The sequence below is a fragment of the Struthio camelus genome, chromosome 14 (genome assembly GCF_040807025.1).
Source record: "Struthio camelus isolate bStrCam1 chromosome 14, bStrCam1.hap1, whole genome shotgun sequence".
Taxonomy (NCBI): Eukaryota; Metazoa; Chordata; class Aves; order Struthioniformes; family Struthionidae; genus Struthio; species Struthio camelus.
In genome coordinates, this window is record NC_090955.1 from 5,661,017 (window position 1) to 5,721,964 (window position 60,948).

Consider the following 60,948-nt stretch of genomic DNA (forward strand, 5'->3'; position numbering starts at 1 on the left):
TTAAAAGAAAATTTATGATGATAATCAATATATGCATGGTGCAATAACGATTGTTGCACCACGACAATAAGGATGCTAGCTGATCACTGAGGCAGCAACGTTTTGCAGGTGTTTCTGGAAGCTGCCTTGATGATTTCCTAACCAAGTGAGTAAGCGTTGTCCTTTTAATGGAGTTTCCATCACTGGTAAAGATGCCCTCGACTTGCCAGAGCTGTATACTTTCATCTTCACTACTAGCACAAAAATCATTAAAATTAAGAGTTAAGCCTATTTTTCTTCTGACTTGCTATTGTCATAGCAATAACTCTACACCTTTCCTCCTGGCTCTGCTTCAATACCAGATACTGTGCTGGCTCCAAACCTGACTCATTGTCCGTGCTCACTCCTGTCTGGCCCCTGTGGAGCCCAGGAAGTTTCATGGCTCGCACTGGTAGGGCTTGAGAGATGGAGGGAAAGCACAAAAGGTCTATGGAGTCCAACATCCGCTGCTAAACAGAACCAAACACTTCCGTGCAAAGCAGAGTGACCCACTGAGAGTTACCAGAAAACGTATGAGGAGTTATAACTTTTACTTACAAAAGTGATAGAATATAGTTAAGATTAATACAAGACTAGAGAGAATGAGATGACTTGGGTCTTGCTTGCTCAAGACATCTAATTTAAAACTACCTGTGATAAATGGTGAGTTACTCTGTTCCGTATTTGTGCCTAAGCAGCCAGCGTGTGGATTGTTATAGACTGTGGTGTTCTTGCGGAAAGGGAGTGTGAGGTTGTATCTGCGTGATTCTTCCACTCTGTTGTGTTGAGGATGTTTGCTGAGATGCCTGACACCACTTGATCCTTCTGGAGATAGACAGAAGCTTAACATCATCTGCAAAAAAATTAGAGGTTACATGAACAGCATTGTGAAGAATGCCAATAGAAGTGAATTACTAGTGATTTGTACATCATGGCAAGGAAGTGAGAGAAGAGAAGGCAATGTGCCTAGGAACCGTGTGTATGTCGCTCTAGGCAATGTACGTGCCTATGGGTGACCATGCTTGGAACCAGGCATGGCCCAGCTGAGCCGGTGGAGGCTCTCGCGGCTCTGAGCCCATGCCATAGGCTGTGGCTGTTGAGGGAGGCAGGAGAGGAGACTGAGGTGCACAACATTGCCTTCCCAGCATCCCTGACCGGGGCTCTCCAGATAAATTTTTTGAGCAAAATTTATTGAGGGTGTGTTTCTGCTGTGGTCAAGAGAAGAGGGCTGAGTGTGCTTTTGGTGTAAATAAGGTGACATCAAGCCTGTATCAGACTTACCTCTTCTAGCAGAACTAGTCTGACAAATAAGAGCAATCTGAAGGAGCAAAAGTATTGCAAGACTTCCTTCATGTCTTAACATTTCCCATCAATCCATGGGAAATCCATGAGAAAGTCTCAGGAAAGTCCTGAATTTCATCATAGCGAACAGTTCTTGTGCTTTCCTTTCCCTTTTCTGAATCTCTCTTATCCTTCCTGCTTCTGCCCAGCTTCGTGGTGCTGCTCCTAGAGGAAGCCCCTTCCTACTTTACCCTCTGCCACCTTTTGATGTGTCTTACAGGTCTGAGGAGCACTGCTAATGCTTTCTCTGGAGCTCTTGGAGGCGAGGGGCACTCTCCCTCGCTGTGCTGAGCACCGTGGTGGTGCTCCAGGCCAGGTCTCCCAGAAACCCATAGTGCTAGTATCTGCAGCACAATTATATGTTACTTGCCGTCTGAATCATAAACTATGAGCAAAGAGTGAAATAAATATCTCATTGGCATTTTAACACTGCAGGCAGCTGGAAACATGATGCAAATACCAGAGGCTGGATCCATGTTTCCCAGCAGTGTTTGATGTGGGCCACAGAAACGTTGCCCCAAGGGATTTAACGGTCCCTGAGGACCTGATTTACGCCACTGTTGGAGATCAAAAGCCAGGATGTGGGGTTGCATAGCTATAATAATTGTCCATATTTGGTCCAGCTCCAGCTCTGGGGAGATTGTACTAAGTGCAGCCATTGGCAGACTAGGAGTTAAATGATTCATGTTGGCTGGCTTAGACAGGGGGTTCACTGTTTTCGTCACATGCCAGTGCTGCTATAGCAGCTTATGGAGAAAAAGAAGCAGCTTTATAATGCTTGATAAAATGGCTGTTCACCACAACCTGGGTCGTGCTAGTTGGAGACTTTGTTCTCACAAAACTCATCTCCAAATTGTGGAAATGAGCAGAGATGAACCCACATTGTATGGCCTAGAATAACTGCTGATGAGAGTCTGGGATACTCCTACCTGAGAAAAATCATTGCATAAAGCACCCAAGTGCTAGATCTATGGTTAACAGATTCCTTTAATGGCTTTCAAATACTTATTTACACCAGCCATTAAACACAGTCCTGGCCTAAACGTATAACAAAGAGAAAATCCAACGCCAAAGAGCATGCTGAGCTTTCTAGGCACTGACTCTGTACCAGGGCTGAGTGAATCTTTATTTCCACAAGGACAAGAGAATCTGTTATTTGATGTTTATCAGGGTTAGGGGCAATACCTAGTTCTAAGGAGAGCATGTTAGGGAGTGTTGTGTTCTCCTCTAGCATGAGGCCAACATGGAAATCCATATGGTCTTTTTGGTTTTGCACTCAAGATCCGTCACACGACATATTTTCTGAGGGCATCTCCGTTGCTGGGTATCATGCAACTTGGAAGAGTGGTGCTAGGCTTCTTCCATTTGAAAACTTGTTTTGCTGCCTATTTTGTGATTGCACCCTCAGGAAAACAACATCTCATCTGTAGATCACTGCGTATTAGTCGATGGCTTCTATAAATATGAATGTAAATAGCCTATTATCTCAAAGCACTGTTAATGTTGTTATTCCCACTTTTTAGATGCACACTATATATTGAATGTGCTTCAAATTCATTAGGTTCCACTTTACGTTGCATAAATGTGTAGCCTACCCTTTATAAAGAGACGAAACCTGGCTGTAAAATTTTCTGAATAATTGTTTCTAAGTAGCTTAATTAGTATCTTATAAAGATTTTGCAAGCCTCTGAGATAGCTTAAAATGCTTGAGTCATTTTATTATAGGATTTTGGGTTAATATTCCAGATTAATAATATATGTGAGCATTTATTAAACTCTAGATAGCACTTACAAACAAAAAATGGTTTATCTTCTCCATCAATGCCCCCAAAAAGAAAAACTCGTGATGATAACCTGAGTTAGGCTGGTGCCTGATGGCTCAGTTATGTCCGGAAGGCTGATTCAGTACAGACCTATGATCTCACTAGTACTTGCTGGGTTACACACAGTTGTTGATGTAGCTGCACTAACAATAGGAAATGAATGTGGATTTTTATGTTAGTGCATTAAGACTCAAGTGTCCCTGGTGTAAAGACCACTGCTAGAAACAAAACTTACTAGCAGTCTGTGTGTTGCTTGGAAGATGCAGAGCGAATCTCCCTACGGGGAAATTGGGAACTTTCTGGGCTGAGTTTTCATAGCTTTACTGGATGAAACTTTCTGCAGCTCTAAGTGAGAGGCACTATTCTGTGATTCTATGAATGTCACCAAAGATAAAGCTTTCACCCGTTTATGCCAGCAGAGATTCCTAATCAGGCACTGAGATGCTCCCAAGCCTGGTGGAGAGAGGCAGAAGGAAGCAAGTAACGCAAGTTAAATAAGGAAGGAAACTTGTAACTTGAGAGCGAAGCTTTAGGAAGCAAATCTAAAAACCATACCAAAGCCTGGTGCTGCAATATGGCAACGCGCAGCACCATAGGAGGGATGCAGAATAAGCAAATATGTAGAAAGTGTGATTAATCCATGGGCTGTTCCCCAATACTTACAGCGACACCTTTATTAGGTGCAACGAGCTAGGGAAGGGCAAGCTTTTCCATAAGGACATCACAAGGGTTGCAGTAACGGCAATTGCAAATATGTTCACAGCCAGATTCAGCTGTGTGTGTAAAGATGGTGTACAACTCATCATATTAGAGTTTGAGAGATGCACAGGCCTTGTGCTGGCTCTCTACGCAGCAACGAATTACCTCCAAACAGCTTTTGCATGGTGCCCAAACGGGAAGGAGGCACGTTAGCAATACTAATAGCAGGGCCTGGAAAGGAACAGCTCAGATCTAGAGCTGTGAAGGCAGAAGGGGGGATGAATCACAGAATAACAAACCTTGTCATCCTGGGTGAGTGCAAGTGGATGGCAAGCTGGCAAAAACGAGATGTGAGGTAACAGCTCTGGGAAAGTGGTAAGCGAGCTGCTCGGGCTGGAGGAGCGGAGGTGGGTGCCACGGAGCCAGGCTGGGGCTGCTGGGAGCACGCGTGAGCAGGCTTGCACCAAGGGAAAGGGGTCTGTCTCTCCCCTGCTTCTTGTTCTTTCTCTCACTCAGTCCCTAGTGGTGATCAGAAATGTCTCCGAGTGTTTTCGGTAAGTGATGCATGTGGCTGTGACCTGCTGAGTCAGCAAAAGTGCTCCTCTGTCGTCGGGAGTTTAGGAGAAGCTGATGCAGAAATCAAGCTGCATCTAGCACTTGGTAACGGTGGGCTGGGGAACAGCCACCCTGAACCCTGTTTATTCAGCTAGCAAAGTGACTTCTGACTGGTACCATGAGTGAGACAGAGGTCCTGCTGAAGGCAGGGCCAGGCTTCCCTTTTTAGTACAACTGGCTCGAGATCTCCCTTTTTATGTCTGTGATCAAATTCATTGCTGACTTTCCGGGAATCACTTTTGTCCTATTATTGTGCTCAACAACAAGATCATTGGACACTGGCTGTGTTGGGCGCCTTTGAATTTACCGTAGAAATAAAGAATAAGAAGAAGTCAGGAAATCGCAGCAGACAGGTGGGTCGGTGCTCAGCGGGGTTCCTCGACGTATCAGCTGGTTTTGAGGCTTACTGAAGTCTTTGGCATGACTTGCTGTTGTCAATGTCTATGTGAATATTTAGAACAAAGTAAAATAATTGTGACGTGGGTCTCTAACGGCAGCAATGAATGTTTTTATTTTGAGGGAGAGGGAGCTGCGCTGCCAAACACATCAGCTAGCGGTGCAAAGGTTGAATCGGTAGGCTCCACAATATAACTGGCTAATGCAGGCATGCGGCTTGTGAAAACGTCCTGTCCCAGCAGTGTTTCCTGATGTCTGAGACATCACCTAAGGCATAAAACACTTAATCATCCCCACGCTCCTGTCTGGCATGGCTCTTGCCCGGTTAAGACAAGCCCAATGAGCAAAGCTGGGTTAGGATGAAGGTGACTTGCCTCCGTTCTGCCCATTCGGAATAGTCCAAGGCAAAAATCCTCCTGCAACCATCCAAATCAATCTAATTGCAAGCAATATAAAACAGTGCTCTAAATAAATCTCATTTGCATACTTCGAAAAACTTCTCAGCTTACTGAATATGGAAATTACCAGCGGAAAATTATTTATCGCCTCAGTATCAAAATATCAGAGGTTGGCTGGTGCCTTTGGGAAAATCAATTGTGATACAGCAATATTTCTCACTTCCCCATATATAATGTGATCTGCCAAATTTAATCCAATTTTGCGTTTGATGGTCCCCGCTAGGATGAAAAGGTGAAGCTAATGTCATATAAACAATGCCAAGCATCATCCTCCGTGAAATTTTATGTGACAGCTGAAAGGTGCTGAATTATCCCAAAATAGTCTGGGGACTTCACAGTTCATGCAACCTGGCAGTTTACAACAATACAAATATTTTGCTGCTCACTTGCTTCTGTTCTCTCTTTTTAATTGCAAATTGAATACCAGTATTTCAACCCAGCGGGAGAGAGGATGAAGGGTTTTTATGCTGTGCCGTGCACTATACTCAGTAACGAAACGCTGTACAGCAGTGAACGGGGAGGCAGAAGTAGGCATTTGCTATGGCCACATCCTTCCCTCTTCACTCATTGCTAATCAAGCAGAAGTCTTATCTGCTGCATTCCCTACAAAATAAGGTAGTTTTCCTGAAATATGGCCAAAATGAGCAATTTTTCCAAGAACATATCATAAGCCAAATTGCACTTTTTTATCATGCAAAAATAGCCTGATCTTTTTTTTGTTTTTTTGTTTTGTTTTGTTTTTTGGTTATTCCCTTGGCTTCCCAGCTCTGGAGGCGCTGTCTCTATTACACAGAGGGAACTCCTTGCTTTTCTTATCATTATTTGCAAAAGAAGTCTGATGTGCATATAGGATGTTAAAAGCGTGTACATTTATATACTGTTGAAAATTACCTGATTAAATTGAACAACTGTTGGTGATGTTTGAGTACATCCTACGCAGCACTGCCTGTTGCCAGCCCAAAGAAAGGGCCTGGGGTGTTTTTCTGTTTTTTTCCTCTGTGCTCCAGAGTCCTCCTTCAGCAGGACTGCTAACTGCTGCTCACCTTTGACATCTGGGATCTCTCTATGTTATTGTGAAAAATCCCTTGGTGCCCCCAAGGGCACACAAATCTGTGTCGGGCTTGCCCAGTTAATTTCCATGAACGATGGTGGCATTGGCAATGGGGAACGGACACTTGGTGCAGAGCTGTTGCAGCTGCTGGGCTTTTTTCATTGCTTAACCAGAGCTGCATCAGAGATCAGTGCTGTCTGACAGCCTGAATCTGTCAGGTGCCAAGTATGTGCAGCACCTACTGTGTATTTTAGCAGGCTGAAGAGCCTCCACTTTGCCTATAATGAGGCTAATTATCAGATGAACGCTATATTGGTCTCCATCACATATGTCCACGGGACCGTGGGGTGGAAGGACTGGCACTCTGTGCAGCACACACAGAGATCTCATTATATTGAAAGTAAATTGGAGCTGGCTTTGCATGCACGTAGGACAAAAAGTCTTTTTTAGCCCCTGCCTGACACTTACAGGTTTCCTGCTAATGCATTTTTTACAAAGAAGGGTAACTGATTTTGTTAAGATCTCAGTACCTCTCTGTGGGTCTGAGAGGAAAGTAGCTTTTCATTGAGTTGCTTTACCGACAGGGTGGAAGCAAGACTGCTTTGGGTGCAAAATGTTAATGGCAAATTTTTGTTACAGACCTGAGTAATGAAGGTTAACACAACCAGTCATAATGAGGAGGTGAAGCGAGTGAGCTTCTACACCCATAACGTGCTGGGTACGTTCCTTGCTGCCTGATTACTGGCATTTGATTCAGGAGCTGCCAAAGGGCTGACGGAAATTTTTCCTGTGGATTCATTGTGTTGGAACAGTTTGTGGGTTTACGGTGAAAGCAGCCCTGTGCTTTCAGCTCCTTTGCGAACTTTATTGGCAGCACCCTTGTATTTGTGCTTGTTTTGGTTAGCTTCGCGATTAAGATGTAGTCTGTCTGCAGCTTGCATAGCTAGCGTGTGGTGTGAATTGTGAGTTTGACTATTCGGAGATTTTCTGTGACTCTTTGAGCTCCACGCTCCTTTTCCTGCCTGGCTCTCGGTCTGTGGGGGTCAGCGAGAGGGACCGGTGGAGGTTAGCCATGGCGCTGCCCTGCAGACACTAGGGCAAGCTTGGCCGGCGGAGTGGCCTCCTCGGCCCGACATGGGGTCAGCTTGTCCCTGAGATGCGGGACTGAAGGTGCAGGGCTGGGAATTAGCAGGTGAAATGCTGTAATTGCTACAGGCACATATTAGGCAGCCGTAGCTGGTGTTGCTGCAGCTGCACGAGAGAAGACGTGGCTGAAACTGTGGAGCCTCCCGGGCCCATAGGATTAATCTTTCCAGGATTTATGTAGCTGCGAACGTGGCAGAGCCAGGCCTCTGGCTATACCACCATTAAATAGTTTTCATTCATCATTTTTGCTGTGCAGGCTGGCTCCAGAGCCCAGTCAAACAGCTTTTCCATTAGCTTTAATGGGCGCAAGGTTTAGCCCAGTGCTGCAAGCGGGGCGGCAGGGAGGGGGGTCCTGGCCATCGCCTCTCACCCGCCGCCGGCTCTGCCCTGGGGCTGGCACAGTGGCAAGGTGCAAAGCCATCACCGCTCCTCAGCGCCTTGGACGTTTGGGATGGGGCCTCTGTGCCAGCCTACGCCCATGTAATTAGCCTAGAATTAGCCCAAGCAAGAGCTGGTCCCAGCCTGGAGGGTTTTGCAGCGGTGGAAAATCAGAGCAAACCCAGCAATCTGGAGAGGGATGGGAGCAGGAGGAAGAGGTCTGCATACTGATTGGCTGATCAGGATAGCTGTAACCACCTAAGAAAAAGCATTTCCTCCCAATTTAATTATGAAAATCGTATATGGAAAATCCTGAAGAGGAAGTTAGCATTAGCCAATTTGGAAATGTCTAGAACTAAGCAAGACGAATATCTGTTCAAATACTGATACCTTGTATTTTCAATGTGGAAGGAGAATAGCTGAACTGTATAGATTATAAGAAGAAAACATCTTATTACTATTTTAACCCAACCTTTCCAAGCAAATTTGTATTCATACTGTATCCTAACAGAGGGATGATGGAAGCAGACAGAAATTTATCTTCTCTAGGGAGTGATGCATCAGTGCCTGGTTCACAGGAACATTTTTCAGACATCTCAAGAGCGCCATGCGCAAAAATATACGTACCATGAATTTCTTGAGAAGACAAGGGCTAACTAGAATGACGACAAAGGTAGGAAGAGAACAAACCAATAGCAGAAGCCTGACAGGAAAAATCAAGATTACTTCATTGGAAATCCAGTGAAAACAGCTAGCAAAAAGCTTGCCTGCTCATTAGGCAAACAATTTGTATTTCTTTCCACATCTGTCCCCAACACGCCTTTCCTTTAGAGTTCAATTTTCAGGAGCCCGAGACTTTCCTGCTCAGCACTCCAGAGAAATCCGATATGAGTGAAGCATCTCATTCCCCCAGGCTTTGAAGAGTCCTGCGTCTGCCTCTCAGCAAAATCTGAGCTACTAGAAACTTTAGGAGGAAAGTATCACTATCAGAAAGAGGCCAGCTGAGGTCTTTTAAAGACCATTTTGCAAGAAAATGTAAGTTCCTGTGGGGACTTGCACCCCTCTAGCCTAATGTCTCCTGACAAGATAACAGTAGCAGCAGGGTGGTTTGAACAGCGGAGCAGTTACTGTTTTCTTTCTTTTCCTGTGTGTACTAACAGCTGCTTTCTTGCTTTTAAAGAAACCCGTACAATAGAAGACAAATTGTCAAGAAAGATTAAATCAGTATTTCTGTAAATCATCAAAAGCCAGGACTCAGATTCTGCACCTAGGAAAGCAAAACATGTAATAACTGAGGTTGTGTCAGTCTCTCAGCTCTGGTGACCGTGCTGGGACGGGGAACGCAGCTTTCCACGCGGGTCTGAAGCTCACTCCCCAAAACGGCTTGTGCCCTTGGTTGGGAGGTGGCAGGGACACACTACTGGGGCCAGGAGGAGATGGCATCTCCTGTGGGGAGCAGTCCACGGATTGGCCTCAGTGCACCTAGATCAGGCACCTTGGGCCATGCACTTGAGACTTGGTAGCCCCCCAGCATGATTTGCCCAAATGCTGCCTCCAAAAAGTTTGTATTGAAGCCAGAACAGTCAATACTGCAACACTGGAAGTTACTGAAATCTCTTGGGGAGACGATTGATGCAGCGAGTGAAGTTATCTGTCAGGTCTAGAAAGATCAATGTATAAAAAGGGGAAGAGCTGTACAAATCCAGTGACTTTCCACCTTGCCTTTGGCTGTTCAGTAGGATGATCATGTTAAAGGTGCTGAAGTCCAGGAAATGTTAATAAGACCTTAGAAAGGTCTTAGTTAAATTAGTCTTAGTCACGTTACAGGTGACTCCAACAAAACATTTCTCCTGATGCCTTTAGGAGTTTCTGTGCTGGAAAGCCATGAGGGCACGGGCAGTGGCGCGAGATGCTCTAGCACAGTTCCTGGGTCACATCCCAAGTTTGTCCTCCCTCTGACATGCAGGGACGGATGCATCTTAAAGGAGCTCTTTCCCTTTTTGCTCTGATTCACTCCCTCATCCTTCTGCCAACGTGAAGCCATGACTATACACACATCGCACATCACTCTTATGGTATCATGCACAGGCTTTACCAGGACACTTGCTTTTCATTCTTGCAGTGCAATTTTCCTGTGTTTCCTCTCTGCTAATAAGAAACATGATTAGTAGATAACTAGAGTGGTTGACTGGCTGGTTTAGTTACAACAAGCCAAGAGGAACCGAGCTGCATGGTGCTAGGTGCAGAACAGCGAGAGGCTGCCTTTGCGTGAAGGGTTGGGATGCTGCGTACACAAGAGCTACCAGCAGATACACTGAACAGATGGCAAGGCAGGGTGAGAGAAGAGGAGGAGCAGTTTAATAAGCTGTGTCCCCCAGGGGCAGAACAGTCTGTAAAAACAGCTGATTCTCCCAGATTATTTCTCAGGAGGGTATTTGAGAGATGGGGAAGATCTCCATACACGCAGGTGGTAGAGAGGAATTTTCCTGGTCCTAAAGAGCCAGTCCGGAGCATCTCTGACATGGTGCCAACCTGAGATGGAGGAGAGCCAATGAAGCTGTTCCCAAAGCCACACCGTGTCCCCTCACTGCTGCAAAAGGTGACTAGGGGGTAGGGCAAGAAAATGCCAGATGCTGGCCAGCTGGAGGTTGCCTTTCTGCTTTGGGAAGCTGCAGGCCCTTCCTTCACAGGGAGGGCTGGCCTGGTGCCTGGCTGCCCCGGGTAGGGCTGGCTTGCAGCCCTTGGCTCTGCCTTCCCCGCCTCCGAGGGCTCCCTGGGCTGCTGTGACAAGGTCCGGCTGGAGAAGGACCCCCACACGTATAATGCCCCCCACCACATGCTGTCTTATGGGCAGGGCCTCCCAGATCAGTTCTTGATTACCGCCATGTGCTGTTCTGTTTGTCACTCATCAGAGCATCTGTGTCTCCAAGCTGTAGAAAAAATGATTTTGTAGCACAGCAATGAGTCTGCTGAAAGAGTGGTCTGAACTTGACGATCAAAACTCAGCACAGGGAGGAGAGCTTTCAATCTCTTTGGGATTTGTGTGTGCGATCTGGAGCTTGCAGTGCTGCCTGACGTGAGCTCTGGAGGCAGGGGTTTGCCCTGCCGTGGGAGATGCTTCTCTCACGCATGCCACCTCGTTGATTTGGTCTCTGTCGGCTGCTGCTGCATGAATGAAGGCACAGTTTGAGCCGGCTTGAGCATGCTGAGCCTCCTGCAGGCTTATCTGATCAACAGCGGCTCAACAGGGACACTGTGATAACAAGGACAGTGTGATTTGTCGCTCCTGCTGCTGGATGTCAAGAGTCTTTTTAATGCCTTGAGGACAGAGTATTTGATTAGTGAGAGAACTCCAGAAATGGCAGATTGTACTCAATTGGTGATGCAATTAGTAATGCAGCAGTTATAAATTGCCTCATTCCAGAACTGTGTTGTGGCTAATAACTGTCTATACCATGAAAACACATTTGGATTGTAGCTCTGATCCTGGGTCATATGCTGACTGTTTGCATGGTTCCACCCATGGTTATGAAAGCCCAAATCCTGGTGGGTTCTCCCCAGCAAAGGAAATCCTGGCTGAGCATACGGTTGGTGCTGTGATTCTCATAGCACGCTGACAAAACGGGGTGGTTTTACATTACAGCACAAAGATGCAGGGCTTGGGCTCCTAGCAGCCCAACAACCCCAGTGCCAATTGTAGGAATGGGTGAAGAGTGCTCTCTTGTGGCACTTCCTCCAGCACTGGGCCTGGGGAGAGTCTGGTCCTTTAGACCCAGACAGGGATTACTTCCCACCCCAGAGCTGCGAGTTCCCCTCAATTCGTACGGCTTCCAGGCAGCAGGATCGGTACCTCCCCAGCAGCCTCTTGGCAGGCCCTGTGCTGTCATTAAGTCCCTTAATAGGGGTCTTGGGACTCGGCTTGCATTTTGGGGGAGGTGGTGATTTCCTCTGCACTGCTCCTTGGGATTCAAAGCCTACTAGGGCGCTGTGATGTTCCATTGCTAACTGCTGCATCATCACTCTCCTGCTACCGGATCTGGCGGTGGCTGGTGGTCTGCTCTGCCTCACAATTAGTGAGCTTTTCTCTGCCAGGCAGACTGCTGGACAGCCCTAACTCCTCTGTTGCTTAGGCTGATGAGCTGATGAGATGCACGCTGCAGCTGCATGGTGCTTAACAACAGCTGTGCTTCGCTCTGAACTCAGCAGCATGTCCCCATGCCTGCATCCAGGTGGGCATCTCTGCTGCTCAAGTCCATTGCCTCCCCATCCCTGTCGAGCACCTTTCCGTGTCTGGGTTTTATTAGGAAGTAAAACCAGGCACCAAAGCAGGGAAGGAGCTGTTTTGTAGAAAGTCCTGCTGTCTAGACATTTGGTGGTCAGGACGCCAGGGAGGGAGGGCATACCTGCACTGCAGGTAAGGTGCCAAAAGTGATGACATGAACCCAAATGTTTATTTGAGCAAGTGATGGATGAACCTGAATGTAATGCTGCTGGACAGCTGGATCTGCTAGTCCAGTCCACTCTATTAGGATGGGAATTGTTCTCCTCATTTGTCTTCCCCATTCCCTTCCCACCACATCTGCTGCCCTCCTGGATTTCTCCTCCTGACAGTGATAAGTGAGGGAGTTTGCACAGACACTTCCCATCTGCACAGAATTGGAGGGGGGCCGTGGGAGGTGACTTTTCATCTCCTCACCACCTTTCCTTTGCCCGCACCCCTTGGCTAGGACAGCAGCGCCACCATTTTTCCTAGTGCTCAAGATGCTGGTGTCCTCATTCTCCAGGTCCTTTCTTTTGGCTAGCATCTGCAGACAGTATCTGAACTGCGTCACTTTATCCTGCATGTTTCTGAAATCCAGCCTTTCCTTTCACCTTCAGCTCTGTACCACTCCATGCCTTGGCTGCTGAAATCCTACAGCCTTAACCATATAGTTGGGGATCTAAGAGCATCTTCTTAGATCCAGGTGACCTTTCTGCTATATCAAAAGTTCATTAGTGTCCTCTGCAAGCTGGCTCAGATTTCCCCACACCACTACCTCTAAGCTCTCCCTTACTACCCCTATCCTGTAGTAATAATGCCTGATGCAGCTGTAAAGGGATAACAGCTGGAAGACAGGCTTGTTTCTTGCCACTAAAAGTTCCAGCTACATTGCGTACTTCAGTTGTTCTCCTTTTTCGCTTTCCCTAAGGCTGTCATTTAGATCACAGACTCTCCGGAGCCAGGGAACGTTATTGATGGTTGATCTATTTTATATGGAAACGCAGCCTGGATGGTCTTGTGGTTTTTTAGGCCTTAATACCTGTGAACGTTCCCATTTCTACACGATACGCTACAGAGATGCCACCAACTAGCTGCTCTCTGGGCACTGTCCCAGTATGAATGTTAGTATAATGACCCATCACAAAGACGAGACTGCCTTTTGGGAGGTGTTTGGGGTAGAAGGGAGAAAAAGGCTCAGTAATTGTACATTGTACCTAACGTCATGACTTAGATGTTTTTCAGTGCTGTGATTTTATGGCAGGAGATTTATGCTTGCATGGGAGCTCACTGAAATGAAGGAAAGTCTGGCCATATGCCTCTCGTTATAGGATTAAGACCTTGGCTTAAAATTCTGGCGTGAAGAATACTCCTATTTTATGTAGCTCTAAGGAAGAAAATGTTTGGCTATAGCAGGAGAGATTATGAGATGCAAGATGGCATTTCCTTGCATAATTATTAAATTATCATTATCTCATAAGCATAAGCTTCTAAATAGCTTAGTTTGTGTCTTTTTAAAGCAAACATTTGTTATAACTTACTCCAGAGTTCTCAGCACACTGCTTTCGGATTTCTGTAGCTTCATGTTCTTCTGTCAGTCAGCTGAATAATTAAATAGCTAGGCTGGAGGTTTTATTATCCAGAAAATCTGTAGTTGAGCATTTGTTGCACAGAAAATGGACACATTTCTTTTCCAGATACATTTGGACTCAGTAGGGATCTAAACTACCAGTGATTTCATTTATAGAAGTTTTCCAAGTGTTAAGTGATATTAAATTAAGTGAAATGAAACACTTTGAATCTAAACATTTCACATCTCAGTCTAAACGGCTTCTTGTATTATTGAAGTATATGACTTGCAGGCTTATCCCTAAATTTTCAGCATGGTGAATGAGGGTTTAGCCCTGGGATACCTACTAAAGGTGATGAGAGCCAGTGTAGTGTATGTGCAGTGTAAAAAGCAGGAAAATAGCCTTTTCATTCTGTCATCTTTGCAAAATGCCTAGCAGCTTGTTTTCTTCTGGCCTATCGATAGTTCTGTGCTGTTGACACTGAAGAATAATTTTTCTTTCAGAAACAATTTGTATTAAGGCATCTGGCACCGTATTTTCAGTAATCCAGTGAGTAACACACTGTGTTAGGACCTGGTCTAGCAGAATGAGTTTGACGTAACCCTGTTGCCTTTGGCTTTGGAGGTGGTAGACACTGATAGCTGGGCATGGATGTAAGTGCTGCACAGGACAGGGCCTGAGACAAGCTGATCCCGCTCACGCTTTGCCCCAAGACGTGGCATATGATGAATACCGCGGCCCCAGCCCTTATGTATGGCATGGAGGAGCTCAGCACCTGCCAGTGCCAGGGGCTGTTCTGAATCATCAGTGTTTTCACACTGCAGGAAATGGCCCCAGTCTGAGGAGAGGAAGGACGCCTTCTCAGATGTTCACTCGAAACACCACGCTCTCCCTGGTAGACTTACGGGGAGCCAAAATCATTTCGCTAGAGATGTAACTATCTTTTGCAAGTTGGTAGTGGTCTTGTTGCAGTTCAGTTGAGGTTCCTCACTATGTGAAAGGGTACAAGAAAAAAGGGCCGGGCAAGGAGATGACAGACAGGTCAGTCCCGTCCTCCCGGCATGGGGAGCGCCTGTGACATGGTGACGCAGCTAGGGCTCCTGGATCTGTCCTGGTAACCTTTGGACCTTCACTGCCAGGCTTCACTGAGAGGCAAGCCAGCCCTTGGAGACAGGACTCACTCTCTGCCAGGGCCTCGCTTTCCAGCGGAGAGAGAGGAAGTACACCAGGCTCTTAAATCAGGTGCTTCTGGCAAATGCCTGAAATTAAATGGGATGAAGGGCTTTAGCTCAAGCTCTAGGGGCTCGAAACCAAATTTTTTTTAAAGACTACCTCAAATGAAGTTTATTAAAGGCTGAAATACGGAAAGGAACAACTAGACTTTCAAGAGCAGTAGGTACATCGTGGTTTCCCCTGAACTAACACCTATGTTGAAAAAGGGTCTCTCAAAAATTAGTACTCCCTCTTTTGCCCAACTCGCCCATTAGAGAGACCTTTACTATTTGGTCCTCAAAGCCCCAAGGCAGACATTAGCAGAGGTTTTATGGAGGCTTCAGTAAAGTAAATCTTGTTACTTTGTGAAGTTGATAGAGTTTGCCTTGTTTTTAAACGGCATAGTGTGCAGTACTCTCTCCAGACTTGATCCATAGCCTATTAAAGTCACTAAAAAGACTTCTGTGGATGTCAGCAGGCTTTGGGTCAGGCACTTAATGTGATAATGGTACCCTTTTAGCACGCTGTCATCTTTCAGAACCTATTTGTTGCAAGAAAAATAGATTTCTAATATATATAACTGTCTCTTGCTACTCTGTTAAAAATAATGTTTGGGGAGTTACCCGCACTGTGTTAGGATATAACAGATGGGGAACAACGTGCTGTGAACAGTATATCCATAATGCAAGCATTGCTTCAAAGCACAATTATTGTACTTAAGCAAATTAAGGCAGATATTTTAAACCGTTATCATTAAAACTACTCTTCATTGACCCCTGAATAGTCTTTTGAGAAGGGTACTCATTTTTGAGTGCAGGTTAAGCTTCGCTCCATGTTTATTTGTAAAAGAGGCTTGCCTTTGGGCTTGAGATGACTGTTGAATGACCACCCACAAAACAGTGCCCATGGGAGAGCTGCAGGCTTTCTTCAGTAGTTTAAGTCTTTAGAGGCAATTCCTGACCCAAGCACTTGCTTCACTTCTTGGCTGCCCAAGAACAGCCTATCTGTATGTGGCCCTATCTGGTCTGAGGCAGGTTTGCTTTGCAGATTGAGGAGGGCATCGCCCTGGGACCTGTGGGAGCATCCTCTGCATTGTCTTACCTGCTCTCAGGCCTCCCTTGCTCCAGGTAGGCTGCGGCAGGGACTCTCCTTGAACGTGTCTGCAGCCTCAGCCTGTGCTCTGGGGGTCTTGCTCCTTCGCAGAAATGGCCTTTGTTTTTTTGCATCATCTTTTCACTCTCCAAAAGTCAGGCGGGTGCAACACGCTCTTTTCAAAAACTTTGGGTTACCCCCAGCTCCTTGGGTACATAGGAGAGATGGGGTAAAACACAGAGTCTTTAATATTTCCATAAGGCAATCATTCTGTTCTTGAGTGAGATAAACATACAGATAGAGACAAACTGTTCTTGTACAAAATTCTGGGAAGTATTTTTCTCACCACTGTGGAGCATTTATTGAACTAAAGTCAGTGTCCTAGAAGGATCTTCAGTCCCTGGTGTGTTTTCTTGTTTGAATAATGAATCTCTCCTTCTCTTGTGTGCACGGGATGGGGCTTCTTCAGTTGATCTAGCTGTTAAACAAGCCCTTTTTCTCTGCTCAAGCGTCTCAGTCCTTGAAAATCCCTCAAGATGCACCCTTGGGAGCTGTTAAGGTTTGGTGGTTTCCAGAACTCATCATTCACCCTGATTTCTGTGTTCTGTGGTTTGGGGATTTCCTCAGTCATCCATCTTCAAAAGCAAAAAGGAGAAAATTTGCTTCTCCTTCGGCAAGCGTATTCCACTGGCCTGTAGTTTCCTTGTTGGAATGGGAGCAACTAAGATTTAATAATCATCTGTTAGCATGGTTTTGAGAGATGTGGCACAGCCCCATCTGCAAACACGGACTCCAGACACAGTTACTGACAGCTCCAAAGAGAGTCCTGAAGTATGTAACTATTTCTCTTGAAATATTATTTACCAGGCTTAGGAGAAAACCTAGTGGGAGAAATTAGGATGCTTCTCAGCAAGTGGGTGGGAGACAGGGCAGCAATGTATCTGAGGGAGCCCAAAGAAGGTCCGGGGCAGAGTTGGACATAAAACCCCAGGGCAGCCCTCGGTGTCCTGCCTCCCACCAAGCTGCCGGTCAACTAACAGGACACTGCCTTTCAAAGAGAGCACAGCTTTTCAAAAATAGCTTTTGCATCATTCCAGTACATTTAAGTGTCTGAAAAATCTCCAAAGACACTTAAACTGTTTAATGCCTCTCTCAGGACCTATTAGTGGGTTTTTTTGCAGTCTCCTCTGGGGAACTTTTGGCTGCTCAGGGCCTGCAGAAAGCAGGCATACGCCAGAGTATAGATTTTGGCACCCCAGGCTCGTGCCTCTGAAACCACTGGCTCGTTTCCTTCCCTGCTCCATATAACCAACTAACCAGCCAGCTACTACTACTAGCTTCTACTAACTAACTACAATAACTAAGCAGCCAGGTACTACTTTGATCTTTTGGAAGGAGAAGCCCAGGCTTTCAGTCAAGTCCCATTTGGCCCCCATGCTTTTGCAAGAGCACCCACTGATGTCCTATGTTTTGCGTGAAATTTTCACCATTTGCCTAGAGAACACTGGCTGCATGAATGTTTTTAGGGTGATTAAAAATATAGAGCTGTATTGTGGCAGTGAATTGAATCAAAGGAGTGGCTTTCAGCTACTGTTCTCTCACAGCCAGTTTGTGCTTTATTTATAGCTGCATATATGTGCACGTTCACCTCTTCCCAAAAATCTGATCAAATCTTCTTGGCACAGGTTATACCCGGTCTATGTTTCCCTATTCATCAAAGGACCATTGCGTCATACTTCATGTCTAAGTCACATACAGAAATGCATGAAGCAGAGGTTTTTTAAGCTGAATTAAGATCAAATGAGTTGGAGGTACAGCTGCAAGTCTTTGATGTAGATAAACCAGGAAAGCTCTCTCCATGGCGAGGAGCTAGGAGCCACCCTCTGCTTTGCAGAGAACTCCCTATTGTTTTCATAAATTGCATAAATAACACTATAAAGTGGTGATCCCATGAGTGCTCATTGGTTTTCTGCTTACTTTAGAGCTGCCCATTCATCGTGTAACTATGACCTTTGTGTTCTGCCTCTGTAATGCAGCTAAAGGATTTATAGTAATAATTAATAACATTGCAACCAGTCACATTTTACAACCACTGCTAAGGCTGGCCAGTGAGAAAATTATATCTGGATTTGGCCCACTTGTTTTAATCAGGCTTCTAAAGCACTTTTAACTTGCTTAAATACCTGTGAGCCTTCATCTAAAGTAATTGTTCCAATTAGTCATTAGGATGCGTTGCAATTAGTGATTGATCTTTGGTGCAAGTTGGGTAGCTAGGGAAATGGCTTCAGCTATAAATGCCAGTAACGTATGGGTCAGCAGTGAGCCCAGAAGGGCTAAAGGCACTGGCTGTGCAGGGCAGAGGTTTTGTCTGTGATTCAGGATTGCCTGTAACCTCCTATGTGTTTTATATAGGATGAGGAAAGGAAAAGGAAAGGCTGCAGTGGCAAAGAGGGAGGAAAGCAATTCAGGGTGTGCATTGCTTTGCAGGGTTTCAGGTCGGGGCCCCAGGCATGTCTTGGTCTGCGAGAGAGGTGAGAGACAGTACTGGGAGTCTGGTCATTCACAAGCCTTTTTGTCAGTCCTGGAAAAAAAAAAAAAAAAAGGAAAAATCTTGGTGCTCCACCGCCGTCTTGCTTGGCCCCATCTGGGGAGTGTCTCCCTGATGGAAAGCTCAGCCAAAACACTGCAAATTAGCCAAATGATGCAAACGGAGCATTGCATCTGACCTCAGGACAGCTCACATTTCTCCTTGCTTTTGTAACTCTGTGTTTGTGGCAGAGGCCAACCTGCTGAGCTGCCTGCACGTTGACAATTTGGGGTCCCTCGTAAAAAAGGCAAATGGCTTTCAAACATATGGTGCCAGGCAAACGGCTAAGGATGTTCTGCTGACCTGCACAAAGGCCCTTTCGCTGGCAGTGTCGGAGCTGCCCTGATCTACACCGGTGGTGGAGTTGGTTGCTCGAGCTTCCAGCTGAAAACCTCCATTTGCCAATTTGCAAATCTAGCGAAAACAGAGTCCTTATCTCTGAACTCATCTGGAAGTTAAACAAAAAAAAAAAACCCAACAATTTGCACTGTCCTACGAAAAGGATTTTTTGGGTGTTTATCTCCTTCCTGAACGAGGTGTCCTTGCCTGTATTTTCCGTGCTCGATGCCCGTGCAGCGTGCCTTCCTCCGGCCAGCCGCAGGCTCTGCTTTCCGCCAGGCTGGCAGAGGCTGTTTTGCCTCATCTTCTTTTTGCTCATCTTATAAAGCAAACAGGATTGGGTAAACGCTAGCAGAAAGGCAAGGCAGCTTTATTTATATGGTGTTTCTCTGTCTCGGTTGCCCAGAGCGCTGTACAATTATAGAACTCAGACACTTAAAATAACATCTAGGTAAAGAAACAAAGCAAAGTGTAACTTACGGTTCACAATTAATTCCCAGATAAAGAACAAAGATGAACAGTTAATGACTTGTCTAATTAAATCTATCTGTTAATGGCTTTTGGACCTCAGAAAGACAAGGCCAAGCAAACGCTCTGGGACGATGGCTTCTATTAGAGATGCGACGATTCTGATGCATCTTGAACTTATTCTTTTAAATGATTTTTTGAAAAATCATGAAATTAAGAGGAATCCTTTTGCACATCCTTTTTGTCCAGTGCCCTTCCTGAAGGATGTGCTTGATGCTCCTCTCTCTCAGGCTGGGTGTCACAGCTAGATTTGAAGAGGAAAAATTTGGGAGAGAGCATGATGACTAGAGAGGCAGCTCTTCTACACGATGTTAATGACCACAGCCAACACCCAGTTCTGTCCTCTGTACCTCTCCCTGCAATTTTCCTGCAGGGTGAGAGGACACCAGCAAGCAAATACACGTTACAGAGACGGAAGACAAGTGCTCAAGCTGCAGGGTGTCTGTGCAGGAGCGGAGCAGGACGTCTGCGGGCTGGAGGTGCCGGGAACACCTGGTAAATCAGGCAAGCCCATGGGGATGGTAAGACAACCGCCACAAAGGGGGAATTCAGAGCGCAATGTTGGAGGGTGAGTCAACTGGGAGATGAAATGACTAAATGGAAGCTTGAATGACTGAAATGATTTAGCTATCTTACCCTGCCATGTCTTTCTCCTGCTGTCAGCTTTTTGCGCTAATTTTAACCACCTGGATAGACGATATAAAAGAGTATTCACTATTCACATTAAAAAATGGGCCCATTTAGTTTCCCTATAAGTGACAAATATTTGTTCCGTCTTGCTCAGGTCGTCAGTGCAGAGAGCTAAGAAATATCATCTTTCCATATTCCTACTTTGATAAAGTAGTTTGCTTACCCTTTAAAGGGGTGTGGTGGGTGGACAAGGCAAGGGGAAGCTGAGTTTTCCATAAACTCATGTTGTTTGTCGTTGGGCAGAAGATAGGCCCAAGCAACAAAGGTGAAATTTGGCTTTTAACCAGCATGGTGTTTCTGATCGCTCTTCTCCACGTTGCTGTGACACTGCTTCTAGAGGCAGGAGCCAACCACAAAGTGTGGACCTGGTCCTTTCCTGCAAGGTTTGGCTTCACCTTGATTTCTAATGTCTGGCTGCTCCAATCCTAACCTAGTGGATGCTGTTCAAGTCAAAGCTGCCTGGGTAAAGTGCTCTCTGTACCTTTTTGTCAGCAGAGGTTTCCTTGATTACCATGTTCCTGCTATTTTTTCAGGCTCTGATATTAGCAGGATGAGTTGCTGGTAAAGTAAATGTGAGTCAGGGCAACACCCCGGCATGTGTCTTTTCTTCGGAGACTATTATGTAATAAGTTTCTCCAGAGTAGTTCCTTCCAGATCCCTGTGCTTTGTTGCTAGGAAGATCTGGCTAATCTTTTGCAGTGCCACTTCAAATGACAAATTAAAAATGAGTCAATTTTTTAAACTTTAGATGCTGCAACAATTCAACACAAACAAACGCAATGAAAATAATTAAAGGTCAAATGGAAACTCGGTACCATTAAAGAGCTGCCATCGTATCCACGCAGACCCATAGCAATTATGATGCATGCACAGTAATAGAAGCCTAATGGTTGCAAAATGTTCTTTGGATTAATTGGCTTTGGCAGCTTACACACTCACATGATTTTCTACATTTTTGCCTGTCCTGACAATCACTCCGTGCTCTAGGCAATCTTTGCCTGAGCTGTCTGTCTTTATAACCATCACATTATTCTGGCTTTTTGAACATCATAGTGCAGTAGTTTGCCTCTCAGCACCCAATGTGGCTTAATCATATCCTTATTTGTGTACTATTGTGTAGAGGATAGTTGTGCCTTTCCTTTTGAGAGAAGGCAATTTGCACAGGGAAGGCGATGCTGTCCCTGTGACCACATAGAAATGGGTGGAGGGGCTCTGTGGATCGTGGCTCTGATCTGGCTTTGCAGGGGGACCAGCAGGCAGCGATCTCCACGGAAATAAAGGGTTGTCTTAGCATGGGTTAGAGGATGAACACCGAACCATGGATATTTCTACGAGACTGAGTAGTTAATGCAGACAAACAAGTAGCAGGAGCTAGGATCGGAGCCCCTAGACTGACTGCAGTTTGATGGACTCATTCTTGAATTTACGGAAACGCAGTGCAGTTAGGAAGCATCATTCAGCAGGGCAGCTTGAGGTCAGCCAAACCGCGACCCGGAGACACCACAGAGCCCCTGGAGTTTGGAGGCCACATACAGTCCCATCCCCATAGCAGAAGAGCAGATTTTACAGCATTATCACCCTGACTTAGCAAATGCTAAAGCCCGTGTGTTGTATTAGACGGCGCTTAAGCATGTGCTTAAGTGCCTTGCTGCATCAGAGCCTGGACGGCTTGGAATAAGAGAAAGATGACTTGCAACAGACAGGCCACAGTATGGCAGATTAAGCCTGCCTTCAAAATTTAGAGTTATTGAAGTAAATTGGCACTAGTGTCAGCACTAAAGTAAGCCTTTAGTCGGATGAAGCATTTCAGATGACTGGTGGAAGCAATGTTTTTTGAAGCTCTTGGCTGTGAGTTTTACAAAAGTTGCACGATCGTCATGCTGGTGAGAAGGTACTGCTTCAGAAAGGAATGACAGCATTGCGATTTTGAAAATCGTGAGAGAAACGAGCAAAATGTCTCCAAGTCCATGTTTAGGTGAATATACGTCAATTTTGCTCCTTCAAGTGAAATAGTTTTATTTCTGTTGCTATTAAGATCTGCAGTACGTTGGGTCAGGAAGGGAACATCTGGGGATCAGCGGCACTGGAAACTGCATGGAAATCCTTAGCCCTGCACGGTTTGCTGGCAGAGCAAAGCAAACCAAAGGAACCAGCTGAACTTGGAAATCTGTTTGAAGCAGAAACTTGAAAGCAACCCCCCAGGGATTAACTAATGTGAACTTTTGGTGGGGGAAATCCTATGAACTAAAAGTGCCATCTGCTCACATAGCAATCTAGTAAATGGGAAAATCTCAGAAAAGCCTCTTGGATAAGCATCAGTTCACTCATTTGGGTCTGATCCTGGAAACAAATACAGGGGCAAGACTGGAGCTGGACTATCCCCGTGAGCCAGAAAGGCTGGAACCGAAGCAAGGGCCAGATAAAAGGATCCTGCAGAGATGAGCAAGTCTGCCGAGGGGAGAAGTCTTGGCTGGCAGGACTTGTGTGTCCAGTGGGGCTAGGGCCCATTGCTCTCTCCCATATACTGACATCCACATACCAAATAGCCTCACCACAGCCCTGCTTCTAGGCACTGCTAATGTTTGTGCAAACTTCTTGAAGTTTTCCAGTCCAGGAATGAAGCTGGAATACTCCCCAGTACCCTGCCCTGCAAGGTTCAGGCCTCTTCCAGGTTTCCTTCTTTAATTAGCGTTGCACGGATGGCTTTAGGAAGGCTATACCGCAGCCCCTTTTCAGCACGCACGCAGGGGATGAGCATCCTTTGGCATTTACTGCCTCTTCCTCAGCAGCAGGTTATCGCGGGAGCAGGCCACAGAGGGCACTGACACTCTATGTTTGAATGCCAGAGATGATGCATGGGCTGACGCTCTGTGCACGCAAGCCAGGGGCGCACAGTACATACTAAGCTAAGCCGCTGTTAGCCTGCTCGGTGCTCGCCCCGAGCCACTCTTCTGAGAGTCAGCGGTGGCCCACCGCAGAGATGCAAGTTTTGAAGCAGATGTTATTTTTGGATGTACATGCAGCACAGCACAACAGGGCCCCAGTACCTGCAAACCTCTCGGCTGTGATCCAAATTAGTAATCAAGTTGCCTGGGGAAATTCAGATACTTTCAAAGAAGCGCACTGATTTTCAAAAGCCATAGCTGAAGTCAAGGTTGCATTTCTAAAGCCCTCAAACGCTATGGTATGTTGTCTTTTTTTGTGACAGTTCTTGTAGAACGATTAAGCAAAATCAATAGGGGTCCTGAGGTCCCATCTGCCTGAGGAAGAGTCAGAAGTTACTTTAAGTGACTTCTACAACATGTCACCTAATTCCAGTAGCAGCAAAGCTAATTAAGATGGAGCCGGTCCAAGTGTGCAGCAGTGTGTCCGTAGCAAGGAGTAAACGGTGCCACAAAGGCACAGTCAGGCTGCGGTTACGCTAACGAGCAACCTGCGCGGTGCAGCCAGAGCCAGCCAGGAAGTGCCGAGCGGCATAATTAACTAGATATCTTGGTGCTATTGATAACTTCATGAATATTTCATACTCTTTTCCCACCAATTTGTTCAGATGATGTGTGACGTTGAACTAGCTGGAGTAAAATACACTCAATATGTAATTGCTGTAGCTGTGTATTTATCATCAGGGACTATTTTCCGAAGGATGCTCCTCTAGGAGCCTGACCAGCTACTCAGAAAGGCATCCAAGCTCCATGGGCCGGAGAGCAAACAAAGCCCTTCTCTAGTGAATGTTTTAATGTTCCTACCAACGCAGAGCAAGTTAGCCGCTTGGGTTTGTAGCGCTCGTTAAGGACTGCTAAATTAGCAGGTCCCCAAGGATGGCAGCAGAAGGCCAAAAGGGTCACACCTGGAGAGTAGATGTGCCAGTGGTGGCTTCTGCTCTAATAGGAATCAGCAGCTTTGTGTAAAATGTATTTGCAAGAATATTTGCACAGCCTGAGGGTGGCCACAGTGAGATTTTTAGAGATAGGGTCTACGCCTCTTGTGTTTGCTTGCGTCTTTGCTTTTTAGAGCCTCCTCCCACACGGCGCTGTAGTGCAACGTGCACCTAAAGTAATGGTTTTGCTGAGCGGGGGGATGTGAGAGAGGTTATGCATACGTGTGCAGGGTTTGGGGGGCTGTTTTGTTTCCCTAAAGTCTAGTTTAATGAAACTCCCCTTTTAAAGCTGCCTCTGTTTGGGGAGCGCGAGACTTGGCAAGCAGGGCAGCAGGGGCTGAATTGCAACAACCGACCTCCGAGCGGTCAGACTACCTAGAGGTAGCTGCAGGCTGTTCCAGCAAAAACAGTCGCACAGGGTGTCGTTATTTGGGGTACCTTGTCCGGGGTACCTGCACAGCCCTTCTTCCCACCAGCGTGAGGATGCACGAAGAGCAGTCTGCGTCCGGGCGTTTTCCTGCAACTCCCAGCGAAAGCAAAACAAAAGCTGCTTTACTTTGATAAAGCATGTGAGAAGCTGCTACTACAGCGAGCAGCAGGGAGATGAGGACCTGCCCATGTTGCTGGAGTTACGACTGCCAGTGCTGAGCAGGGTCGGTTCGGGGAAAGCGAGCTGAAATCAGCACGAATCAGCTTCCCGAGAAGCCCTGTAACAGAAGTAGCTTCTTACTACTATTTTTTTTTTTTTAACAAGTCGAATGTTTAGCCTGAATTACGCTTTGCACTGATGCTTTGCATCCTTGGCCTCTGCCGGGGCTGCCGCGGGAGAGGGCGGGCTGCACCCAGCTCTCCCTCTGGAGGGAGAGGGGGTGCCGGACGCCATCCGTGAGCGTTTGCTCCGAGAGGAGCTGCGGCCGTGGCTCGCTTTGAGACTTGCGTGAGCGTGAGGGCTGAGCGTGGGTTGCTCCTGGCTGGGCTCTTGGGGGCAGCCTTCGCTTGGCCCCCTGAGCCCACTGTGGCCCTGAACGGCAAGTCCCTTGGGTTGGTAGTTGCAGGGAAAAACGTGCTTTTAGTAGAGAAGACGAAATTGTACCCTTCCAGCTTGAGAACCGGATAAAATTGGAAGAATTGTACATGTTTACTTAAATCTCTTGTTTTTAAGCCAAGCTTGCGATTTGAAGGGAGGGTCTGGGCTAGCAGGAGTGGAAACACATGCTTTCCTGCCCTCTCTGAGCACTTTGGTTTATCCGTCCTGTAAACATGCCTCCCTGCTCCGCATCCTTGCGTGCTTCCCGCAGGAGCTCTCTCCCGGGGTTTCGTGCCTCTGACGCTGCCTTAACAAGACGGAGTGCGTGCACGAGGCAGCGGGAGGAGAGGAGGCGAAGCCCTAGCCATGCCGCGCGGCAGGCGTCTGCTCTCCGGGAAGGAGACGGGCTGCAAGGCACCCGGAGAAGGAGCACACCGCAGCTCCTGCGAGGCAGGAGCCTTTCCCGGGCTGGAAAAGCGTCGTCTTTGCCCTTGCAGGGCTTAGAGCCCTGAGCGATGCCCCCATCTCCTTCCAGGCTGTTTGCCTTCCTCCCGTCTCGCGAGTCACTGTGTCGTTGCTCCCCTGACACACACAGCTTCGCGGTAACCGCCTTACCTGCCCGTTACAGCAAAACGGGGCAGGGGACCGCTCTCTAGCCATGTCTAAAGCAACCCAGCAGGTTTGATTTTCATGCTACGAGTCTAGGAGGAAAGATCATGGCAAGTCCTGTACTCACACCTTTTGCAGGCTGTAGTGGAATAAATTCAAAGGATCTTGGCTCCCTCAGGGACCGTGAGTGATGGGCTGCTCTCCTGGCTTAGCACGCGGCTCCTGAATAGCTTGACATCAACAAAGTTCATCTTAGGCCGAACTGATGTGCTGTCTTACGGCAGAAGCCTAGTGCTTCTCTGTTTTGGTCACCATCCAACCATCTGGCGGGTTGGGCCAGCCCAGAGCAGCTCCTGTGGATGCTGGATGGATGTCCAGGATGTCTTCGCTCCCCAGCTTCTGTGGCAGAGCAGCGCTGGCTCCTTCAAGAAACTAGGCATGAAGTGGAAGCAAATCTGAATGCCCTCTACAAAGCTGAGCTGCCATACGTGTGCATCCCTTATTTCTGTGGTGGGGAGGGAAGCTGGGAAAAGGCAGCACTTTTGGGCTTCTGTGGCTGCAGAGGATGGGCGGAGGAGTCTCTGGTATCTCCCCAGCCCGCTGGCCTGTCGTACAGAATAAAGGAGCTGGAAACAGCAAGGACAAGGTGCACAAAGTGAGGAACCCAGGGAGTCCTCTGGACTGTCTGGCCATGAACCTAGATGGTGTCGTCCAGTGCCCTTGGTCTTTGCACAGCTCTGTCTAACCCCGAGAGAGGGGGCTCGGTTGTGAGTTATGTCGCAGTATCCAGCACACAAAAAGGGTGACTAAGGAAGGCAAGGGAAGCATCACAACTCAATTTCCCTGCTTGCTGATGCGTAAATCGTGGCTACAGCAGTGTTGGTGCTCCTCTTCGGCTTTGTTGTGGAGCATAGGGAAGGACTCGCGGGAATCAGTGTAACCCGTGCCAGAGAGGATAGGGGAGCAAGTTAGAAAAGTGGCTGCTGGGGATGGTCCAGCTGGGCTTGCCCTTGCCTTGAGGCAGGGGCTCGGGCTGCCTGATCTCCGAGGTCTCCGCCAGCCCTGCAGTTCCACGCTTCTGCAGTATAAATTCAGTTGACGCTAACACATGGCAACGGACAGCAGCAACTGTCCTGCGTTGGATCAGCTTAACCCCCTTTGGTGAGCTGCTGCTGTCACCGCTCGCTGGCAGTGCCCCTATGGAAGATCCTGGAGGAGAGGCAGGGTGCTTTGGCTGGGGATGTGGGGTTGGCTGCGCGGGAGCGGAGGGTGGCTGGCTCCCCGGCTGTGGACCGGGTGCCCGCACGGTGCAGCACGCTCGGCAGCGCGGCCGGAAACGAGCGGCCTCCCACGAGCCGTCCTCTTCCGAGGGGAACGCTGGCTTTGCAGCAAAAGCGTCTCTGATTGTGGGTACGGAGGATTGCCCTGGGCTCCCTCCTGTCATCTCCGTTGCCTGGTTTGGGCACAGCCTCCTCACCGTACCAGCTCCCCACGGCACGGCACCTGAGGCTCCCTGCGGTGCAGAGGCTGAGCCAGCTCTTGGCCAGACTCAGGACCATGGAGACCAAAAGCATCCAGCCAAGTGTGCCCCATGAAGACCTTGAGGTGGGATGTGGCTGGCCAGGATGGTCGTGCTTTTAAGATTTGAACCGTCCTGACTGGTGTCTACTCTGCCTATCCGTACAACCCAGTCGGTTTAAAACTTGATGCGTGTTTAAGCAGCACTTAATCTGAAGGGCCAAATGTTAATGCTATGTAATTTATTTTGCCTTAGTTAACTTTCAAGCAACCTGCTGAGAAAGATTAATTTTGGCATCTCTGCGTGTCATCTGTGCAATAGGAACGGCAGCAGCATTGCCACAGATATTGCAAGTATCTTCTTACGTTTTATTCAATTGAGTTCATTTTTATCTCTTTAATCATAAAACTATAAAAACAAGATGATATTGCCACTGGTAATTGCGTAACAAGCCATTGGGCAAGAAAGAGCACATTTAAAGTTGTGGTATAAGCAAAGGATATTTTGGGAGTATTAACGACCTTGAGTATTGAAGCTGAGAGCGTGAAACAAATGTGTGGGGTTACAGTGCATTTAAAATACAGGAGGGAAATAATAAATCAGATGAATAGTTGTAAGGAAATTGAAAATTGTGGAAAGAGAGTAACAAAACTGCGTGGAGATTGAAGGACTTGTGCCTGTTTCTAAGAGTGGTAATGAGAATATGCAATTTGAATAGGTCTAAACTGCCCTTGAAATATCATTATTACTTATTTGAAAAGACATTTACCATTTGTATGATTTTCCCAAATGTAATACAATTCCTTGCATCTTTGTTCATTCAAAGCATCTGAAATATGTCTGAAATAAACCCATACTGAAATTGAAAATAACATAATGTTCCAGGAAATCAAATCGAAAGCCTTTTTTAATCAATAGGGCTTCCACAGGAAAGTATCACTGTATAGAAACACAGTAGCAGCATCCGGGTTAATTTTCTTTTCTTTTCTTCCTCCTATAAATAAATGACAAAACAGAAAGAGAAGCATTGGCTGCACTACAATAAAAAGCATCACAGCACTACTGAACGTCAAAATGTCACGTATTAAGTTTGTTATTACTACTTATTTTTCTCTTTATTGCAGCTAACTGCAGCCAAATGCCTGACCGCAGGCATTGCTGTGTCTGCTCCCATTAGCTGTGCTGGGTGTTAGCACGGGAAGCGGTGGGAGCACTGGGGAGGCAGCATGGGCGCCAATGAGGCAAAGGGATTTCGGCTTCAATCCCAAGGTTATTGAATTCCTCGGGAGTCATCATGTTGGCTTCTGTAGCCGTCAGCAAAGATTCAATTCCTTTCGCTGTGACCACATCTGGGCAAGTGCAATAGGCATTACTTAATAATCTTGAGCAGAGAAACAAAAGTGGAAATTTTCTTTGAAAGTATGTGCCAATCTCCCAAATAGTATTTCCAGCAAAAAGGCCACTTAACAGCTACTACTGCTGCGCAGAGAAAAGGGCAACAAAGTCTTTCTCTTCCCACCAATGCCACAAGGCAATAAGTGCTGGTAAATGACTCCGAAAGAGAGACCTAGGCTTTCTATTAGTGCTCCACTTACAAATAATGTGCACGTTTTGATAAACCTCGAGTGGAGGTTGTAAGCACATTCCAGATGGGGGTAATCGAGGTGCAAGCGACATTGTATAAATGAGAACTTATTATAAAGCTTTAGTGTTCTTTATGCAATATCCCCAGTGAGGTCTCAGTATGGATTGGGATTGTATGCAAAAATATTCCTCCTTCCAGCGAAGGCACCGGTTGCTTTTTTTTAAACATCAACTCCTCCCTATGTGTATAAAATCCACAGTTCTAAATAGGAGTGAAGGGTAGAGGACAAGACAAGAAAGAGAGTGGAAAGAAAGGAAAGCAGAGAGGCACATTTACTACCATGCAGCCTAGTGTTTTTTTTCCCCTTTCTTAAACATTCAGTGCACAAAAGTCAGGAAAATCAAACTTATGGTTCCCCTAGTAGCCATAACTCTACCCCTTGTAGAGAAAGAATAAGGCATAAATATAGCCTCCTCCCCAGCAGTACATGCTACATATGTGCAAGGAGCTAAGTTATGAGTGCTGTGGGAACCATGATTTTGAATGTCCTGACTTGTGAGTTTAAATTTTCAAGTCTAATATTCTGGGGTAGTTTCTTTCTTTCCTGTTATCATTGTGTAGTTATAAAATATATTGTAGCTCTTGGTCTCCCTTATGCTGGCACAGCAATTTGGAATCTGTAAGAGGCTGAAAACTCTCTGTTCTTCAGAAGTTGACTGCAGTTGTTGTTCTCAGATTTTCAAGGCTGGACCTCACCTTTCCTGTATCGCAAACCTTTAAGTTGATCTGTCTTGCTTACCTCTAAAATAAATTAAAGGTGTCACTGGGAACCACATGCCATAAGTAACCTCTACGGTAGCTTTTAATCGCCTTCAACAACCACGTGCTTTGGCTGTGTGTGCTAAGCCCGAGTCATGTGTGCGCACATGTGCAGAGGTAGCAATCCTTCAACACCTGCATATCAGTGAATCAAAACGCAGAATGAAAGATCATGGAGCCTGTTTGTTTTAAATTTCAATGCATGTAGAGCAGGGCGGCGTATAGCTATGTCCCAGCAGTTCACTCTGTCATCTTCGTGGTAATAAACTTAAACATCTCTTTTAAGCTCTTAATTCGTTTCCCCAGATGCAGCTTTCAGATGCTTGGAAGATATTCAGTAAGCATCGTTAAAAGAGAAAGTCTACTGTGCTTTGCATTTCAAGTGGACTTAGTATCCTAAGGAACATAATATATTGAGGAGTCTTCATGAATTTCTCATAGAGCTACCCAGTTTTCTTGCTAAAGACACTGACCTACCATTCAAATAATTTTCATAGAAATTATTGTAAAAACTGATATCAAATAATTACTGCTTGACTGTCCCTTAAAATAACTTTGCTTAACTGTTAGGAAAAGTCACCAGCCCAGACACAGAACCTGCTCTCTCTATTCCAGCCCTAGGCTGGTCTCACATGGTCTCACACAGAGGATGGCAATGAGCGGAAGACAAAATCCAAATGACAGGCTGCTCAGTGGTTGAAACGTAAGTAGAGTTTTGTAAGCAGAATATTGTAGGACTATTTTGGCAGCCCTGTGGTACATGAGCGGTAATTCTAACCACAAGGTAGGTGCATATGCAAAGGCAGAATACCATCCTAAATACCTCAGTCATTTCCTTTGCTGTTGTTCAGATTACTGGTTAAGTCCTTTTTATGGATAAGTAGGTATACCCTGGTTGTAGAAGTATAATCTAGGCTCATACTGCGTCTGAGAAAACATCTGCGTTACCCTATCAAGTTCAAAGTTCATCATCTTGAATCTGGTGACATTGCAAGGACTGGTTCCACCACCTTTCTACTGCATGTTCAGTTTTAGCCAAAGCCAGCGGGTATACGTGAAGTTACAGAACATTTGGGTTAGTGTGTATTTTGAAAAAAATTAAGTTTTGGTTGAAGCTAAAAGCTGTTTAATTGCATTAAAATTCGGCCCTGAAAAGGATAATGCCTCAGATTCACACATCCAAGTGCTTTACTGAGTAGGGATAATTTCAGATATGCACTTTGAGGCTTTGTTGATTTGCCACCAGGGTTTCTAAAGTTCAGCTTGTGCGTTATCACCACCTTAAAAAATACATCAGAGCGGTACAGCATCTTCTATATATTGCAATCGACTGCAAATCTTCAGTGTGTTGAACTCCACTAATATTTCTGAACTGTACCAGGCTCTGTGAAAGCCTACGTAGGAAGGAATAATGTGGTATAAATAAGCTCCATCTGACTTTTCTTGCAAGGCTTTTCACAAATTTAACATGCAAGTCAGGTGTCAGAGTAGCTGTTGGAAATATGTAACGCTGACAGTATTTGGTAATAAAATAATAATCACTGTGTGTATCTCTGATGGAAAGAGATTCACATCCTTTTGAATCCCTAATTGTGTGCCACACTACATTAGAGACAGATAGTTCTATTGTCTCCACCTTTCAGAGATACGAAATTCAAAGCAATATGCAAGATGTTCTAGAAATAAGCCAGTTTAATGAAGCAGCAAATTAGACCCTTCTATCTCTTTATTTAACACGTAGTCCCTTGAATTTATCAGAGTTCATTACAGAGGTACAAAATACAAAAGAAGCTGCAAATTTCATTTGTGATTAGAGCTAATGATTTTGAAAATGGCTTTTCATATTTTTATAGATAACGACCATTATTTATTATTAAACTTATGTCACTTTTGCTCTAATGAAATTACTTTTTCTCCCTTTCCTTGTTTCTGTTGTTTATGGTTTGGTTTTATAAAGGGAAGAAGCCTAAAGACACTACACGTTTCTTGCCAACTATAAAGCCTTTGACATAGCTTCTGATAGCTCGCTCCTGTGATTCATATGAGAAGAATCATTTTAAAATTTCCTTCCCCATTTAATCCTCCTATACTACTTGACATGTAATGATTCCAAGTAAAAGCACCGATCCATTTTTCCCCATAATTTCAATTTCATAGTAGGAGTAATGGACACCAGACTGTAAAGTTAAGGGAAGACAAAATATTTAAACAGCAAAATAAAGACATTAAAAGCTCACACTTCTTTCCAAGGCCTGCTCTCCATCCTGCTCCTGGCAGGTCAACAGGTGCAAATTCAGGGAGGTTTTTCTCCACCATTGCTTCTTCTCCACCGAGGACGGGTAGGCAGATTGGATCAGTGGCTGAATTTTCAAATAAGAGAGGATCCTCACAAAATGTGTTCTCCTTTCCTGAATAGCACATCTACCGTTTTGACCTGTGCCCCTGAGCGCCTGTGCTGAGCAAAATCCCATTTTTGTCTTAGGTATTATCACCAGCCTTCTGAGGAAGGGTTTGTGTCTTGGTGTGTGTTTGCTAAAGTGCTTCTTAAATGCTTAATAATAATCAAAGCTGCTTAAGATAATGTATTACTAGCCCTTTAGTTCATTTATCTGTGTAACAGCTTGTCTCAACTTTCTTTCATATGTGTGTATCTATGGAAATATATATAATAGTGAAGGGGCCTTATTCTAGCCTACAGGTAGAGGATCACCATTTCTGTCATAGTGAAGTGAGCTGCTCATGTTATTTTGGAAAGGAGCTCCTGGAATGTCATTTATAATGGCTAATGTTACTTTGCTCTGCTCTCCTATTTCAATGTTTCTCCTGTTTCTTCTCAGTGTGATGAAAACTGATAATGAATGGGAAAAGTTAATTCCTAATGTGGCCAGTCCTGCAGTCCCAAGTGGGGAAAGTTGGTGCTTTTACTTCCTCCTTTGGGGAGTTTGTGGACCACCATTTCGGCTGAGAGAAATGATTTATTTAGCAGATCATGCCTTGCAGTCTCTGGGCAAGCAGCCCTAGAGTTTTCCTGTTTCTCCCGTTGATCAGCAGCGCCATGGGTCAGACGGCTGGTCCATCCTTGGGAGATCAGGGATCACGGTATTTCTTTCTGCAGGCTGCTTCTTGCTGTGTCTCTTACGAGTCTGGAGATTGGTGCTTGAACTTCTTTACCTCCAATTCTTGTTGTATAACGGCCACGTGCGCTGGTCCCACTCATCCAATCGGTGACCTATCAACATTGCTTGTAAGTCTGTTAAAGGCATGACTAGGAATCAGCTGTAGCAATCTACCCACAAAACTCAAGCAACACAAGAAAAGCTCATTATTCAATACCTTATTTCATATTCTGGAAACAAAAGCAAGAAAGCACTTCCTCCTTTTACTACTATGCAATCGCTGTGAGTTTTTTCAGCTCGTAATGAGATTTAGTATTTGAGACAGACATTTGTGCCAGAAAGGCCTAAGGTCTGAGCTGACTGATCAACACGCTGGAGATCTGTAGAAAAGCTCCTACAACGTTTGGACCAAGCTCTGTTCGTGTATATGGAGGAAAGAAGGTAATGCCACCACCGTTGTGAGGCACTTTAGAGGGGTTGCCCAGCTCCTGCTGTGTTAGGGCAAAGCCATGTTGGTGAGGAGCTCGCAGCCGAGCTTGCACCAAAATCCTCCAGGCAGGTGGGCTCCTTACGGGCTCTAGTGGGACGCTGCCTGTACGCCCAAAATGCTTACGTCCATTAAAATCCAAATATTAGGTGTGCAGTCTCAACCCGAAATCAAACCATTTCATCTCAGAAAGCAATTCTCCTCTCCCACTTGGAAAACAGGGTTTTACAAGGTGTGTGGAGCGCTCTGGTGAGGTAGGTTTGGGGAGGTGAAGGGCTCGAGCCTACCTCTGTGGGCTGAATATATTTTGTTTGTGGAAAGTCTGCTAGGTCTTACTGAATAAACTTTTTAGAAATTTGCTTTACTCCCTAAGAAACTTTGTCCCAAGGATGCTCGCAGCAGCCTCCATTAACTACTGGATTAGGTCATGCTTGAGATGATGGCAATTCGCAGTTATTCTCCCTTCCTGGGTCACCATTTAGAGTTGCTTCTGCCAGTGGGCTCGCAGAGAGGGAGCACTTCTTTCTGAGTAATCGGCATCACATTGCTAACTGAAAAGAGCAAAAAAAACTCTGTGGCTGTGCATCTGCTGCAATAGATGATATCTGAAGGGAGGAGCGCAGGAAAAGTATGTCTTCTGCTAATAAACTGAGCAAAAGCGACAGGGAAGTCAGAGTGCGACATACACGCACAGGATGCACCTTACTTTTTGCCATTTGCCTGATCATCTTGCCTTACCCAAGGCATTTTGCAGATGAGTGTAGTTTTCTCTTAACCCTGGTAAGGATGCAACACGAAATGCAAATACTGGAAAGGTTATACTGCTGTAAAGCCGTAATTACTCATAGACTCTGTAGCTATGTAGGATTATAAGAGCAATAAGATTTTTGAGTTTCTTATACAGCAATCTTAAAAAGCTCTGACTGAAACCAATCTTTGTATTTTCAGAGAACTTTAACATCTGAATTAGTTTTTTGTGCCTGTGGCTAGACACCATGTCACGAAGGGTTGATGCGTGGCCAGGGGTGCAGAGGGGTACATGTTCCTCGGTACTTTCTCGAGCATGCAGCAGCCCACAGCTGGCCCCCGACCTGTGGCTGCATGTACAAGACCCAGCGCTGTTCCTGCCACAATATAGCCCGCGAAAAGCTAAGCACCCTTGAGGCTTGATCTCCGCAGCTTACGAGGCCAGAGCATCCTACCCTGGCTGTTATGGACAGGGACCAGCCGTGGGAATTTGGAGCAAAAATCCCAGCGAGCAAGATTACAGCAGCAGAAGCCGTGGTTCTACGTTATCCTTATAATTCAGCCGCTTCGGTCACTGTACCGCAAAGGCTGTGGCAGGGAGAACACAAATAACTCGGGGCTCGCTCGCTCCCGGCACCCGCGGCGCTGGCTGAGCAGCGCCTGCCCCAGCACTCCTGGGCCCCGCCACGGCTCGCTGCACCCGCGCGGCCTGCTGGCTCCCCTGCGAAGGGAGCCCTGCTCCTCGCCCTGCTCCTGTCCTGGCAAACCCCGGCAGCAGCTGCAATCGCCAGAAGGGCAGGACCAGCCTATCCCGGAGGCCGGACCCAGCTGGCCCGAGCTGAGAACTGCTGCTTTCGCATCACCCAAGGGCTGGCCTGCACAGCCTCCCAGGAACCACAATGCGCTTTCAAATGATTAATTTCCGTACTAATACAGCCTGCGTTAATACACCCGGGGCTCTAATCTTAATCAATCACATAATACGTTGTGCCCTTTGGAAAGGCAAATACAATCCGAGTAATTATGAGCTGCTTGTTTTCTGGATGTCCAGCTTTGCCTATTCAATCTGCTGACTCTGTATGCGTATTTCCGTCGTGCACCTTTGCCCTTTGAAGTTGCAATAGTTGGGGCTGAAGCTGTTCTGACCCAGAGGAAGTAATTGAGGATTTAATTTATTCTTTTTCAAAGGCTTTTATTCCACTGATAGCTGAGCTTAAGTCAGACCTGACTGTCCACTGCATCCAGCCCTTACATTTTTTTCTTCTCTAAGTTTTTTCGGGTAGAGTAAGGGCAAGCTTAAGCTTGACTGTCAGAATAAAAGCTTCTTCTTTTTATATCATTTCCTCTCCACAGTTCAAAACAGCTCCAGCCCAAGTAATGTCAGCTTCCAAGGCTTCCTAACACTGCAGCCATGACTTTAGCTCACAGCTGCCTGTTTCAGGGTCTCTCGAAGGCCTGTGCATCCAAGGACAATCGGTGATTTTTCCAGTTGTTTTAATGGAGAGCTGCTAGGCAGCAGCAAGGAGAAGGGCTGTTGGTAACAGCAGGATAGGCTCAGCTCAGATCCAGCGTGCTGGGAGCTGTGGTGGTAAAGCTGAGGCAAAAGGAGCCAATATTTCTCAGGGGGGGCGGAATTGCTCTGTCCTGGTAGTGAGAAAATCATGACTAATTTGCCCTTGTGCATAGAAACCCTCAAAGAGCTTCTCCGGCTTATGTTGGATTAGAGAAAGAAACATAAATTACTCTCAGCCCTCCCACGGCCAAAGGGAAAGCCCCATTTCCCGGGGGATGGAGAGTTAATGCCTCTATGCTCCTGGTTAAACTCACAGTAGGGTTAGGCTGTAGCAAAGCTTTCTCTTCCCGTCTTTGCTCTAGGCAACTTTTCTGGTAGAGGAAGTTATTTAAGGTGCTGATAAAGGGGATGATAGTGTACAAAGTGATTTCTTTAAGGTCCTGATTTACTGAACCACATGCATAACTTTTTTCCCCCTTCGTTTATGTTTGACATTAAGCAAACAGGACTATTTAGTTGTAGGAAGTTATGCATATGGTTGAATATCTTGTGCTATTTAGCCCTGTTTTTAACAAAATATCCTGTTTATGTAGTTAAGGAAAAGTAAAACCCATGTCCATGAAAATTGCTGGTGCTTTTTTTAATCCACACAAATTGTTGGCCATGCCATATGAGGCTGTAATCAGGAAGGGCAGAACAAGGACCGGTCATGGGGAAGTTTCAGCCAACAGCATTCATTCACATGTGAGAAGGAAACAGCAGGGAAAGGTCAGAGTAGGCTAACAGTTATGCATTTTCTCCAAAGGAATATAGTCTCTTCTATCTTTTCTTCTAGGCAATTATTGTAATTATGTGAACAAGCCATTTAGCAGATTTCTGACTGAATAAGCTATCAGCTTTGGCTACTAAAGGTAAGTCACTTGACATTATTCCAGTTAAATCCAAAGCACCTTCTGCTTAAAATGTCATCTCAGACAAAATAATGAAATGACATGGAACTGGACCAGCGCTGACTATTAACCTTGGCGAGATGAAGTATGGAAGGATGCCGCGACGGCAGATGCAGAAGGAGCGAAAACAGGTAGAACACAATAGGTTTTACTGAGGGACTTAGATATCTGAGTGGTTCATTGGAAACTGATTCGTTCCTCCTTTTCACTGTGCTCAGCAATGCGAAACTAAGGGAATGGCTGGTTACATCACCCACTGGAATTTAGGGTAAACTGAAGGAAATATTTCTTCATCTGTAGTGTAGTCACTCTTCATTGCTACAGGAAGTTGAGTAACTGTGTTTAGAAAGAGCTGGCTGTAGAAAGAGTTGGAGCAGTACCTGCCTGTTCCTCTATCTATATCTGACAGGTTTTGAGATAGTCCGTTATGAAGACAACTGTGTTTTGAGGCGCCTTTGACAGCTGTCTCAATGCTTCTCAGAAAAATAACTCCTGAACCTCCAGCACTGCGAGAAAATTCTGCTTGAGCAATGATTTCTCCATCATGAGCACAAGAAAACCCATTTCTGATTTATCCACTGAACCACTACATTGAGTGGTCAAGGGAGGACTGGCTTTAGGAAGTGGTGCTGCTCCCCAGAGAGTGCATAATGGATTGAGTTTAGGATACCGTGCTTAACTGGTTTCCCGCTGCTGAACACTGCTGTCATGGTCCTGCAATGTATTGCTCACTAAGGAACGCTGAAATTAGATGCGCCATGATTTGAATTAATAGCAATGTAAAAGAAACAGCACTCTGTGAAATATGAATTAGAGCTCTCAGTAAGCAACAACCCGCTGTTTGTAGAGCCCCAAACTCCATCGAAGTTGGCTGCAGGTCTTTGGACTCAACAGTTTTTGCATGAGGCCCTGTTTAAAGAACATGAGCGTTTTGAACATTGTGGTTTATTTTCAAGTCACATTTTCAAAAAATTCCAGTGCACTGGAAAAAGGGATTTGCTATTTGAAAATCCTTTCTTTAGAGTGAGAGACTGCAGAATCCTTCCTTGGCAAACAGCCAGCCCCTCTCCCAGGGCAAAAGGCCACTTATCTTAATGGTCTTGCCACATGTGTGAAAACTTGTTTTTGCAAATATAGTTGCTTGTCTTGTTTCCAGCAGGGTTTTACCACTGGTATTACCCCAGCACAGGGTTAAAATAGATCTCTCAAGCTCAAGTATATTGTCAAGGCAACAAGAAAATACATTATGGTCCTATTCAGCTGTTCACCACAACCATGTTACCCTCAGGCAGCGCTGTTTATGTGGCACCCCCGGTCACAGGGATTGAGGCTTCTTCAGTGATAGGAGATGTGAGCTTTTGGGAACAGAGCAGCACCGGAGATGTCATTGCCACGTGTCCTTGGGCTTGCGTTCCTGTGTCGGCAATAGTCAGTAAAAGGGGCAAATTAATTGTGTGAATCTGGGCTGCGAAATAGGAGAGGCAGAGAAAAGCATGTGAGTGTGGGAAGTCCAGGACAGCCCTGGCTCAGAGGGTACTTCTGCATAGGGCAGAGGCAGGCACAGTCCTACTCATGCACCCTTAGGACTCGCTCCCAAATTTTGGCATGGCTGGGAGGCAGGAGGCTCTGAAAGAGCCACTCAAGGGCCTGACACCAGTGAGGAGCATCTGGCCATGTGGCTGAAGATGTGTGCGCTCTGCACCTGGATTTCGGTCTGCAGCAGTCAGGGGCAGGGCATCCCAAGTCCTTCCCCTGGGCGTGCATGAGCCGGCCCCTTCATCATGCCCTGGGGAAGATTCAGGAGATGGAAGTAAGAGCGTATGGTACACCTGTGCAGAGGCTTTGAAAGGGTCTGAGCATGCTGCTGGGCTCCTTGGTCAAGCCCAGACAACCCCTCTGCCATCTCACTCTTCTGTCATACTCCAGACAGATTCTTCTCTGCTGCTTCCTTTTTCCTCAACCTTGGATCGTTCTCCTCCTCCTCTCCTTTCGTTCCTGCCCATCTGTGGTCTAGCTACATCTACCCAGATAAAAAACTGTTTGGAGAATGAGATGCATCTTCCCAGCATTTGGTTTACCACCGGGGCAGAGAGCCAACACCAGCCTGCGTTGTTGGGGTTTTATTTTCCTTTGAACTTTACCATAAAAGCAACCAATTTGGATTCCTGGAATACTTAACCAGCCTTTGCACCAGTGGCTCTTGAAATGTGAATTGGCAGAAGAGCAAAGTGAGAAGCAGGAGGGTGAGGTGGATCATTTGCCGTCCGTAGCATCTCACCTCTAAAAGGTGAAACAGTAGGTCACCCTCTTCCCTTGAAAGCCATAGCTTCACAGGCACTTTGAGCTGCTCGTGCAGCCAGGGCTTCCCTGCACACCTGCACGAACCAGGAGGAGGAGCCAGGTCAGAGCGAATCCAACCAAGAAAAGCCAGATGGCTCATTCAGGCCCAGATCCAGTTAGGTCTACCCTGTAACAACCCTTTGGTTTGCCTCACCAATGCTTGTGCTTACAAAAGCGAGAAGAGCTGAGCAAGGCAGGAATGGAAAATTGGGGCAGAGGGAGGGCACAGTCCTCTCCTTCAGTACCACAGTGCCTCACCTTAAAGTGTTTGCAGAACCACAGCCCAAGCCAATGCCTTCACCTACATACTACTCTCATGTCTTCAGCAGCTCTAAAGAAGTTATTCAAGTAATTGTTTTATTAGGTTGCCTGGTATTCGTCCAAAAGATAAAACCGAGATGCTGACTTTTTGTTTATGTTAAAGACTCCAGTAGCCCTAACACAGTGAGAACATCTAAGTTCTGTGTTAGCTCTTTATTTTCTACATCCTAAAAAGAAAAAAACAAAAACAAAAAAGGAAAGCAAAACCCACCATAAACAAATCGAAGGGTGGAGTTCTTTTGTCTTTCCTAGTCCAAAGTTGTTCTTTCATGTGGGCAAGTGAGGTTAAATGGTTGCCAGGTGTCGTCCCCAATTTGGTTGTACCCCAGCCAGAGCTAAAGCAATTCATGAGAATATGATTTATTAAGTGCTTTGGGATGCTCGGAGACATAAGTCGCTAGAGATATTTTATAATTTTCTAAGCTCGTATTTAGAGGAATGGTAAGTGAAGTTTCCATGTCGGAGATGGCTCTGGTGAGGTGAAGCATTTTGCAGCTGTCCCCAGGAGGTTTTTAATGCACGCTTTTGCTAACATGCTATTTCACTGAAATTTTCACCTTTCTGAGCAGAACTTGCATGTGGATGAAAGGGAGAAAAAAGTGAAACCAGTGGTACTCCAGGCCTTGGAGGCACCTCAGCTATGCTGTGTGCTGGGAATACCTGCCTCTTTAATGGCTGTGGCATTAAAAAATGAAACTACGCTGAGTACAGGGGAAAGAAAGAAAGGGAAGAACTAAGAAAAGTAGGAGGGAAAGTAAGAGAGAAGAAAATTCTGTGAGTGGATCCTGAAGGCAGAGACGGATCACAAAGTGGATGAGATTCTCCATATTTCTGCTTTGGATGACCAACATTACAGAGCAGCAGGGAAGGATGGCGGGCCACAAAGCTGCTAATACTCCTATTAACAGTGATAAATGCCCCGTTCAGCAGTAGGCTGAGGAACACAGGCCCACCTGCAGCATTGCATCTACTTCCCACACTGCAGATCCCTTCGCAACACCCAACCACGGACCTAAGACCCATAATAAATACCCCCAAATGAAAGAACAAAAGTCCCAGCCGTAAGGTGCCCCATGAAGATGGCAGGACAAGATGAAGGTAAAGCACAGGGGCTTTTTTGGATGAAATTCACAGTTGGTTCTGGAAGTTTGCTACACCCACACTGCAGAAGATGTAAAAAAACAAACAGAAAACTAAGAGTAGTTTCTGGCTGCTTCCTCTGGGGGTAATTCCTTCCTGACCCTATTATCCATGACGAGAGCTGCCGAGTGGACGTTAGACCAGCCAGGCCCCTAGGAAACGTTAATCTGAACAGGAGTGTGAGCGCAACCTGCCCGGCTCTGGCCGCGACCAGGTTTCAGTGTGCCAGTGAAAGCCTGGAAAAGCAAAGCAACGCCACCGAAACAGAAACCGAACTGTGTAATAAGGAGGAAGCATTGCTGCCGGCTGCCGGCAGGCAGCCTGAGGAAGCCATGCAGCCTGCGTAAAGCAAAGTAAATAAGCGAACAAGTGACCTCTTCTTGGTCCCCTTGGAGGTATTAGTAGGTGAGATGTTAGCAGCATTCATAGCTCAACCGCTTATTTCCATGGCGAGCCGGGCACAGAGGAGGCTTGTCTGGTGCTCCGGGAAGGTGCAGGCGGCGAGGCACGTCCGCAGGGCAGCAGGGCCCCGGGCGCGATAGGACGGGGCACGCCGGGTCCCAGTGGGGTACAGGAGGGACCGGGGTGGGGGGCACAGGCAGAACCGGCGCTGTGGAAAGGTGGGATGTTTTCTTTAAGCGTAGGCTTACAAAACATGCTCGGCGTTGGCCTGGCGGGGGCCTGTTGAGGCGTACGATAAATACGCCGTCTTCGGTGGGAGCAGAGTTACAGCAATGCCCTCCTGAGCAACCCGCTTGAAATTCTTACGTTTTTGCAGATTTCTGTGGCTGTAGAAACTTTTCCATCTCCTTCCCCAGTAGGCCAGTAACTCCCACCGCAGTGAATAGCTACCTTACTATGTACGCCCGAGAGTGCCGGCAGAGGCCGGGGCTCCGCAAGCCTGGTCCCCTACCCCTACCCGCAGCTTGCATCCACTAACCCATTTTGGCATGTATTCAAAGGAAAGAAGTTTCCTACCAAAAGCAATCACTAAGAAGAACAAAGGTTGAAAGAATGTTTCCCTGAAGTCCGGCTAACTCCCCAAACCAATATTACATCTTCTTGGCAGAAATTCTACATTTTTTTTGAAAACATATCTGAAAATTACAGAAAGGGATTGAGTCCCCGCCCATCACATGAATCTTTCTCTCCTCAGTTCCCACTCAATCGCTCAGGATTGTGCTGCCCTAGGATTTGTAAATGCAATCACACAAATATGTAGAAACCGAAATAAAATCTATATATAAAGTCAAAGGATTCGTTTCATTTCTAGCAACTAGAAAATGTTAATTTGGCTTTTGCTTGTACATCTGCAGCTTTTTTTGGTCCACCAATACCCCATCTCCTTCAGTAGGCTGTGTGTAATATTCCACTTTCATCTTTCTGAGCTGATGGGAGAATGTGTGCTTTACAACCAAAATGATTAATGCAGTTACATGATCCCGTGCTGAATAAGAGCACAAGAATCCCTAATCTACAATATTAGCACTCATCTGTTAAATACTCTTTTTTATCTCACTGCAGAACCATCATCTTATTTCTTACATAAGGTTCTTCATAGACTACTATGACAACGGCAGCAGAGACGCCGCTGAAAAGCAGCATAATGAGACACGAGGATCATTAGGGACACTCTGCTAGAACAGCAGCTCTTTGCGATTATTCTTATCTGACCTCAGAAGTAAAAACATTCTTAGATGCTGTTTTGTTGTTAAAGCTTTTTCAATTCTGTTTCACTGTACGAGTGTATTCACAAGGCTGTTTCAGTTTATACACTAATAGTGTGCTAATCTTTTTAGTTAGTGTGCTCTAACCAAAAAGAGCGCTGCGTGGATATTCTTGTGGGGTAAGATGCTGCCAGCGAGAAAGCAGTAATTGAAAAAGATTGAAATTTCCTATTTAGGTGCGATGGTGTCTCTCCCGTATGGCACTGAAGCCAAGACCACCACGTTTTTTGTATTATCCGGGCAGTATGGAATGAGAGAAAAGGTGTCTTTACCTCTGTCTATGTCTTTACCCCAGTCTATCGTATTGATGAGAATATTCCTGAAAGAATGCTCAAAACTTCATAAAATGTGTTGATATATTGGAAAGGGCTTGGAGAAGAGCTACCAAAATGATTTGACGGTGATAAAAATGTTGCTTAACAGCAAGAGAATGAAAGAGCTCAGCTCGTTTTATCAACAAGGAGGTGATACGGAATTTGTTCACAGCTGGTAATTGCAGAAGGTGAAGATGCCTCATATGAGAGGGCATGAGATCATCCATTGGTCTGAATCAGCAAAATGCAAACCAGAGAGATTTTCAGAGGGGGAACAGTCTGCCAAGGGAAGTGGTGAATTCTTCATTGTTTTCAGACAAGGCTTGATTGCTCCTGAGATATGTTCTAGTTCCAAAACAAGCTGTCTCTCCGTATTTGGGATTTGCTGATGAAATCTGTGGCTTGATTTAGTAAGATTTCAGACTATCGCACCCCATCTAATCCTAAAATCTGCAAGTCTCTTGACACTTTTTTGTTCAATTGGTTCATTTGATGACTAATGTCTCTAAGTCAGAGGAGGACAGGAGGGAGCTTGTGGTGCAATACTCATGGAAAAGACGGTTGTGGCTCGCTCCAAGCTGTGAATGGTGTGCTGTCCCCTTAATAATAAGCATTTTCTTGTTTCTTGTACAACTGGCTTCTGTTTCGTTGTAGGTGGACGTGCTGCTTTCCTCCTCCTCCTCCTCCTCCTCCTCCTTGCACGTACAGAGCAATACCTGGGCACATAGACACTAACTGGTCAGGTTTGCACACAAATTCATGCAAGTAACAGTTTCCATGGACCTCTCCAAATGCAACTGGAATATGAACATGAGGTCGTCTCCCTGAGTCACAACAGATACTGTATAATATTGTAATTATCATTCATTTTCTTTATGTTATACAATTACACAAACTCCTCTAAATAACCTAAAATCATACTTGTGGGTGCCCAGACTTGCTTAAGCAGTTTATGCTTTAAATCCCAACTGGTTTTACAGTTTCAGTGAGAATTGCAGTTAAGAAGCCTTGGTTTCTCAGCCAGCCCACTGCTGGTAACTTGTGAAGGTATTGGCCAACTTCAACCACGTATGAGAGAGAAGTAGAAATCTTAAAAATAATTTGCAAAAATTCTGAAACTTAAAGGTAAGTTAGAGAAATCTTAATGAAAACTGGTAACTAAGTCTAGGGATCCAAATTAATACCTACCCAAAAAGAAAGGACCTCTTCTGCCTTCTGTACGATAACCCCTGAGACAGAGGGCAGAGGAGTGAGAAGTTTCTTAGGCCAAGCCCCTGTGAAATGGGATGAATCAGGCCTGGTCCCGGCTTCACTGACTGTTGATTATTTGCATAAAAAGGAAGTGCCAGGGGAGAGGCGGATGGCATCTCTACCCAGATTACATTTGAGAAGTTAGGATGTTTTTGCGTGAACCGCATGTTAGGATTATTTCAGGCACCAAAGACAACCGCTTTGAGGTCTTCCATATCTTGGATGAGCATGTTAAACCCTGAATTACTGAGTGAGAAGGGGGCCCCTACTGCCTTCAAAGCCCTGCGTTTTCCTTACTTTTCTTAACTGAAATTTTGCTTCATTTTGGTTGAACCTACACTTCAGCTTTCTAGTTTGGCAAGAAAAATTTGGGTAGGGAACATTTTGGCTCAATTAATTACCAGAGCATTGCTTATTTGTAGGGCTCTGTTTAAGTGAAATCAATGTGTAACCCTTTTCCCCACAAATGTGCTGTTCTCTTTGGGAGGAATCTTGACTATGACATGTGTTGGAAAGGGAATTATAATATCCCACCCCCAAACCTCGTGCCCTGGAATGGGGGAAACACATCCAGCTTTCCAGTAACTGGCGTGGACATGGAGAGCGAGGAACAGAGTTCTTAGCCCACAGCAAACGTCCCCACCAAGCTGCTCTTCCTGTAAATCTGCAGCAACTGCTGCACCAGTTGGACTGGGGCCTCTCCACCGCCTTGGGAGATGGACTCAAAAAGCCATGAGGGCGACCCTTCGCGCAGAGCACCGGCTTTCCTCGAGGGAAAAAATTTAACACGCAACCCTGTGTAGCAGGATCCATAACCTTATACAAATCTACGTAAGCATCTCACGTAGATGCTTATTTTCACCTTGCATTGGAGCCTGCAAACTTGCACTGCTTTGCTGAATCCAGACCGCTGTTCAATACAGAGTGTGAAAGATTAAACAAATTAGGTACTGTGGTCATTAACAGACTTTTTAGGACAAAAAGTTAATTCTCCTGTCTCACATTATATGCTCTTTCTCATTTCTTTTATGAGAAAATTGTCTTTTTAGAGAGCTGATGTATTCATGTTCTTATTCTTCAAAAATCTGTGAACTCTGTAGTGCATTATCACTTGAATAGGCCAAATAATTATTTGAATGCCTACTCGTAGACAGCTAGCTTTCAGTGAAACTGAGGCTTCAGGAAGAATTAGAGAGAGCTACCAACTGCATTGAAAGCTAAAAATAGGTATTTCACTCTAGTTCTAAAAGCAGTTGAGGTCTTTTAGATGAGCCTTAACTTATTGTGTCAAACTTTAAAGTATCAGGATTGATTTAGAATGATATTTCCTCATTCTGATATTGGAGTTTTTATGGTAGAAAAAGCTTGATGTTTAATGGATTTGTGAAGGAGCTCTGAAAACGGGACCTCATGGCTTGACTCCTTTGAGAGGGTCCTCACCTTTCCAGAGCCCAGTTCAAGCTGGGACCCTGCAGACGCTTTGCCTGCAGGCGACTACGCTGCATCCTCCTGCCGGCGGGCTTCGTATGGAAGTCACCACATTTCTATGAGCCAGTACAGTTACACTGGGGTAAGAGCGCAGAAGTCAGTGGGGAAGGCGTCCACACTAACTGTGATAATGCAAGAGAGAGGGCTGGTCAGCTGCTCCTGCGCTCCCTTGGGTTGCGCGTTGCGTTGTCCGTCATCACTTGTGACCCTGGGGATTCGCGTCTACCTCCCGCCCCCTCCAGCCTGACCCGGCATCCTGCAGCGGCAAAGCAAACGCTCCCATGGTGTGAATGAAGAAAAATGATTCGCTTTCCCTATTTTTTCCCATTCTCCTCAGATTAAAGAGCAATAGCTCGAGCTGCAAAGGAGAATGTGGAAGCATTTTTTGTTATTGTTCCAGCAAAGATAGAAAGCGATACTTAAAAAATTGTACGTGTTTCAGAATGAATTGGTTGAGTAAAAAGATGACTGTGCAAAAAGGTGTGAAACTGAGAGAACCGGTATGGAGCTAGCCTTCAAAGCGGATTAAAACAAATAAAAGGACTTTTCAAATTCTGATTCATTCGGGAGACGGGCAACCTGATGGGCAACCAACGTTTAACATTTTCTGTGGATTGTTCACTACTTTGGTAGTTGAACAGTTTTCTAGGAGGCAATGACAGTCTGAAATTCAGAGATCAGCTGTTAGAGAAAGATGTAGGAAAATCACAAGATCAGCAAATAACTACTAAATGAAAAAAAAGGGAAAAACCCTGCCTATGCTGAACACACTTTTTGCCTACTGTAGGACCACGGGGCACTTCTGGCAGCGCAGGTGTAGCCCAGGGCAGGGGAGGGAACAAGTGATGAGAGGCAACTGGCAATCTTTCATAAATCATATATTTTGAATGAAGTGGCATATTTTAAAAGGAATAACTGACTCCATATAGAAAGGGCCAAAATTCTTTCCTTCCTCTCTTTATCATTCATCTTGATTCTGTGGTGTTTTTGAAGTATCAGCAGGTTTAGAGTCGAAAACGATAGTTTGACTTTTAAAAATTCTGGACACCTGGGAATTATGAAAATATTTCATGTATTAAATTCATTTTTAGTTTCTAGGTTGCAAACAAAAATTAAAACAGACCAGGAGCTTCAGCCGGCTGGACGTGGCAGTGATTCAAGCCAGCCGTGCAGGTTTACGACAACTAAGGATCCAGCCCAGCTATTTTTAATACTCTTGCATTAAAATTGGCCTCTCCCAATTTGCTTTTAAAGCATCCTTGGAGTAAGGCTCTGTTTACTCAGACCATATTTGTCTTGAGTGCATTTTTACGACATAGTCATAAACACCAAAAAAGCCAAAGTTGTAATGAAAACACTGCCAGACAGACGGCCCCCCCTTAGGGGATGCCGTCTAACAAATCGATCCGACAGCTCCTGACCAGAATTGAACTAACCAGGATTTCGGGGAGACGATAAGCGCATTATATGTTCCCTTTCAACTGCTTTTAAAGTCACTTCAGCCGAAGAACAAGACTGTTTTAAGAATCATGTAAATATGGGCTCTGCAAAGACTCGGCCTTTCTGTTTGGAAAAAAAAGAGTCTGAAAAATCTGTCCGCCTCAGACTATCTACAGGAATAACATGCTCAGCTTCCCACCACAAAAAGGAGCTTCAGACACGGCGATGGCTGCAGCCTCCTTGTCCCTTGGCCTGACTGCCCACTAGCCACCTCTTTTAACGTGTCTATGTCTCCACGACTCTCTCTCGTTCCTTTATGCAACTTGTGCCTCCCTGCAGCCTGTTTATCCGTCTGTGCGTGCAGCCCTCTTTGTCTGTGTGTCTGGCCATCTGCGCCTCTCTATTTGCTATTCAGATGTCCTGCTCCCCGCACAGGGGACAGAAGCTCCTAAAGGCAGTGCCGTTAGTCATTCAGCTTTGGCAGTAGCTCATTTAAGTGGTGTAGGTCTAGCAAGAGGAACCTGCTGAGACGATCGCAGTATGACTTGGCGTTAGGGTCAGGACTGTGTCATGGCGCGTTGCCTCCAAAACAGGAGGTCTCTGCTCAGCCTCATGCCCACTCCACCGCTCCATCCTGCCCTTTTCCACCTTGGATCTAGCACACTACACGATGCGCCGGTTCAGGTGGGAAAGCAGCCCTATGAAGGAGAGGGAAGAGCTGTTTTCCCTCCAGTGAGCCAGCTCCTTTGACACATTGTGCGTGCCCACGATGGTTCAACCTGAGGCAAGGGCAGGGAACAGAGGGTCTGACCACAGCAGTGAGAGTGAAGCACAGTTAGGAGAGGATGTGTGGGTGGAAAGGGGGTTTGGGCTCCAGAGCACTTGGATGCTCAAATAAGTCCACAAAGTGATTCAAAGCAAGGTAAAGAAGTGCATGTAAGCATTTCTGGGTTTCTCAGAATTGGCACACTTCTTGGGCTAATTCACTACAGTAAGGAGGAACTGGGGTTGCTTCAGTTCTTACAAGGCCTCTGGGGTAAATCTGCTCCTTTACCCTAGACAAGGTGAACTGATGCCTGTGAGTGCCCACCCCAACCCCACATGCCCACACCACTGCTGGGCCCAGCAGAGGCTGGCATGAGGATTGCAGGCATGTCCTATTTCATGAAAGAAAGCAGACATAAAGTCTACATTGAGGTCAGCAGAAGGAAAGCGGCTGGGCCTCTTCCAGGCTGGGAGGTTTGAAGGGCACAAGCGGCAGGGACATGGGCACTTCAGAGCTCCCCCTGGAAGTACAGGCAGGCAGTCATGACAGGATGCTGTCTTCAGCACCTGCAGAGAGTCCCCCAACCTACTGTGGAAAGTCTCCCAGACCTGCTGTGGGATGTTTATACAAGCTGCTGTGGGATATCCCCTAACCTCCTATTTGTGTGTCCCCCAGACCTGCTATGAGATGTCCCCCAGACCTGCTGTGGGATGTCCCCCGACCAGCTGTGAGATGTCCCCCAGACCTGCTGTGGGATGTCCCCTAGACCTGTTATGAGAGGTTCCCCAGACCTGCTATGGGATGCCTGCTGACTGGCTCTGGGATGTTCCCCAGACCTGCTATGGGATGTCCCCCAGACCTGCTGTGAGAGGTCCCCCCGACCTGCTATGGGATGTCCCCCAGCGGCTGTGCGGTGTCCCCGACATGCTATGGGCTGTCCCCGAGCTGGGCCGGGGCGTGCAGCGGGGCGGCGCGGCGGTGCGCGGCGGTGCGCGGCCGTGCGCGGCCGTGCGCGTCCCTGCCCGCTGCCAGGGCGGGGGTGACTCACGCTGCCGTGCATGGCAGCCCCGAGCTTTATAACGGCTGGGGCGGCCGCGGCGCCCCGCTCCGCTCCGCTCCGCTGCACCGGGCCCGCGGGCAGCGCCGGGACCGCGCCGCGGCACCATGCGCAGCTTGCGCGGCGCTCCGCCGCTGTTGCTCCCGCTGCTGCTGCTGCTGCTGCTGGCCGCGGGGCACGGCGCCGTCATCACCGGGGTGAGCGCCGCCGCTCGGCGCGGCACCGTGCGGGGCGGCGCGGCACGGCATGGGACGGGGCGGCGTGGGACGGGGCGGCACAGCACGGCGTGGCATAGGATGGCACGGCACGGCACGGCGTGGGACGGGGCGCGACAGACCCTCCCGCGGCACCCGACGGGACGGGACGGGGCGCGCCGCCGCCGAGGGCTGCGGGGGAACCGGTGCCCGGGGCCGGGGCGCCGCCGCCGAGGGCTCCGGGGCTGGGGGGGTGTCCGGGAAGCGGCGTGCCGGGAGCCGGGGGGCTGCGCCGTGGGGTGAGGGGTGCCCGGAGCTGGGGGGGGGAGGAGGTCCCACCGGGGTAAGTGATGCCAGGACGTGGGGGCTCTCGTGGGGTGAGGGGTGCCCGGAGCTGGGTGGTCTCCCCGGGCTCGTCCCGGTGCACCCCCAGCCGCGGGCTGCCCCAGATCCCCCCCCCCCCCGGGAGGACCAGCTGGGGGGCACCTCGCCGCCCGCTGCTGCACCCTGAGCTCCTCCAGCTCCCCCACCGTCCCACTGGCAGGGCAGGCACCGGCACTGCAAGCAGCACGAAAAGCTGTTGCTGTTATTGTTGTTTTTTTAGGTATGACTGTGCTGCTTCTCCCCCCCACCCCCAATAGCCACGCGTTGCGAATGAGTCCTCTATTGTCGCTGTTATCGTTTTTAGGCTTGAAATTTATTTTGGTTGTAAAAATATTTTTTCCCCAAGTTGTTATTTAACCCGAAGTGTTGCATCACTCTAAAGTAAAAAAAAAATTTTTTTTTTTTTAGAGTTTGGATTAATAACCCAGTGCTTGCATTCTTTCGAGAGCTTACATGGCTTTTGTAACCATCCGAAGTTGTACTCACAGCAGCGGGTTGCTCCACTGCTGTCCAGGCTCCCAATTCAAAGCGCACTCAAGTCAGTGAAAAGGCTCCTAGGGATTTCTCTGCACGCTAGCTAAGTTCCCAGGACCAATTAAATTTTGAGATGAGAGAGTGTGAAGGGATTTTTTTTTTTTTTAATATTTCAGAATTTCAAGTTCCTTTTAAGTAGAAATGTTTCAAGCTGTGAAGAACCAGTGTAAAAATGTCTTAGTTATTAAAAAGGCTCCACCTTTAAAGCATAATTAATCTATTAAATAAAGTAATTGTAAAGTACAGAATAATAGATCAAGGACAAAACGGATTCAATCAGTAAGAGTACATTAGAATTGGAAAATGCTACTTCCTTAACTACTTCTGGGCAGTTTTTGCTTAAATCACTTGGATGCATTTTTGGCATCTGATGAATGGGCGCATCTTGGGTGCAAGTTCAGTTAGCTGCTCCTTCCCAAATTCCGTGGGGCTGAAAGGTGCTTTTCCTCAGCAATTTAAGGAGTTGACTGAAACCTTCCTCACTTCAGTGGCAGCTTGTCTGCTGGCTTCAGCAGGCTTTGGAGCAGCCATTGCAGCTGGGACTTTGTTCCCTCAGGCTGAATTTTCTTCAAAACTGTGTTTGAATGGAGCCCGGAAGAACAATGTTCTTGATGTTGTGTCCGCCGATTATTAGGAATATTGGTATGACTTACACGTTGGAGATGATAAGCTGTGGGGCGTTGCATCTGGTTTAATACTGTTATGCATTTTTGAAAGGGGAGTCTTAAAAGTTCTTCAGGACATAGATATGTGTCGGCGGGGAGATATTCTGTTTTTTTCTTTGAGACGTTAGGAAGTAAACATTATCTACCTGAAAGGCTGTAATAGTAGTTTTATGGCCGTATTACTCTTTTAAGTAAATACAGTGTGTGTTTGGGCTCGTTTGTCGCATAGAGCTGTTTACTTTGCTAAATCCATATTTTAGGAGGCGTGATAGCCTTTTGGGTTATGCACACGATTTAGTTGCTTGACCCTAATTGCAACAGCTCTTTCCTAAATAGCTAGCTGGTTGGTAAATATGTATTTTGATCTGGCTTCTGCTTTCTGAAATAGCGTAATATTTACCCAGTAGAGTACAGTCTAATGGCATTTATCATGTAAATCCCAAGGTAAGATATGTAAGCTTTTTCCTTGAGCAAATGTTTGTTCGCTACAGTCTTCCTCAAGCCCATTATGGTCTGCTCTGTACCTTTTTGCAAGCTTGCCTCGTCACGTCCCGCTCACCAGAATCCTCGGCCTGTCAGTCATGCTGCCAGACATTAAAAGAGTAGTGATTTACTTAAGCTTAGTTTTATGATCTAATCAGAACCTTTACCCAGTGGAATTTTCTCGGCTGAGAAAGGAAACTAGCTTTTGCACTAAGTTCATATAATAGAGTCTGATAATCTTTTGCTTAAAAAAAAATAAGGGAAAGATGTGCCATTACCTGTTTCCAAACCCTAATATGCCGATTGCTCTTAGGTTGTTGTTTTTTTTTTTTAATATACCCAATAGTTGTATTTTGTTTTGTGCTCTTATAAGCTACCAAGCATACCACATAAGTGACTGAAATTTCTATTTCCCCCCGGGAGGGCAAATGCCAACATAGAAGCATTTTCCTGGATGCGGACTCTTATGCAAAGATTTCCGACCGCACGTTTAAGCCCTCTCTAAGTTGCACGTGATTTTAGCTGACAACCAGAGACTACAAACCATTGGCCATCCCGAATCAGATCCTGCATTAGGCAGTGATGGCTTTAAACACGCTGGGTTTAAACACCCCTCCGAGAGGTGCCAAGCACCTCTGTGCCCTACTCAGATGAGCGGGAGACACACGGACTGTGGACCGTGCCTTATACCCTGTTACTCCCCCTTAATGCGCCATGATAACGCGTGCCGGGGTATCAGAGGTAGCTCTCAAGCACCTGGCCTGGCATATGTATGCAAATGACCAATTGTTTCGATGCTCTTTGTTGAACCGCAGGCCTGCGACAGAGACCAGCAGTGCGGAGGAGGGATGTGCTGCGCGGTCAGCCTGTGGATCCGGAGCCTGCGGATGTGCACGCCGATGGGAAACCTGGGCGAGGAGTGCCATCCCCTGAGCCACCGCGTGAGTAGGGCGGGCTGCGGGGCCGGAGCTGGCAGGGCAGGAACAAACACGGCTCTATCGCGCCGTGAGTCAAACGGCCTAAAAAGAAAAAAAAAAAAACCCTGCGCGGTGGAAACGCAGGGCAACATCGCACGCGTGGCTATTCCTCGCTGCCTGCATCTTCATGGAAATAGCGCTGAGGCAAGGAAACAGCTTGCGGTCAGAATTACTGCGAGGAAACAGGAGCCCGGCACCTGGCTGGAGAGCGGGCCCTGGTGCTGAACAGCAGCGTCACGGCACGCTGCAAAGCCTGAGAGCCACCCATGCCTTAAAAAGCCACTGGGAATACAGTGACACAAAAGAAAACTTGTGCTTGAGAAATCTCACCAAGCGCTCTGACTTCTATATATTAATTTCAAGTTTTTATATATGTACACACACACACACACACATATAAGACCAATTACATACTAGTACATTATCATTATATGACACACTATATTATTAATACAATAATATTAATACATACATTAAGTGTATGTACTTGTGTATACTCTATGTACTATACCAAAGCCTGTATTTATTTGTAAATAATACAGTCTCTATAGGGAAGACTGTTTGAGTTTGAGACCTTGGTGGTTTTCAGAAGCCTCCTCAGGGAAGAGCCACATGCGAGGGCCACCAAGGTGATCAATCCAGTTTCTAAGCGTGCAGTTAGTTCGTTGCATCTCTCGCTATTTCATCTGATGCCTGGCTTCTCGGCTCTGTACCTGTAGACTGCTTCCTCCGTTTTAGGAAGACTAAGGCTCTTTTCTCTTAGTATGAAACTGTTAAATCTTCTACTGAGATATTGGGGACTAGGTTCTCAGTTTTACTGTGCAATGTAAAAGGTTTCTCTTGCACGGGGGTCTTCATTTTCACAGGATCCTCGGGATAAGAGAAACTGGCTTCTAGTTGTTCTATGAGTTTATTGCTATTGCACAATAATTTACAGTCTGGTACATTTTAAGCTGATTGTACACATAATTACAATCAGCAGAGATGCCTGTCTGCCCCAGATTTATGGTCACAGTCCCTGATGGTTACAAGCTTTACGAGGTTAATTTTAGACTTACATTCCTCACCCTGCTGCTCTTCATGACAACCAGAAAACAAATTGATTTATGGTAGTACGTGAAATTAAGTATTTTTAAAGGTGGAGAGCTTGCTGAACAGTTTCCCTCCTCTAAATATTTGGGTGGGAAGGAGGTTAGGAGAGCAATTACTCTGAATATCAAAACCTTCCATTAGTCTGCAGGTCAGGTACGACGCAGACACCGTCCGTTCAGGCTTTGCCCGTCTTGCTGTGCCATTGAACTTCATCTCTGCCTTCAAAGGCTACGTAAAGTGAACAGCAATTAGCGCTCAAGGAAGATTAGCCCTGCGCTTGTGTCAAATCACACACGGGGGTTGCATGCTCGGTTCGCCTGAGCGCCTGCAACAAAACCACCGCAGCCTTTTGGGTAGTGCAGAAAAGAGACTCTGGCCTCTATGCACAGCGCTGGTGCACGTCAACCTGCAAGGCCCATTTCTGCTCGTGATATCGCTATTCGGGGAGTTAAAGATGCTTCTTCCTTCTTTAAGACTGCCGCGCAGGGGAGCGGGGCTAGATGGGCCTGCCTGTCCTGCGTCCCCTGTTAAATCAGTGCCTGCCACTCCCTAGGTCAGTCGCTGCCCCTCACCAGGGTGTTCCTATTCACCCAGGCGAGGGGCTGCGCTGCAAAAGCACCATACGTGCAGGCTCACCACTGAAGAGCTGCTCAGACCCCCCCCCCCGCCAGGCCGGCCATGTAGGGCATCTCCCAAGCTCCACCGCTGCCCCATCCAGAGACGCCCCTGGCGAGACCGTTAGGAGTCCGGCTCCTGGATTGCCACCTTCTAGTTTCCTTCTCAGCAACTAGGTGGTGTTGGCTTGATGCCGTTAAAATATCCACTGGCATTTTGGAGGTGCGGAGAGGCATTGGCCAGCTCGGGGACCTGGCCTGCACAGAGCCACCGCCTGCCAGCCCTGGCCTTGGGGGGACCAGCCCGTGCACGCAGCACCCTCCGAGGCTGCATTTAGCCCCGTCTTTAGTGTGGGAGTTGCTCGCAAAAAAACATTTCCTTCCAGTGAACATAAGGTTTTGAATAAATCGCTTAAGTTGTCGGAGGGCTGCGGGAAGCGTCGCTGAGTCAACCTGTATCGGGCAGAGAGCCGAGAAGTGAGGTTTTCCCGCAGTGCTGCGCAGGGGTTCCCGCAAGAGGTGATGCTCGGGGCGGTCCCGTGCATCCGCAGGCGGAGACCTTCCCGGCGCCCTGGCAGCAGCAGATGGCGCGGAAAAACCCACCGGATACCTTGGGCTGACCTCTCCCACGTTTGCTTGCAGGTGCCGTTCCCTGGGCGCAGGATGCACCACACCTGCCCGTGCCTGCCCAGTCTGGCCTGCGTACGGATCTCGCCCAGCAAATTCAAATGTTTACCAGACTTCAGGAAAGAAGACGTCTTTTTTTAGCAGGAGCTGTCCTTCGCTGGAAAGAGCTGCTTGATGTATTCTTCTTCTCGTTATTGTGATGGAAAAGGTATTCGCCGGGGGAAATTCTGTAGTATACTTTCCTGCCTTGCCAACATTAAAACCGTACGTGGGATACTGTGCTGCAACAGTCAAGATTTTCAGGAGGGACTAATGATGATGGATGCTTTCATTGTGGGGTGGCCAAAGTGAGGTTTGCTAAAGCGAGGTCATTTTTGGAGGGCAGGACCTGAGTAGTTTCTGACGGGTCTCATTCTCTTCACGGTTCCAACTTAACCCAGCATGAAAACATCCAAGATTATTGTCAGTTTTAGAAAATTGTGGCCACATTTTTACACTTTGGAACGCCTAAATCAAACAGAGATTCGAATAATTATATAAGGCAAAGCATAGGATGATTGCCAAAAAACCTGTATTTACGTTACATTTCAAATCTTTATTAATATAATTGTATTTGTAAGTTAAGCACATCTCTACAGTAAAAGTTTAACCAATAGATGTAGTTTTCACACTTTTAAAAAGTGACAGATGGAACCAAAGCATTTCAATATTCCAAGCATTAAAAGATTTTGTTATTTTAGTATTCTATGAGAAAAAGTTGTTGTTATTTGATTTGGTGTAAAACTAGCTGATCATCTCAAACTAAGTATTCAGATGTAGTTTATATTAAAAAAGGAACTTTGAGGTTTATTGTAATGGGCTGCCCGACTTCTTGTATATGTATCAAATTTGCTGTGTAAAAATTCTGTATCAGAATAATGGCAGTATATTATTTGATTTATTTTAATATTATAACATTATTTTGTCATTGTGGCTTTCAGTTTTTATTCGGTGTAATCTCTTATCACCTATCTCACTCACCCAGGCTAGCAGAGCTCCTCACAGATAGTTTAGTAACAGATTATACGCCTCTCTCTGTTTTTAGGGAAAGTCAGCACTTTACAAGGTATGATCCTCCCAGCCAAATCTTTGATTTAGATGATGGGGAATTTTTGGTGTAGCTAACATGAGAGTTTTTTTTCTTGGCACATGCCTCAAAGGAACAACTTTAGCGTGTCAAACATATAATTTGTGGGGGTTTTATGAAATATTGTGCAACTTCATGTTTACTTGTCAGTCCCTGTAGCTGGAATTCCAATAGTTTGTGTGAGTTTCACACGTTTTTGGCTCTCAGACAGGCAAACATATGCCGAAACTGGAAAAGTGAAGGCATTTAGCTTTCAACAATCGGTGCCTTTGCTGCTGCTGCTGGGGATGAGAGGAGTTAGCAGGGCTGTACAAAAGCAAACACCTGCGTTACCCAGAGGAGACGAGACCCGTCCCAGCGAGTTTGACAGGTGCCTTTCACTGGGCTCCCTGCAGGGATGGGGAGTGACGGCGGGATCTGCCATTTGACCAGATCCTTGTGGATCTGGCACGTGTTAGAAAAACAGGGACCTGAGGACTTTAGGTTGCATCTTCCCGATCGCACCCTGCCCAACCCTAGGGCTCCCCTTAGGAAGCCCATGGTGCTGCGTTTTGCTCTGCCCTGTCTCTGCACCCCATGCACCGGTGACAGAGCAGCCACACAAGCGGCAGCAGGCTCAGCTCCAGTAACAAAAACGACGACAAAAAAAGAAAGTCACCAAGCCAGAACAGCAACTTTTATACTTGGTTTGCATTAATGTCATCGGGCATAAGGTTCCTGCACCAGTAGATTTGACCTTTGAGGGGCTCAGCTCACTCCTTTCTTGCAGCTGGGATATTTGCAAGGAATTTTCTTCAGGGCTGATGATGGAAAGCTTCGGTGACCTGAGCTTGTAATTTTAAACTCAGGTCACCAAAGCTTTCCATAACCAGCCACCTGGAAGAAAAGGAGTGAGCTGAGCCCCTCAAAGTACAGATCTACTAGTGCAGGCACTTTGTACCTGATGACATTAATGCAAACCAGCTTAATACCATGGACTTCAAAACACGCTTAGGAGGTAAAATCAAGAAGGAAAAAAGAAGCTGTGCAAGTGTGTATGTGCGTGTGCGTGTGTGTGTGTTTGCACTGTCTCTTGGTCCATGCGTTTTTACCAAAGCGCATTGTCAGGGTGCTCAATGCCAGGAGACACAGCAGGAAACATCAGCCCTGCTTCTCATCTTACAGCAGCATAAATCACTAGTAACTCCGCTGAAGGTAATAATCCTGTTTTATATCACTGTAAGTGAGCGGACAATTATATCTGATGACTGCCTTAGACCTGCCAAACACAGCTCCTTGGAGAGTTTATTATAAAAGAGCAGAGCAACTTTGTAGTTGTAATTTGTGCCAATTAACTTGTGGGATTAGGCATTTATCTGGGTAATGCAAACAGTCCCAATTACATTAGATCAAAGTTTGCAGAGCATATGGGAGACCAAAACGCCCGTGTCTCCAAGACGGTCACCACTGAGGGCAAAGGGAAGGGGTTTCTCCGAGGGAGACATTGTCCTGCAGTCATCCGTGACCAGCTGCCCTGAGCCTCCCTGCACCCTCCGAAGCATGGGTAGAAGAGGTACAGGCGAAACCTATCCTCTGTCCTCAGTATAATTACCGTGATTCCCCTTTTAGTAATTTAATTCTCATTAATTGACACTCACAATGAAGGTTAGTTGATTGGGGAGATCATTTTGGAAGGAAGATTAAGCTTTTGCATTCTGGTTCTTTCCCAAACTCTGCCCTAATCAATTATCTTTTGCTCCCATCCTCACAAAAATTTCCTAACCCACCTACACCTGCAAAATGCCATTAATTTGCTTCTTTAATTTATTTTAATTTACTTGCGGTGGCGAGCATTGCTGGCGTTGGTGCTGGTGCCAGCAGATCAGGCAAGACACCACGCGTGCAGGAACATCAAGATGTCCTTGCTTGGTTTCCTTGGACCACTGGGGAACTGTGAGGCTGACTTCCAGAAGAAACCAGACCGAGGAAAGAGTGTAAAAGTGTTGAAGTCCTAGAAACAGCTTCCCGAAACAGCTACGTCCCATTCTCCAGTCTACCTGGCTTGCAAAGTGTTGGAGACAGACTGGCTTTCATGCTTTCCTTTATTCACTCCACTTAAGATATCTGGGCCAACATGCAGTTTAATTTTATTAATATTGTATTAACACTATTAATTATTAATAGAAATGTGTGCATTAATTTTTGATATTACATTAATATTGATATTACAGATATGCTATAGAACAACGATCATCTCACACCAAACTGTAGGATTTGCTGCGTTTATTACTAGACCGTGGTTTTGCAGAGAGTGATTTCAGGAAAGCACTCTACCATATTTGGTGAGTTGTTGCCTTAATTTGATTATATGCATATTAGGAAAGGTGAAGAAGTCATGTGTTTGGGTTTTATGAGTGCCTATGTGGCATAGCAGGCATGCACCTGTGAGCCTGCTGGGGCTGCAAAGTAAAGGCAGCTGCTGAGGAGGAGAAAGCCCAGGTAGAGCCTCATCTACATCCTCCTACCCACAATCCCTCCTTGAGAGTTGTCACTTTGTCTGAAAAATTACAAGGTTTTACAGGGTGGGGTGGGGGGGTGACACTGAAAAAATTTTGCATGGTGTGTGGCAAACAGCACTCAGACCTGTGTGAGGAACTACGCAGGAGACGGGTCACCCTAACCTAAGTGGGGTTTGGTATGAGTAGTAGCTGAAGTGCAAGGGAGGTTTGGCTCATTAGCTAGGGTGGTTGCTCTGAGGTGGTAGGTTATGGTGCTGCTGTGCTGGGTGGCTGGCCAGGCTCTAAGGTAAGGGTGGATGGGTGACTGCACCTAGGGCTGGGGGCTGTTGTTTGCAAGTTGTGTTCAGCTACGCCAACATACCGCGCAATGAGTTTGTTAGTAGTGCTCGGGTGCCAAAGAAATAAGCTTGCGTAGGGGTCTGATGTAGGGGGTTGTCCTTCACTGGGTGAGCTAGTGGTGATATTTTGAGGATGACAGGTCATCCTGAATTTCCTCGTGGCTGCTACCTGCAATCGTTCCCCAACGGCAGTGTCCAGGCACAGGATTTGCTGGGCTCCCCAGCAAGCATGGACAGACCACCTGGAAACGTACGGCTTCGCTTACTAGATAAGTCTCCAGCATGTTAGAAGGTCTCATAATGCACCTTGTAAAGAGGTACTTTGCTAATCTGCCTTGTCAGCGTAATGAACCGTAATGATGTACCATACCAGCCAGCGTGACCACAGACCGGGGACCTCGCTGACGGCCCCCCGTAGCTTTCCAATTTGTTATTACTGCACAGATGGATGTTCAAAAGAAACAGAAGGTGCAAAGATTCCCTTGATTTAAACAAGATGTCTCAGGAATTTGATCTTGACAATGTGTAGCATGTTTTCCAGAAGGAATTAGAAAATTGCAGGAAGAGAAAAGACTGTGTAAATACAGGAGGATTTTCATAATAGCAAAATCAATGTGCCTTTCTCTGTTATCTGAAACAACATGCCAAACCTGCCAGTGTACAGTGGATAGAAGAATCAATAATTCTGAGCGCAGGAACGGAGATGACTTAATATACATCCAACATATAGCAAATCATCTCTCATTTGTCAAGGACAGTCTTGAGTGTGTGCAGGATGAGGCTAACGAGAGAGGATGCGTAATAAAAATTTGGAGGGGCCAATTTCCCTGTATGCCCCAGCTGCCTTGAATTCCTGGCTTTTGGGCCAGTCTGGGTTAGGAAAGAGTTAAGGGCCTCCCTATGTAAAGAGCTGAACGTGGGTAAGGCTGGCACACTGCACAGAGAGTAGCTGGAGAGCAAAGCGTGAAGAAAAGGAGGAATTATCAATATAATAATATAACGCTTGTGATCACAGCCATGGCTGGGTTTTCCCAAAGGTCTTTGTATGAGATAGCACAGTATGGGCCAGGAGCATCCCAAACTGATGCTCTGCTGCACAAGGCGTCAAGGCAGGAACAGCACATCCCCGTCTGGTCCCTGTTCCCATTCGGGGGCGCCAGCTCGGGGCCCCGCAACGTCCAGCACGGCATCCACGTGACTGGAGCCAGGATGGGAGTTGTTGTCCTCTCCCTCTCGCCTGGGGCTGTAGAGGCCCTGCCAGTCGCTCGGCAGCCCAAGGCCAGACCGCGTGTCTGCTGCATCTCCACCGCAAAGCGGCAACACGTGGAAGGGATTAAATCTTGTTTTAAATGTAATGTGGCTCTGTAAATCCCAAGGCTGTAGGACAGTTGAGAAATAGACTGAAAATATGGCCTGGTTCCAGCTAAGCAAACGGGACTGAGCTGTCTTTATTTACCTTTTCTTTTGTACCTGCGAGCGCATCACGGTGCTATTTCATGCCAGCGTTTGCAGGCTCTTTTTCAGGACGAATGGATAGACACAGGGCTTGCTGCAAAGAGCTCACCAAGTTGTTATTAATTGCAGGGGGGGCAAAGTTGGGCCCACTTTTTTTTTTTTCTTTTTTTAATTCCTGCTTTAGGATATAGTAGAGCCCAGAAGGCAGAGCGCATCTCCAAGCGCCTTGCCGTGGTCTGCCAGAGAGGTCAGCTCAGGCCGAGGCACTGGGGAGGCAGCTGCAAGGATGCTCGATCTTTCCAAAAATTTCACTGCATCCTGGCAAAGATTTTTTTCCCCCAATTTCTTCTCTCGCATGGGTGAAACTTTGTCAGGAAGGTCCCTCGCCCTTTTAAATTCAATGGTTGAAACTTACTGATTTTGTCACAATTTCATCCCCTGCTCTGGTTTCATTAAGTTCCCCAAAGTCACCAGCAGCCTTCAGTTGCAACAGGGGCCTGGATAATTTCAATTTGGTTTGCATCAGCACTTCTGCTCGGGCCGATATTGCACAACCAGGCAGGAGAAAGTCCTTCTGGTTGAGAGTTTGGGATGCAAAGAGAGAAAGCGAAGCGGCTTCTGTCACGACATGCCGGATCGCCGCTCCTCCCGCGGCACCCGCGCTCTGCAGCCTCCCGCGCTCGCTGCCTGCGAGCGCTTTGGTGGTGCTCAGCCGAAAGGCGTCCCCCTGCGCTTTCCCACCCCGGCGCCGAGTTGTACCTCTGCGTGCAATGCTGGGCGCGGGTGCCCACGCTCTCCCCCTGCAGTCACAGTGCCGCGGCGCTGAGCGCATTGCACCTTCATCCGCCTTCCCCCGCACCCAGATTTCCCGTGGCTCCTGCCGGAGCGCGCTCCCCGGGGCCGCGCGTGCTGCCAGCAGCCGGCCCCTTGTGCCTGGGCCTAATGAGGCGGGGGGGGGGGGGGGGGAAGGAGGAAGGAGGGGGAAAAAAAAAAAAAAAAAGCCCAGCTGATTTACTTCACTACCGAGCTACTCAACCGCTTGCTTTCCATCACCCTCCTGCAAGCACCAGGGTGACAGATGGGAACAGATTGAGCGGCTCGATGCAGTGAGGTAATATTGCACTAAATCATTCCTCTTGCTCGCGCTGTCAGAAAGCACCGTGACTTCAGCCCTTGTTTCGGAGCCTTCCTATGTTCCCCCCCTATGTTGGGTTTTTATTTTTTGGGATGGCAAATCCATTTTGAAACTGCCTTTGCTAAAATTTCAGACAGAAGCAAGCACTAATATTTGTAAGGTATGAGAAAATGGGTGGTGTAAAACAGTTAGCAGAAGGAAGGAGTGATTCAGTGCAGCATGGAAAGGATCTGTGGCTGGAAAACTGATGTTTTGGTCTTTTTACTGCCGTGGCGTTGGTGCTGGGGTGCGGGCGCTGCCCTCCCGACAGCCGCGGCCGGCGCGGGACCCCGGCTCAAGCAGGTGCACCGTAGGCAGGCGTGCGGGCTCGCTCGGCACATTTCACAGATGGAGCATCCATTTTTTCCCTGGATGATTTGTTCCAATGGTTAATCATCCTCACACTAACGCAGGTTGTTGTTTTTTTTTTTTAATGACACGCCAGTAAATAACATTCAGAAACTTTAGGAAGGGCTTTCTCTTCACCGGGCA

The 60,948-nt window shown here is 46.7% G+C and overlaps 1 protein-coding gene across 1 annotated transcript; it reads left to right on the forward strand.

Moving 5' to 3' along the window:
* Positions 1–48,195: 48,195 nt before the first annotated feature.
* On the forward strand, positions 48,196–54,843 carry PROK2 (prokineticin 2). The gene is made up of 3 exons (XM_068907292.1): positions 48,196–48,492; positions 51,371–51,496; positions 53,881–54,843. Exons 1-3 carry the CDS (start codon positions 48,403–48,405, stop codon positions 54,004–54,006), a joined length of 342 nt encoding a protein of 113 aa, XP_068763393.1. The 5' UTR covers positions 48,196–48,402; the 3' UTR covers positions 54,007–54,843.
* The last annotated feature ends 6,105 nt before the right edge of the window (positions 54,844–60,948 follow it).

Bases quoted from the DNA above. Each gene is read 5' to 3' on its own strand.
- PROK2 (XM_068907292.1), top strand. From the start codon at position 48,403: ATGCGCAGCTTGCGCGGCGCTCCGCCGCTGTTGCTCCCGCTGCTGCTG. The intron at 48,493-51,370 runs GTGAGCGCCGCC...GTTGAACCGCAG, and splicing joins ACGGCGCCGTCATCACCGGG to GCCTGCGACAGAGACCAGCA. The intron at 51,497-53,880 runs GTGAGTAGGGCG...GTTTGCTTGCAG, and splicing joins GCCATCCCCTGAGCCACCGC to GTGCCGTTCCCTGGGCGCAG.